The sequence below is a fragment of the Oncorhynchus clarkii genome, chromosome 27 (assembly GCF_045791955.1).
Source record: "Oncorhynchus clarkii lewisi isolate Uvic-CL-2024 chromosome 27, UVic_Ocla_1.0, whole genome shotgun sequence".
Classification (NCBI taxonomy): domain Eukaryota; kingdom Metazoa; phylum Chordata; class Actinopteri; order Salmoniformes; family Salmonidae; genus Oncorhynchus; species Oncorhynchus clarkii.
Genome location: NC_092173.1, coordinates 8,799,885 through 8,861,727, shown reverse-complemented (window position 1 = coordinate 8,861,727; position 61,843 = coordinate 8,799,885). Strand labels below are relative to the sequence as shown.

The 61,843-nt window shown below is 41.9% G+C and overlaps 4 protein-coding genes across 9 annotated transcripts; 2 read left to right on the top strand and 2 right to left on the bottom strand.

Moving 5' to 3' along the window:
- The first annotated feature begins 21,838 nt into the window (after window positions 1–21,838).
- Window positions 21,839–43,680, top strand: LOC139385626 (transcription elongation factor SPT5). Of its 3 annotated transcripts, none has more exons than XM_071130847.1 (30): window positions 21,839–21,899; window positions 22,325–22,444; window positions 22,886–23,042; window positions 23,149–23,214; window positions 24,211–24,225; window positions 27,430–27,499; window positions 27,614–27,679; window positions 27,790–27,855; window positions 27,942–27,972; window positions 28,072–28,140; window positions 28,325–28,576; window positions 28,685–28,774; window positions 28,866–28,936; window positions 29,045–29,150; window positions 29,265–29,358; window positions 29,473–29,609; window positions 33,300–33,455; window positions 33,576–33,722; window positions 33,994–34,140; window positions 35,125–35,250; window positions 35,385–35,469; window positions 35,650–35,760; window positions 36,315–36,417; window positions 36,533–36,660; window positions 36,774–36,879; window positions 37,254–37,412; window positions 37,573–37,741; window positions 42,590–42,793; window positions 43,061–43,156; window positions 43,288–43,680. In XM_071130847.1, exons 2-30 carry the CDS (start codon window positions 22,358–22,360, stop codon window positions 43,426–43,428), a joined length of 3,255 nt encoding a protein of 1,084 aa, XP_070986948.1. In that variant the 5' UTR covers window positions 21,839–21,899; window positions 22,325–22,357; the 3' UTR covers window positions 43,429–43,680. The 3 variants fall into 3 exon arrangements, with proteins under 3 accessions (XP_070986948.1, XP_070986949.1, XP_070986947.1); XM_071130848.1 differs by having other exon boundaries at window positions 21,844–21,962; window positions 24,214–24,225; XM_071130846.1 differs by having other exon boundaries at window positions 21,844–21,962.
- Window positions 43,681–43,757: 77 nt separating this feature from the next.
- Window positions 43,758–46,871, bottom strand: LOC139385627 (ribonuclease T2-like). 2 transcript variants are annotated; one of them, XM_071130849.1, is made up of 10 exons: window positions 46,819–46,871; window positions 46,361–46,458; window positions 46,103–46,160; window positions 45,965–46,032; window positions 45,728–45,785; window positions 45,578–45,645; window positions 45,084–45,197; window positions 44,910–44,958; window positions 44,426–44,503; window positions 43,758–44,145 (listed from the first exon to the last, which is right to left on the bottom strand). In XM_071130849.1, the coding sequence occupies exons 2-10, from the start codon at window positions 46,444–46,446 to the stop codon at window positions 43,963–43,965; spliced, it is 762 nt and encodes a 253-aa protein (XP_070986950.1). In that variant the 5' UTR covers window positions 46,447–46,458; window positions 46,819–46,871; the 3' UTR covers window positions 43,758–43,962. The 2 variants fall into 2 exon arrangements, with proteins under 2 accessions (XP_070986950.1, XP_070986951.1); XM_071130850.1 differs by having other exon boundaries at window positions 45,968–46,032.
- A 401-nt stretch (window positions 46,872–47,272) lies between these two features.
- LOC139386290 (cytochrome c oxidase subunit 7A2, mitochondrial-like) lies at window positions 47,273–50,022 on the top strand. Its single transcript, XM_071131785.1, has 4 exons — window positions 47,273–47,287; window positions 49,264–49,347; window positions 49,766–49,854; window positions 49,968–50,022. The coding sequence occupies exons 1-4, from the start codon at window positions 47,273–47,275 to the stop codon at window positions 50,020–50,022; spliced, it is 243 nt and encodes an 80-aa protein (XP_070987886.1).
- A 374-nt stretch (window positions 50,023–50,396) lies between these two features.
- On the bottom strand, window positions 50,397–55,326 carry LOC139386059 (calcineurin B homologous protein 2-like). Of its 3 annotated transcripts, XM_071131474.1 has the most exons (7): window positions 55,056–55,326; window positions 54,332–54,404; window positions 54,115–54,195; window positions 53,699–53,823; window positions 53,530–53,591; window positions 53,010–53,132; window positions 50,397–52,755 (listed from the first exon to the last, which is right to left on the bottom strand). In XM_071131474.1, exons 1-7 carry the CDS (start codon window positions 55,120–55,122, stop codon window positions 52,702–52,704), a joined length of 585 nt encoding a protein of 194 aa, XP_070987575.1. In that variant the 5' UTR covers window positions 55,123–55,326; the 3' UTR covers window positions 50,397–52,701. The 3 variants fall into 3 exon arrangements, with proteins under 3 accessions (XP_070987575.1, XP_070987576.1, XP_070987574.1); XM_071131475.1 differs by lacking the exon at window positions 54,332–54,404 and having other exon boundaries at window positions 55,040–55,316; XM_071131473.1 differs by lacking the exon at window positions 55,056–55,326 and having other exon boundaries at window positions 54,332–54,590.
- Between the last annotated feature and the right edge of the window lie 6,517 nt (window positions 55,327–61,843).

The following is a 61,843-nucleotide window of genomic DNA, read 5'->3' as shown; positions in this document are numbered from 1 at the left end:
TTCCTTTGTCTCCATGAAAAACTCTATTCTCTATAACTGTGTGTCCATGAGGTCTTCTCAGGAATTTACGACCTCTGACCACAGCAGCCTAGTTGAAGGAGGCAAAGGGGGAGGAAGGGAGAGGGGGATGGGCTTGCTATACCCAAAAAGGCCAACGTCATGACAAAGGTTTACACCTGTTACTGTAAGTCTAACACACTAAAATCCCCTTTAGCATAGTTTCTCCTATCACTATACTCTTCTCTCAGTTGACCCATATATGCATGACAAACTCTAGTGTCTCCCATATCTTCCCTCTACCAAATTAGGTAAGTTTGCTCCCTTCTTGTGACCACCCCAACATACATGTGTCCCATAATCCCCAAATGTTCAACAGTCTTTCTAGCTAAGCACTTTATTATACATAAAGCAACAGCAAAACACAGTTGTCCTACCAGGAGTGGAACAATCATGGCAGACAGGAACATCATTACCTTACCCATCACGTTTCCAAATACACCATTAAACCACTGTCCAATTTGGTCAAAGATGGTGTTGTCAGCTTTTCCCAGAGTACAACCTAATTTAACCAGTTCATTTATAATAGCTGTCATGATGTCAGAGGAGTCAGGAAGCAACATGACACAGTAATCCTCATTGGTTATTCCAAGGGACCTGTAGGCCCCTCTGTCTTTAGCCAATATGTGCCATTTCGTCTCTGGTCATTACTACCTTCAAATTCTGCACATTTAGTGACAACTGAGTAAAAACCCTGTACTTTCAAGATAGTAAGGACCTGCATGGAGTATGTCAAATTGTTTATCCCCATACCCTTTACTACAACTCCTGCACCTAGAAAGATTACTAGAGTTGCCATCTCTACCTGAGACAGCACATGTCCATAAGCTTCATTATTTTGAGCCACTGCACTTTTAGCGCTGAAATTCGAACTGAAACTAATTTGCAAAGAACTGTTCAGCAACTCAGAAGCAAGTAATGTTGCTACTGTCAGCTCAGTTTCCCCCGGATAATAACGCCCAGACCATCCCATGGGGAGGAAAACATAGCCATTTCAGTCACGAAAAACTTTGGCGGGCACATATCCTCTTCCATACCATGTTTTTGTGTCACCATAAGGCTGAATGGTGAAAAGCCCATACCCTGCAGGCGCCAGGTTCACAGGTGTGACAGATATGATTGTGGGGGAGCTGCAGGCTGCGGTTGTGGTGAGCCTGTAGAAACAACTTGAGCAGATGTCTAGGGTCTTCCAGTCTGTTCCTTTTTGTGGAGTGTGTTGGGGTGACGATGGGAAACTTCCTCCAGGAACTGTGCCTTGTTTTTCTTTCTTTCATCCAATTCTACTGTTCTCCTGTCGCTTGTTGCTGCTGTTGTGCCATCCACCACCTTTGTGGTTGCTTCTCCATTTTCTTCTGTCAGTGGCATGAGAGGGTAGATCTGTGTATAGTCACCCAGGGGTCCTCTGGGTTGATTCTCATACGGCAGCGGGGAGGTGGGGAGTACTCCTGTTTTGCCTTTGTCCTGACCCAGTTCTTTCCTTCCACATTCTATTGTTCTCTCCATCTTCAGTTTGGTCACGCTAGCCTTGTTTATGAAGATCTGTCCTTCAGCATCATCATTTCAATCACAGTTTCTGATACAAGGGCACTCTTCTTTATCCCTTTATTCTTTTTGTCAATTCTTCTTATCCCCTTGACTAAATCCAACCTAGTCTTGTTGAATGAACACCCATTTTATTTTCTCCTGCCATCACTGTCCAGACATGCCGTTTCATAAAAGAAAAAGTAAATTCCACGGTAGGAAACTTATTTTGCATATATTCAACAGGCGTGACAGGCTTCATTGCTCCTATCTCCTCATTCTGGTTTGACTGTGCCATGGTGCTCCAGCTTTTTATTTAGATAGTCTGGGTGTAATGTGTTTACCAATTTCTATAGGGTTATCCTACAGTGGGTGTAATATGGAGGAATATGCCTCTATAAATTCTTATCTATCTTCTTTCAATGTGTGTTAAATAACAGTGGTTGCTACTGAAATCCTAATTCTACTCTCATTTACTCCAGGCTATAGTAAATGGTTCTACTGAACGCAAATACAGTGGGGCAAAAAAGTATTTAGTCAACCACCAATTGTGCAAGTTCTCCCACTTCAAAAGATGAGAGAGGCCTGTAATTTTCATCATAGGTACACTTCAACTATGAGAGATAAAATGAGAAAAAAAATCCAGAAAATCACATTGTAGGATTTGTAATGAATTTATTTGCAAATTATGGTGGAAAATAAGTATTTGGTCAATAACAAAAGTTTATCTCAATACTTCGTTATGTACCCTTTGTTGGCAATGACAGAAGTCAAACGTTTTCTGTAAGTCTTCACAATGTTTTCACACACTGTTGCTGGTATTTTGGCCCATTCCTCCATGCAGATCTCCTCTAGAGCAGTGATGTTTTGGGCTGTTCCTGGGCAACACAGACTTTCAACTCCCTTCAAAGATTTTCTATGGGGTTGAGATCTGGAGACTGGCTAGGCCACTCCAGGACCTTGAAATGCTTCTTACGAAGCCCCTCCTTCGTTGCCCGGGCGGTGTGTTTGGGATCATTGTCATGCTGAAAGACCCAGCCACGTTTCATCTTCAATGCCCTTGCTGATGGAAGGAGGTTTTCACTCAAAATCTCACGATACATGGCCCCATTCATTCTTTCCTTTATACGGATCAATCGTCCTGGTCCCTTTGCAGAAAAACAGCCCCAAAGCATGATGTTTCCACCCCCATGCTTCACAGTAGGTATGGTGTTCTTTGGATGCAACTCAGCATTCTTTGTCCTCCAAACACGACGAGTTGAGTTTTTACCAAAAATTTCTATTTTGTTTTCATCTGACCATATGACATTCTCCCAATCTTCTTCTGGATCATCCAAATTTTCTCTAGCAAACTTCAGATGGGCCTGGACATGTACTGGCTTAAGCAGGGGAACACGTCTGGCACTGCAGGATTTGAGTCCCTGACGGCGTAGTGTGTTACTGATGGTAGGCTTTGTTACTCTCTGCGGGTCATTCACTAGGTCCCCCCGTGTGGTTCTGGGATTTTTGCTCACCGTTCTTGTGATCATTTTGACCCCACAGGGTGAGATGTTGCGTGGAGCCCCAGATCGAGGGAGATTATCAGTGGTCTTGTATGTCTTCCATTTCCTAATAATTGCTCCCACAGTTGATTTCTTCAAACCAAGCTGCTTACCTATTGCAGATTCAGTCTTCCCAGCCTGGTGCAGGTCTACAATTTTGTTTCTGGTGTCCTTTGACAGCTCTTTGGTCTTGGCCATAGTGGAGTTTGGAGTGTGACTGTTTGAGGTTGTGGACAGGTGTCTTTTATACTGATAACAAGTTCATACAGGTGCCATTAATACAGGTAACGAGTAGAGGACAGAGGAACCTCTTAAAGAAGAAGTTACAGGTCTGTGAGAGCCAGAGATCTTGCTTGTTTGTAGGTGACCCAATACTTATTTTCCACCATAATTGTCAAATAAATTCATAAAAAATCCTACAATGTGATTTTCTGGATGTATTTCTCATTTTGTCTGTCATAGTTGAAGTGTTCCTTATGATGAAAATTACAGGCCTCTCATCTTTTTAAGTGGGAGAACTTGCACAATTGGTGGCTGACTAAATACTTTTTTGCCCCACTGTATATTTTACACATGGGCCTCACAGAGACACCCGCATGCCAGACTTCAATTCCTAATGTTATATCTTATGGGTGTATAGTAACAGTAATATGTTATACACCAGTACTGTCCTATGGTAGGAAAGTGTCACTAACAAATTGTCACGACCTTAGAGATCTTAGAGATCCTTTTAATTCTCTATTTGGTTAGGTCAGGGTGTAACCTTAGAGATCCTCTTAATTCTCTATTTGGTTAGGTCAGGGTGTAACTAGGGGGGGGGGGCAATCTATGTTTTCTATTTCTTTGTTGGCCTGGTATGGTTCCCAATCAGAGGCAGCTGTCTATCGTTGTCTCTGATTGATGATCATATTTAGGCAGCCTTTTCCCACCTGTTGTTTGTGGGATCTTGTTTTTGTGTAGCTGCCTGTGAGCAGGCCAGAACGTCACGTTTCCTTTTGTATTGTTTTTGGTGAGTTGCATATGTATTAAACATGTGGGGACTCTACGCACGCTGTGCTTTGATCCATTAATTCAACCAACGATCGTGACACAAATACGTTCAACCTTTTATTCAAATAACTTCTGTCCTACTCCTAACTTTTTATTCCACTACCCATTACCCAGTTAACCCCGCCATAATCCACAGACAAACAAACAATGAAACATACAACGAACTATTCATAAATAACTCAACTCATTCACTGGGTGCCTCTTCAAAATAAACACTACAAAAATAAAATAACTAGTTTTCAGTAAAGATCGCCCGCATTACAACCCAAAATAAAATGGAAGTGATGAGTATTATAGCCACCTCTCCAAAACCCAAATACCATTAAGTAATGATCGCTGCATTAACTCCCAATATATAATGGACGATTAACGCTGAACCATCTCTTCAAAACCCGGGTAATTGTCGCTCTGAATTACCTCTAACAAATAAACAAAGAACTAGTATTGGGTAATTGTCGCACTGAATTACCTCTAACAAATCAAATTAAAACCTGGGTAATTGTCGCTTTGAATTACCTCTAACAAATAAACAAAGAACTAGTATGAGTAATTGACGCTGAATTACCTCTAACAAATAAAATTAGGTGATTAACGCGGAATCACCTGTGCCAACTAGTATTGGGTAATTGTCGCCGAACTACCTCTAACAAATAAAATCAAAAAACATTCACCCTATATCGACATCATGCATTTCACCAAACTAGAATCCGACTATTTCATATTCAAAGTGTATGTCTATATTTTAGCTTGAGTGAGGTGCCACTTACTTGTTAGAGGGAAACCCCACCAGTGAATGCCAATTAATTACAGATTCAACAGGTGTCTGCTTACCTTTTTAAATTTGGAGCTCTGACACATGGTGTGGAATCTCCTCCAGCCGAGGTTCACTCCTGGCTAGCTCACCAAATGTTGGGGTTCATTTCCTTGTTCCTTGTCAATCATTGGTGAAATTAGCATTATGACAATATCTTTAATTAAATCATTCAAAAATCTTTATTAATGCAATTGCAGACAGAAGTTGACAACAGGAACATAGCACATGTTTCCGAGTAAGTTCTGCATCAAAGAAACGGTCCAAAGTTATTTTATTAAACCCGAAGTCCAGCCCTAGTGATGTCACAGTCTACGTCATTATCCTTTACTCATGAAACCAAAACCATGCCTACTCAACATTAACTCTTGTTTATATAGCGATCTAAAAGCTTAGCAGTAAATATCCAAGTTGATTTATAGTGGAATGTCTGACTAATCTCTTATCTCTTACACTCCCCTGCAGAGTTCTGTCTTCACAGTCACACATTTCTCAGACATTTTCTTCATAAGAGGCAGAGAGCCTAGAAAAGAACTGTGAAACAATATTAAACCTCATAATGTATATATATATTGTTAATCTGTAGTCTCGGACCCTATAAATGTAAGGAGGGCGGGGCCTTCTATTAATACAACATACGCATAATCAATTATTATAATACATCAAACATTTGGTACAGCACCTATCATGACCCCTAGGTGAACCCCCTTCACTGCCACCACAATACTTGAAAATACAGAGGTTAAGCAATATTAATTTCACTTAACATTACTGGCCTGCATGACCAAGTGAAAAGACAGAAGGCTGTGATAAAGAATGTTTATCCCGAAGACACACCAGAAGGGCTTTCCGGTGGGGATTGAGCAAGTATTCACACCTTCACACCCTTGACTTTTTCCACATCCTGTCTTGATTAAATAACTATTCAACCATAAGCCTAAATAAGTTCAGGAGTAATAATTTTCTTAACAAGTCACAAGTTGCATGGATGATTTTTGAATGACTATCTCATCTCTGTACCCCACATATACAATTATCTGTAAGGTCCATCAGTCAAGCAGTGAAATTCCAACACAGGTTCAACCACAAAGACCAGGGAGGTTTTCCAATGAAGGGCACCTATTGGTAGATGGGTAAAAAAAAGCGGAGCATGAAGTTATTAATTACACTTAGGATGTTGTCCTTTCTAACTCAGTTGCTGGAGAGGAAGGAAAACGCTAAGAAATTTCACCATGAGGCCAATTCTGACTTTAAAACAGTCACAGAGTTTAATGGCTGTGAAAACTGAGGATGGATCAATAACATTGTAGTTACTCCACAATACTGTTATGTACGCCTCTTGGAGGATGGAACGTACCACCCTGCTACATCTCAACTCCCCGTGGAGTGAAAAAAAGTATGTGATCGTAGGTGCGGGGAAGTACGACAGAGGCAGAGAAAAATACAGTTTACAGGGATTTTATTATTCCTTAACACGGTAAGAGGGGGAAAGGGTCTGGACGGAAACAAAGCAAAGAAAGTAAAAATTAAAAGGAGTCCCCTCTCCTACCCTACCTGCCTTCCCACTACTTACCTAATCTTTAGCACCACCTGGCACGCTAACCAAAATACAGGGGTTGGTCCGCCCAGGTCTTGCAAGGGACGTGTAGACTGTGCAAGGGATGTGAAGACTGTGCAAGGGATGTGAAGACTGTGCAAGGGACGTGTAGATTCACTAGGCATTGTATTTGACCAAATTTTGGAGACATACAGTACCAGTCAAAGTTTGGACACACCTACTCATTCCAGGGTTTTTCTTTATTTTTAATATTTTCTATATTGTAGAATAATAGTGAAGACATCAAAACTACTTCATGAGGTAGTGACCTGGAATTGCTTTACCAACATTCTTGAAGGAGTTCCCACATATGCTGAGGACTTTTTGGCTGCTTTTCCTTCACTCCGCAGTCCAACTCATCCCAAACCATCTCAATTGGGTTGAGGTCGGGTGATTGTGGAGGCCAGGTCATATGATGCAGCACTCCATCACTCTCCTTCTTGGTCAAATAGCCCTTACACAGCCTGGAGGTGTGTTTTGGGTCACTGTCCTCTTGAAAAACAAATGATAGTCCCACTAAGCGCAAACCAGATGGGATGGCATATTGCTGCAGAATGCTGCGGTAGCCATGCTGGTTAAGTGTGCCTTGAATTCTAAATAAATCAACTACAGTGTCACCAGCAAAGCACCCCCACACCATCACACCTCATCCTCCATGCTTCATGGTGGGAACCACACATGTGTGCCTTGTTAAAGGTTAATTGGGGGAATATCTTTCCTTCTTAATGTGTTTTAGCTAATCAGTTGCGTTGTGACAAGGTAGGGTTGGTATACAGAAGATAGCCCTATTTGGTAAAAGACAAAGTCCATATTATGGAAAGAACAGCTAAAATAAGCAAAGAGACCGATAGTCCATCATTTTCTTTCTTTATTTTTAATTTCACCTTTATTTAACCGGGTAGGCCAGTTGAGGACAAGTTCTCATTTACAACTGTGACCTGGCCAAGATAAAGCAAAGCAGTGCGACACAAACAACAACACAGAGTTACACATGGAATAAACAAACATACAGTCAATAACGCAATAGAAAAGTATATATACATTGTGTGCAAATGAGGTAAGATTAGGGAGGTAAGGCAATAAATAGGCCGTAGTGGCGAAGTAATTACAATTTAGCAATTAAACACTGGAGTGATAGATGTGCAGAAGATGAATGTGCAAGTAGAGATACTGGGAGGCAAATGAGCAAAAAAATAAATAACAATATGGGGACGAGGTAGTTGGATGGGCTATTTACAAATGGGCTATGTACAGGTGCAGTGATTTGTGAGCTGCTCTGACAGCTGGTGCTTAAAGTTAGTGAGGGAGATATGAGTCTCCAGCTTCAGTGATTTTTGCAATTCGTTCCAGTCATTGGCAGCAGAGAACTGGAAGGAAAGGCGTCCAAAGGAGGAATTGGCTTTGGGGTTGACCAGTGAAATATATCTGCTGGAGCGCGTGCCAAGGGTGGGTGCTGCTATGGTGACCAGTGAGCTGAGATAAGGCGGGCCTTTACCTAGCAAAGACTTATAGATGACCTGGAGCCAGTGGGTTTGGCGACGAGTGCGAAGCGAGGGCCAGCCAACGAGAGTGTACAGGTCGTAGTGGTGGGTAGTATATGAGGCTTTGGTGACAAAATGGATGGCACTGTGATAAGCTGCATCCAATTTGCTGAGTAGTGTTGTAGGTTATTTTGTAAATGACATCGCCAAAGTCAAGGATATTCAGTTTTACGAGGGTATGTTTGGCAGCATGAGTGAAGGATGCTTTGTTGCGAAATAGGAAGCCGATTCTAGATTTAATTTTGGATTGGAGATGCTTAATGTGAGTCTGGAAGGAGAGTTTACAGTCTATCTAGCACGTAGGTATTTGTAGTTGTCCACATATTCTAAGTCAGAACCGAGAGAGGCATAAAGCAATCACAGGTGTTGATCAGAAGAGCTAAGACAACAACAGGTAAATGGAGGTGAATGGGCAGAGAGGGTTAGTTAGATATACACAGGACCTGAGTTCGATGCTGGGGCCAATAGATTACCACAATGAGGTACCATGTTAGTGAACATCCAGCAGGCATCAGCTGTGTAGCCGAGTGATCATAAGGTGCAAAGAGCAGCAATAGGTGAGTCAGGGAGCAGTTTGGTAGTTGCTGCTACGCTAGGTGAGTGGGAGACACGGCGTTCAGAAAGCTAGCGGGCCGGGGCTAGCAGATGGGTCTTCGGCGACATCGCAACAGAAAAGCCTGTTGAAACCACATCGGACGATTACATCAGCAGACCAGTCGTGATGGATTGGCGGGGCTCTGTGTCAACAATAAAGGGTCCAGGCCAATTGGCAAAAGAGGCGTTGTAGCCCAGGAATTAGCTGGTATTCTTTATCGGCTAGCCAGGAGATGGGCCTAGCTCGAGGCTAGCTCAAGGCTAACTGGTGCTTGCTTCGGCGTTAGCCAACAATAGCGACTCGGTTGCATCTAGCTAGCTGCGAAGATCCGGTGTAATGGTCCAGAGCTTGCGGCAGAAATCCGGTGATGTGGTAGAGAAAAGCAGTCCGAAATGCTCTAAGTTGATATCGCTGGCAGGTATTGACTAGCAAGTATTGACCGAGCTGAAGCTGCTGTGCTCCGAGCTAAAGGTGAAGACAGCTAGCCGTGGCTAACAGTGACTAATAGCTAGTAGCTAGTTAGCTGGCTAGCTTCTGATGGAGGTTCCAGTTATAAAGTATAAAGATAGCAGATCCGTACCACATTGGGTGAGGCGGTTTGCAGGAAAGTATATTTAGTTCATAGATGGAAAGTGAGATTAAAATATATATTAAAAAACCCAGGAGAGACTATTTACACGGGACAAGACAAACACACGTCCGACTGCTACACCATTACATTACTTTAAGACATGAAGGTCAGTCAATCTGGAAACACTTTTTTTGCTTACTACATTATTCCATACATTCATGGCTTTGATGTCATCACTATGTTACGGCCTGACCATAGAGAGCTGTTTATGACAATGACTAGGGTGGGTTATCTAGGTGTTTAATCATCTATGTTGGCCTGGTACTTTTCCCAATCAGAGGCAGCTGTTTATCGTTGTCTCTGATTGGGGATCATGTTTAGGCAGCCCTTTGTGCTCTGTGGGATCTTGTGTTTGTGTAGCTACCTGTGAGCCGTCCAGAACGTTTTGTTTGTGCTTGCTTGTTTGCTTGCTTGTTTGCTTGCTTGTTTGCTTGTTTGTTTTGTTTGGTGAGTTTCGATTTATTAAAATATGTGGAACTCTACGCACGCTGCGCTTTGGTCCATTCATTACAGTGATCGTGACACACTATTATTCCACAATGTAGAAAATAGAAAAAATAAAGAAAAACCCTTGAATGAGTAGGTGTGTCAAACTTTTGGCTGGTACTGTATAATAAATGACACTCATTGCGCTGAAGGTCCTGAGTTAACTGAGTTGTTTTGAGGCGTCCATGCTCCGGCCTGATTATTTATTTTTTTAATGTATATAATGGGATTATAACTCAAAGCATTTTACATGACATGAATGTAACTCTCCCCTCTCATCACCAAAGAAAGAGACATCTGGATCTGTTATATCTGTTCTGGAGGTTCTCATTGCTACAAAACCCTCTTGACCCCCCCCCACCATGTTGTGTGACTTTCTTACAGATGTTTTACATCCATTGTTTGAGTTTAATTATATCCCCTACTCTCTTCAGCAGAAGTGCCCCACGTCCACACTCATATGCTTTGAAAAAGAAGTGAATGTCCTGGTGTTAGAATCTGGGAATAAGTCCTCACCCATATACAAGCCAAAACTATCCATCCGGCTGAAGTCCTTGATCAAACAGGTAAGCCAATCAGTGTGAGGGAGACACAGGCCAGCTGCATTTGAGGTGCATTGGGATGTTTTTGATTCGACCTTGTCCTTTGGCTATCTTAGTACACTTTAATTCCAGCTATAAAGCTGTTTGTTGTCTTGGTGAAAATGATGAGAGTCTGAATAGCTGATTTAGACTCCTGCGTTACTGTTTGCTTATCCTATTGTTATTCTCAGACAGTTCTAACACATTTGTTTAACATTTTCCATCTGTGTTTATAAGAGAAACATAAGGTCCATGTCTCCATTGACTGATAGCATGTTGTGCTCATTACTCAGACATTGTTATTTTAAGATACAAACCATCTCAATGGAATAGTTTAGAAATCCCAGCACTACTAAGGCTGCTTTTACACAGGCAGCCCAATTCTGATATTTTGGACATTATTGATGAGAACAATTAGCACTGTGATTCAAACCGGTAACCGTCCGGTTGCTGGCCCCCTTCTCTAATATACTGTGTATAGTGATCAACTGAAATTCCAAACTTTGAACAAGCATATCACCTGCCCCGTTTGAGCTACAGTCAATGTCAATTTGTACATACATGGACATTTGTTTCCCATTTTTATTTCCCATAAGGACCTATAAACTCTATTTTTTAAATAAAATGCTGCTACTATTCCTTCCTATATGATTTGATGACACTAAATAACCACCTGGTCTTTTGTCACGAAACTTTGCACAATGATAGAAAGTCACTCCAAGGTCACTCCGATTGACCACATGGTGGCTTGAATGTGAGTATGGTGTGCTTGGCCCCTGGAATTGCCACTTGCAGCTATATCTTTTTATAACTGATATTCCGATTTAGCCAAAAAAGTAATGCATAACTGTAACGATCGTCGTAGGTGGAAGAAGGAGAGGACCAAGGTGCAGCATAAATGTGCCTGCATTATAAATTCTCAACATAGTTTTTTTTTGCAAGTACTTGATAATAATTTAAGGTGAGTAACAGTGAAATAATAAAAAATCCCCTCGCAGCGTCTTACATGCCTACTGTAGAGACCGTTTGTATAAGTGTAGATGATAGACAACAGTGGATTGATTCATTGACATTGACCATTATGTTACTATCAGTATAGTCTAGCGAGACTACTATCAGTATAACTGTCCCTCGTCTGCCCATACAAATAAATCCTGTTTTACAGCGCATTCGGAAAGTATTCAGACCCCTTGACTTTTTCCACATTTTGTTACGTTACAGCCTTATTCTAAAATGGATTAAATGTTGTTTTTTTTCTCATCAATCTACACACTAAGGTCACATTTGACAAAGCCAAAACAGGTTTTTTAATTTTTTTGCACATTTATTCTGAATAAAAAACAGAATATCTTATTTACATAACTATTCAGACCCTTTGCTATGAGACTCAAAATTGAGCTCAGGTGCATTCTGTTTCCATTGACCATCCTTGAGATGTTTCTACAACTTGACTGGAGTTCACCTGTGGTAAATTCAATTGATTGGACATGATTTGTAAAGGTGCACACCTGTTTGTATAATGTCCCACAGTTGACAATTGCATGTCAGAGCAAAAACCAAGCCATGAGGTCGAAGGAATTGTCTGTAGAGCCCCGAAACAGGATTGTGTCGAGTTTCATATTATTATTTTTTCACCTTTATTTAACCTGGTAGGCTAGTTGAGAACAAGTTCTCATTTACAACTGCGACCTGGCCAAGATAAAGCATAGCAGTGTGAACAGATAACAACACAGTTACACATGGAGTAAACAATAAACAAGTCAATAACACAGTAGAAAAAAAAGAAAAAGTCTATAGACATTGTGTGCAAAAGGCATGAGGAGGTAGGCGAATAATTACAATTTAGCCAGATTAACACTGGAGTGATAAATGATCAGATGGTCATGTGCAGGTAGAGATACTGGTGTGCAAAAGAGCAGAAAAGTAAATAAATAAAAACAGTATGGGGATGAGGTAGGTGAATTGGGTGGACTATTTACCGATGGACTATGTATAGCTGCAGCGATCGGTTAGCTGCTCAGATAGCAGATGTTTAAAGTTGGTGAGGGAGATAAGTCTCCAACTTCAGCGATTTTCTCAATTGGTTCCAGTCACAGGCAGCAGATAACTGGAAGGAAAGGCAGCCAAATGAGGTGTCTGGGGAATCCGGGGAAGGATACCAAAATATTTCTGCAGTTCCCAAAGAAAACAGTGGCCTCCATCATTCTTAAATGGAAGAAGTTTGGAACCACCAAGACTCTTCCGGGAGCTGGCCGCTCAGCCAAACTGAGCAATCAGGAGAGAATTACTATAGTACTTGCATTATTATAATATTAAAATAATGACTTCTCTGTCTCTTGCTTTTTCTCACTCGCTGTATCATAGAGCCTCTCTTTTTTGACTATGTTATGCATATGTTGTGAGTGTTTTCCTCTCTATATTGCAGAAAGAAGGTGCCAACTGTCCAGACTGTGAGACCCACAGAGAAAGGGCAGCAAAGGATTTCTTAACAACATTGCAAACAATTCTGGAGTGGATGAACGATCAGGGGTGTCGGAAGCCATCCAGCCATTGAGATGGACACATCCATAGACAGGGACATCCAAGGACTCACATAAGTGCAGAAGGCTACCTGAACAATTGCTATATGTAGAAAATACTATACATGTATTGTAATGTACCAGACCACCGCTATCTTTCCCAGAGAGAGTAGCTGAGGATCTGCCGGGGACATCATCTCCTTCACTTAGAATACAAGTCTGTCTGATCTATGTTGTACATTGATGCACAAGGCACACACCAGTGTTTGAATAGTGTGTCATATGTTGTGTAGATTACTTGAGATTAAGCTCTTTATTTTAACATTTTTTTTATTTGATTTAGAATTTTAGGACCCCTTTAGGTATCAAAATAAATACACAAATGTTTTGATAAAATATTGAATTTGGCCTTTACTACTATAGCCCATAGAAACGCATTGACTAACGCATTTACAGTGCCTTGCGAAAGTATTCGGCCCCCTTGAACTTTGCGACCTTTTGCCACATTTCAGGCTTCAAACATAAAGATATAAAACTGTATTTTTTTGTGAAGAATCAACAACAAGTGGGACACAATCATGAAGTGGAACGACATTTATTGGATATTTCAAACTTTTTTAACAAATCAAAAACTGAAAAATTGGGCGTGCAAAATTATTCAGCCCCTTTACTTTCAGTGCAGCAAACTCTCTCCAGAAGTTCAGTGAGGATCTCTGAATGATCCAATGTTGACCTAAATGACTAAGGATGATAAATACAATCCACCTGTGTGTAATCAAGTCTCCGTATAAATGCACCTGCACTGTGATAGTCTCAGAGGTCCGTCAAAAGCGCAGAGAGCATCATGAAGAACAAGGAACACACCAGGCAGGTCCGAGATACTGTTGTGAAGAAGTTTAAAGCCGGATTTGGATACAAAAAGATTTCCCAAGCTTTAAACATCCCAAGGAGCACTGTGCAAGCAATAATATTGAAATGGAAGGAGTATCAGACCACTGCAAATCTACCAAGACCTGGCCGTCCCTCTAAACTTTCAGCTCATACAAGGAAAAGACTGATCAGAGATGCAGCCAAGAGGCCCATGATCACTCTGGATGAACTGCAGAGATTTACAGCTGAGCTGGGAGACTCTCTCCACAGGACAACAATCAGTCATATATTGCACAAATCTGGCCTTTATGGAAGAGTGGCAAGAAGAAAGCCATTTCTTAAAGATATCCATAAAAAGTGTTGTTTAAAGTTTGCCACAAGCTACCTGGGAGACACACCAAACATGTGGAAGAAGGTGCTCTGGTCAGATGAAACCAAAATTGAACATTTTGGCAACAATGCAAAACGTTATGTTTGGCGTAAAAGCAACACAGCTGAACACACCATCCCCACTGTCAAACATGGTGGTGGCAGCATCATGGTTTGGGCCTGCTTTTCTTCAGCAGGTACAGGGAAGATGGTTAAAATTGATGGGAAGATGGATGGAGCCAAATACAGGACCATTCTGGAAGAAAACCTGATGGAGTCTGCAAAAGACCTGAGACTGGGACGGAGATTTGTCTTCCAACAAGACAATGATCCAAAACATAAAGCAAAATCTACAATGGAATGGTTCAAAAATAAACATATCCAGGTGTTAGAATGGCCAAGTCAAAGTCCAGACCTGAATCCAATCGAGAATCTGTGGAAAGAACTGAAAACTGCTGTTCACAAATGCTCTCCATCCAACCTCACTGAGCTCGAGCTGTTTTGCAAGGAGGAATGGGAAAACATTTCAGTCTCTCGATGTGCAAAACTGATAGAGACATACCCCAAGCGACTTACAGCTGTAATCGCAGCAAAAGGTGGCGCTACAAAGTATTAACTTAAGGGGGCTGAATAATTTTGCACGCCCAATTTTTCAGCTTTTGATTTGTTAAAAAAGTTTGAAATATCCAATAAATGTTGTTCCACTTCATGATTGTGTCCCACTTGTTGTTGATTCTTCACAAAAAAATACAGTTTTATATCTTTATGTTTGAAGCCTGAAATGTGGCAAAAGGTCGCAAAGTTCAAGGGGGCCGAATACTTTCGCAAGGCACTGTATAAATGGCAAAACAATAGAGTAAAATAAGGTTTTGAAGTGTCTGTCCTATATCTAGGAGATATAAGAAAGCTCAGGAAATATTTTTGTATTTTTTTTTACACATAATTAACCCCTTATTTTTGTTGGCACAAAACTACCTCCATACTACCATTAATTTTTATGGGTTACCTTCAGACGAGTCTCGTAACACTTGTGGGGGTAGTACAGCAAAACTGAGGGCACCATCACGCTCGTGAGAATCTACCAAATCCATAGAGTGGTCATAGTTTGTAGGCCAAACTGTTCAGACGCTGTAGACGTTTTCTTGAAATGACAGAATTTTGTAGCTCGGCCATCTTTCAACACTGATGTGGAAGGCTGACATAGGCGGCAACAGTGGAATTGAGACACAGCACATGCAAAAAACTGATATCTCTTAAACTGACGGATTTGGATGGGAATATTTTAATATGTTGCTTAGATTGACTCACGGTTGTGTCAAGGACTGTATTTTTGTGTTATTATGTTTAAAATGCATATTGATTTGCGCTAACCTGTGCATCGTGCTCATGTCTTACCCCATACACATTTGACCATTCTTGGATTGAAAAAAGGCCTCTGTGTTTACTTTTTACCCTCTCGTTTCATGGTCAATTGACATCCTCATCAAGTTGTCTATCCAGGTCTCTTTGGAATGAGAAATGATTTACCTGGGCTGTGTGTCTAAACATGTGTCTTGACTTGCTGTCATGTCTGTTCCGTAAACCTGTAATATTAGTTGTAGTTTTGATACACTTTTCAACATTAACAACAGTAAAATTAACAACATATAAACTGTAGTCAAATGTACTCAAATGTTAACCCATCAGAGTCTAAGCCCTGTCTAAGCCGGAGGAGGGGGAGTTCCACTAGGCTATATGGAAGTAGTAACTGCAGATTGCCCCTTTAAACACTTAAGTTATGAGACGGTTGTGCATGTGTGGGCGTGAGAAGTCAGTATAAAATTAATTGTTTTGTATTCTTGATTTTAGAACGTTCCCGTGAATAAACATTTAACTATTTTTAGCTGGACCTCCGTCTGTTTCATTCGACCAGGATCTTACAAATTCTGGTGTGCAGACAGAGTAATATAATTAAAAATGGTTATGTACCTGGAGAACATAATTCTCTTATCAAGAACTTTAGGAAATGGTTCTTTATAGCACCATACAGGTTCCATTTTTAGCCTTATGAGCATGGTTCTTTATTGAATATTCAAATAAAAGGTTCTATATAGCACCAAATACGGTTCCGCTATGTTTACAAGACAAAGAATCCATATTTTTCACTATTTAGAACCCTTTTCTGTGTGTAGCCAGTAAGGATGGGAATTGCCAGGGACCTCACGTTATGATTTTAATCGATACTTGGGTGCCAATTCAATATGTATTGCGATCTCACGATTGTAACAATATTGCTATAATAACCATCATATTGAAGTAAACTTGGAGTCACAGATGATGTTCCACTATGACTTAAGAAAGCATGCAGTTTATTAGGCTACAGATAAAATAGGCCCTGTTATGAACTTCATAACAGGTGCATGGTGTTCCTTTCCAATAATTAGCGAGGGTCTTTTTCTGGTGAGATGATCAATGCTTGACTGCCATTTGACAAATAAAATTAGTTTCCATCCACAGTTTTTAATTCTTGAGTAAAGTGTGGTGGTTCATTTCTTTACTATTAAATGAAGAGACAAACTTATCAAACAAGTCAAGAGTTACTTAAACTAAATCTTTAATAGTGAGAGCTTTGCAATAGCTTGTCGACGAATCACCGTTGAGAGCACCATGACAAATGTACAAAGGTATTTTATAGCCAAGATACACCCCTTTCAACCAACATGACAAACAGATACAGTCAAGAGAACAAGTATTTGATAACCTGCTAAATCAGCAGTGTTTCCTACTTACAAAGCATGTAGAGGTCTGTAATTTTTATCATAGGTACACTTCAACTGTGAGACACAGAATCTAAAACAAAAATCCAGAAAATCACATTGTATGATTTTTAAGTAAATAATTTGCATGACATAAGTATTTGATACAGCAGAAAAGCAGAACTTAATATTTGGTACAGAAACCTTTGTTTGCAATTACAGAGATCATACGTTTCCTGTAGTTCTTGACCAGGTTTGCACTCACTGCAGCAGGGATTTTGGCCCACGCCTCCATACAGACCGTCTCCAGATCCTTCAAGTTTCGGGGCTGTCGCTGGGCAATACGGACTTTCAGCTCCCTCCAAAGATGTTCTATTGGGTTCAGGTCTGGAGACTGGCTAGGTCACTCCAGGACCTTGAGATGCTTCTTACGGAGCCACTCCTTAGTTGCCCTGGCTGTGTGTTTCGGGTCGTTGTCATGCTGGAAGACCCAGCCACGACCCATCTTCAATGCTCTTACTGAGGGAAGGAGGTTGTTGGCCTAGATCTCGCGATACATGGCCCCACCCATCCTCCCCTCAATACGGTGCAGTCGTCCTGTCCCCTTTGCAGAAACGCATCCCCAAAGAATTATGTTTCCACCTCCATGCTTCACAGTTGGGATGGTATTCTTGGGGTTGTACTCATCCTTCTTCCTCCAAACACGGCGAGTGGAGTTTAGACCAAAAAGCTCTATTTTTGTCTCATCAGACCACATGACCTTCTCCCATTCCTACTCTGGATCATCCAGATGGTCATTGGCAAACTTCAGATGGGCCTGGACATGCGCTGGCTTGAGCAGGGGGACCTTGCGTGCGCTGCAGGATTTTAATCTATGACGGCGTGGTGTGTTACTCATGGTTCTTTGAGACTGTGGTCCCAGCTCTCTTCAGGTCATTGACCAGGTCCTGCCATGTAATTCTGGGCTGATCCCTCACCTTCCTCATGATCATTGATGCCCCACAAGGTGAGATCTTGCATGGAGCCCCAGACCGAGGGTGATTGACCGTCATCTTGAACTTCTTCCATTTTCGAATAATTGTGTCAACAGTTGTTGCCTTCTCACCAAGCTGCTTGCCTATTGTCCTGTAGCCCATCCCAGCCTTGTGCAAGTCTACAATTTTATCACTGATGTCCTCACACAGCTCTCTGGTCTTGGCCATTGTGGAGAGGTTGGCGTCTGTTTGATTGAGTGTGTGGACAGGTGTCTTTTATACAGGTAACGAGTTCAAACAGGTGCAGTTAATACAGGTGGAGAACAGGAGGGCTTCTTAAAGAAACACTAACAGGTCTGTGAGAGCCGGAATTCTTACTGGTTGGTAGGTGATCAAATACTTATGTCATGCAATAAGAACTACTGAATATAAGATCAGCGTCAACTCACCATCAGTACGACCAAGAATATGTTTTTCGCGACGCGGATCCTGTGTTCTGCCTTTCACCCAGGACAACGGAATGGATCCCATGCAGCGACCCAAAAAAACGACTCCGAAAAAGAGGGAAACGAGGCGGTCTTCTGGTCAGACTCCGGAGACGGGCACATCGTGCACCACTCCCTAGCATCCTTCTCGCCAATGTCCAGTCTCTTGACAACAAGGTTGATGAAATCCGAGCAAGGGTAGCATTCCAGAGGGACATCAGAGACTGTAACGTTCTTTGCTTCACGGAAACATGGCTCACTGGAGAGACGCTATCGGGGGCGGTGCAGCCAGCGGGTTTCTCCACGCATCGCGCCGACAGAAACAAACATCTTTCTGGTAAGAAGAGGGGCGGGGGCGTATGCCTTATGGCTAACGAGACATGGTGTGATGAAAGAAACATACAGGAACTCAAATCCTTCTGTTCACCTGATTTAGAATTCCTCACAATCAAATGTAGACCGCATTATCTACCAAGAGAATTCTCTTCGATTATAATCACAGCCGTATATATCCCCCCCCCCCCCCAAGCAGACACATCGATGGCTCTGAACAAACTTTATTTGACTCTTTGCAAACTGGAATCCATTTATCCGGAGGCTGCATTCATTGTTGCTGGGGATTTTAACAAGGCTAATCTGAAAACAAGACTCCCTAAATTTTATCAGCATATCGATTGCGCAACCAGGGGTGGAAAAACCTTGGATCATTGTTACTCTAACTTCCGCGACGCATATAAGGCCCTGCCCCGCCCTCCTTTCGGAAAAGCTGACCACGACTCCATTTTGTTGATCCCTGCTTACAGACAGAAACTAAAACAAGAGGCTCCCACGCTGAGGTCTGTCCAACGCTGGTCCGACCAAGCTGACTCCACACTCCAAGACTGCTTCCATCACGTGGACTGGGACATGTTTCGTATTGCGTCAGATAACAATATTGACGAATACGTTGATTCGGTGTGCGAGTTCATTAGAACGTGCGTTGAAGATGTCGTTCCCATAGCAACGATTAAAACATTCCCTAACCAGAAACCGTGGATTGATGGCAGCATTTGCGTGAAACTGAAAGCGCGAACCACTGCTTTTAATCAGGGCAAGGTGACTGGTAACATGACCGAATACAAACAGTGCAGCTATTCCCTCCGCAAGGCTATCAAACAAGCTAAGCGTCAGTACAGAGACAAAGTAGAATCTCAATTCAACGGCTCAGACACAAGAGGCATGTGGCAGGGTCTACAGTCAAACACGGACTACAAGAAATCCAGCCCAGTCACGGACCAGGATGTCCTGCTCCCAGGCAGACTAAATAACTTTTTTGCCCGCTTTGAGGACAATACAGTGCCACTGACACGGCCTGCAACGAAAACATGCGGACTCTCCTTCACTGCAGCGTAGGTGAGTAAGACATTTAAACGTGTTAACCCTCGCAAGGCTGCAGGCCCAGACGGCATCCCCAGCCGCGCCCTCAGAGCATGCGCAGACCAGCTGACCGGTGTGTTTACGGACATATTCAATCAATCCCTATACCAGTCTGCTGTTCCCACATGCTTCAAGAGGGCCACCATTGTTCCTGTTCCCAAGAAAGCTAAGGTAACTGAGCTAAACGACTACCGCCCCGTAGCACTCACGTCCGTCATCATGAAGTGCTTTGAGAGACTAGTCAAGGACCATATCACCTCCACCCTACCCGACACCCTAGACCCACTCCAATTTGCTTACCGCCCAAATAGGTCCACAGACGATGCAATCTCAACCACACTGCACACTGCCCTAACCCATCTGGACAAGAGGAATACCTATGTGAGAATGCTGTTCATCGACTACAGCTCGGCATTCAACACCATAGTACCCTCCAAGCTCGTCATCAAGCTCGAGACCCTGGGTCTCGACCCCGCCCTGTGCAACTGGGTACTGGACTTCCTGACGGGCCGCCCCCAGGTGGTGAGAGTAGGCAATAACATCTCCACCCCGCTGATCCTCAACACTGGGGCCCCACAAGGGTGCGTTCTGAGCCCTCTCCTGTACTCCCTGTTCACCCACGACTGCGTGGCCACGCACGCCTCCAACTCAATCATCAAGTTTGCGGACGACACAACAGTGGTAGGCTTGATTACCAACAACGACGAGACGGCCTACAGGGAGGAGGTGAGGGCCCTCGGAGTGTGGTGTCAGGAAAATAACCTCACACTCAACGTCAACAAAACTAAGGAGATGATTGTGGACTTCAGGAAACAGCAGAGGGAACACCCCCCTATCCACATCGATGGAACAGTAGTGGAGAGGGTAGCAAGTTTTAAGTTCCTCGGCATACACATCACAGACAAACTGAATTGGTCCACTCACACAGACAGCATCGTGAAGAAGGCGCAGCAGCGCCTCTTCAACCTCAGGAGGCTGAAGAAATTTGGTTTGTCACCAAAAGCACTCACAAACTTCTACATATGCACAATCGAGAGCATCCTGGCGGGCTGTATCACCGCCTGGTACGGCAACTGCTCCGCCCACAACCGTAAGGCTCTCCAGAGGGTAGTGAGGTCTGCACAACGCATCACCGGGGGCAAACTACCTGCCCTCCAGGACACCTACACCACCCGATGTCACAGGAAGGCCATAAAGATCATCAAGGACATCAACCACCCGAGCCACTGCCTGTTCACCCCGCTATCATCCAGAAGGCGAGGTCAGTACAGGTGCATCAAAGCTGGGACCGAGAGACTGAAAAACAGCTTCTATCTCAAGGCCATCAGACTGTTAAACAGCCACCACTAACACTGAGTGGCTGCTGCCAACACACTGACACTGACTCAACTCCAGCCACTTTAATAATGGGAATTGATGGGAAATGATGTAAATATATCACTAGCCACTTTAAACAATGCTCCCTTATATAATGTTACTTACCCTACATTATTCATCTCATATGCATACGTATATACTGTACTCTATATCACCGACTGCATCCTTATGTAATACACGTATCACTAGCCACTTTAACTATGCCACTTTGTTTACATACTCACCTCATGTATATACTGTACTCGATACCATCTACTGTATCCTGCCTATGCTGCTCTGTACCATCACTCATTCATATATCCTTATGTACATATTCTTTATCCCCTTACACTGTGTATAAGACAGTAGTTTTGGAATTGTTAGTTAGATTACTTGTTGGTTATTACTGCATTGTCGGAACTAGAAGCACAAGCATTTCGCTACACTCACATTAACATCTGCTAACCATGTGTATGTGACAAATAAAATTTGATTTGAAAATGCAAATTAATTACTTAAAAATCATACAATGCCAGCTTTATGCATTTTCGCCATTATTATTACAAAGTAGGTGTTCTGCTGTGGACATGACCACTGAAATAAAACTCACCCACTGAAATAAAACTCGTTGACGAGACTGCACCAATTTAACCACTGTTTGAACCATGATTTCGAACCCTCGCGGGAATTTGATTCGTACCCCTTCCAAATCTCGTGATTCTGTGTATCGGAGGAAGACGTGGAAGTGCAAAAAACATATATAGGTAAAACCATATTTTTTTGTTTTGTTTTAGATAAATCCACCCCAAGACGCCCGTTTTAGAAAGGTAATACATAGCTATGCTTGGAATGTATTTATCAAAATATACTTGAAAATGTGGGTTGTTTGCTAGCTTAACGTTAGCTTGCTAGCGTGATCCGGAGGTTACTAGGCCTTGTCTTGTATCAACATTGCACATTCTCTGTATGGTTTCGGTGGTTTACATTATTTGAATAAACTAACTAACTACAACATGTATTGTTGGAGAATAACTTAGCTAAGCTTGTTATCCTGAAACATCCTTACTCCAGCTTTTTGGCTAACTAGTTGGTACAGTGCTAGTTAGCAGCTAGCAATTATTTGTTTAAGTCTCGCCAGGACTGTTTGACGTTAGTTAGCAAACTAAAATTAATGTGTTTTTCAACTCAGTCTCTTAATTAAGAGGAGGCTGCTGCTCCAAGAATGTCGGACAGTGAGGACAGCGACTTCTCTGACAACCAGAGTGAACAAAGCAGCGAAGCCGAGGAGGTGGACAAAAATGAGGCAGAGGTAAGCTAGCGAACAAAGTTCTGGCTAAAACTGCATACTAGCAAACAACATTAAGCCGCCTTATCTAACTAACGTTCGTTAGTTAGCTGTTAGCAGGTTGGTCACAATCGTAGCATTGTAATTCGTGTAAGATAGGGTTTTCAACACCGTTACACACACAATAAATAAAGACCAAAGTAATGTAACAAGCAGCTAGCTATCTGTTACAGCACAGCGCTAACCCCGGGCTATCCAAAGTAGCTAGCCTGGCTGTGCATGGATGGACCTTGCACAGTTGAATGGGTGGGTGGAACAGATACACCTGTGCATGCATGGCCTTCAATTTTCTACTGTATCCGAATAGATGCTAACAAATATCCTAGGTTGGCTCCAAATTGACATTGCAAGTTTCACTGCATTTGACATAACTTGTGTGTGGTTTGAATGTTTCCCCCTAAATAGGAAGATGGGCAGGCAAGTTTATCTGGCAGTGATAAGGCAGCAGAAGAGGAAGGGGAAGACTTGGCAGATGAGGAGTATGACGAAGAGGAGGAAGAGGACGATGATGACCGTCCCAGAAAGAAACCCAGGCATGGAGGTTTCATCTTGGATGAAGCCGGTAAGCCAAATCTTCACTCTAATAATAGTTGTCCACATGTTCTTGCTCACCAGAAGGTTTTCATTGAATCTATCTGAAATTCTCCCTTTCCCTTTGGTTTGTTTAGATGTGGACGATGAGTATGAAGATGAAGACCCGTGGGAGGAAGGTGCTGAGGATATTTTGGAGAAAGGTGAGGTCACACATGCTGCCTTGTTTGAGGATATCTAACACCTAAGAGGGAGTTATGAATGAACAACGTTGGGGGTAGTTGTCTGTTGAGGAGGACTCAGTTCATGAACTTTGTTGCGTTTAAATTATTAGAAAATAACTTTCCTATGGGTGGTGTGCAGATGCTTAGGCATGATGGATTAGTCTGTAGTATTGTTTGGATTCCAGAAGGGACGAGAAGCATTACAAGTACAATCAAAACATCTAAGCCCAAATTATTATATGTGAGAGTATTGACTGTGTTATACCTGCGCTAATAATTCCTTTTCTTGTGCATGCCTCCTTCAGTTAACGGTAAATCAATTCCAGATTTTCTGCTGTCTGTTTTCCTTGTATCTAATTAAATTGATTAGTTATATCTCATTCAACAAGTCACATTATGTTATAACTCCACCCACATTTCCGCACTACTGCACATCTAACGGAGCACAGACGGCAAATACATTATTGGGAACTCCTATAGTAACTGGACTACCTGTATGAAGTAATACATTAGAGTATTGTATTTGACAGCTGTGACCTATTTACTAGTCAGGAAAATATTGTAGAAATGTTGTTGGATGGTATGTTAACCTGACACCAGCAGAGTTATGACTTGTCAATAATCTGACCATGGTGTTCTAGGCACTTACATGATCAAAGAGGGAACCAAATGTGACCATTTGCCTGAAATGCTACCTGTTAGAAGAAAGCTAATATATGTGTGAATTAGCTAACTGATATTGTTTAAGCTTTTTGTGGCACATCAATCAGCCATATCACAAAGACTCACAATCATCCACAATACAATTATCCATAGTCTCATGTGCCATTTGGTCTAGTCTTATATCATCATTAATGTTTATTTTTTCCTTTAATTTGTTCCTACCTGTGCACTTGCCACTCTGTGTGCACATGACAATCTCATTTGGTTCTTAATGTGTGTTCCTCCCTCTACCAAAACCTGGCTGGCCTGGAGCAGAGGAAGCTGAGGGTAAGTGTTATCTATCTTCTTCCAATAGGAAAAAGACCCACCTAGCACTTGCGGCTAGATATACAGTGCATTCGGGAAGTATTCAGACCCCTTGACTTTTTCCACATTTTGTTACGTTACAGACTTAATCTAAAATGTGATCCTCCATAATGACAAAGCAAAAACAGGTTTTTAGAAATGTTTGCAAATGTGTATATACAGTTGAAGTCGGAAGTTTACATACACCATAGCCAAATACATTTAAACTCAGTTTTTCACAATTCCTGACATTTAATCCTAGTAAAAATTCCCTGTCTTATGTCAGTTAGGATCACCACTTAATTTTAAGAATGCGAAATGTCAGAATAATAGTAGAGAATGATTTATTCAGCTTTTATTTATTTCATCACATTCCCAGTTGGTCAGAAATTTACATGCACTCAATTAGTATTTGGTAGCATTGCCTTTAAATTGTTTAACTTGGGTCAAATGTTTCTGGTAGCCTTCCACAAGCTTCCCACAATAAGTTGGGTGAATTTTGGCCCATTCCTCCTGACAGAGTTGGTGTAACTGAGTCAGGTTTGTAGGCCTCTTTGCTCGCAAACACTTTTTCACTTCTGCCCACAACTTTTCTGTTGGATTGAGGTCAGGGCTTTGTGATGGCCACTCCAATACCTTGACTTTGTTGTCTTTACCCCATTTTGCCACAACTCTGGAAGTAAGCTTGGGGTCATTGTCCATTTGGAAGACCCATTTGCGACCAAGATTGAACTTTTTGACTGATGTCTTGAGATGTTGCTTCAGTATATCCACATAATTTTCCTACCTCATGATTCCATCTATTTTGTGAAGGGCACCAGTCCCTCCTGCAGCAAAGCACCACACAACATGATGCTGCCACACCCAGTGCTTCATGGCTGGGATGGTGTTCTTTGGCTTGCAAGCCTCCCCCTTTTTCCTCCAAACATAATGAAGGCCATTATGGCCAAACAGTTGTTCGTTTTTGTTTCATCAGACCAGAGGACATTTCTCCAAAAAGTACGATCTTTGTCCCCATGTACAATTGCAAACCGTAGTCTGGCTTTTTTATGGCGGTTTTTGAGCAGTGCCTTCTTCCTTGCTCAGCAGCCTTTCAGGTTATGTCGATATAGGACTCGTTTTACTGTGGATGTAGATACTTTTGTACCTGTTCCCTCCAGCATCTTCACAAGGGCCTTTGCTGTTGTTAGGAGACACGTCCTTCCTGAGAGGTATGACGGCTGCGTGGTCCCATGGTGTTTATACTTGCGTACTATTATTTGTACAGGTGAACGTGGTACCTTCAGGCGTTTGGAACTTGCTCCCAAGGATGAACCAGACTTGTGGAGGTCTACAATTTTGTTTTCTGAGGTCTTGGCTAATTTCTTTTGATTTTCCCCATGATGTCAAGCAAAGAGGCACTGAGTTTGAAGGTAGATCTTGATGTCAATTAGCCTGACAGAAGCTTTTCCAAGCTGTTTAAAGGCATGACTTAGTGTATGTAAATGTATTTTCCACTGGAATTGTGATACAGTGAATTATAAGTGACATAATCTGTCTGTAAACAATTGTTGGAAAAATTACTTGTGTCATGCACAAAGTAGATGTCCTAACTAGAGGTCGACCGATTATGATTTTTGAACACCGATACCAATTATTGGAGGACCAAAAAAGCAGATACCAATTAATCGGCCGATTTTATAAATAAAATATATATATATTTCTTAAAATGCATTTGTAATATTGACAATTACAACAATACTGAATGAACACTTATTTTAACTTAATATAATACATCAATAAAATCAATTTAGCCTCAAGTAGATAATGAAACATGTTCAATTTGGTTTAAATAATGCAAAAACAAAGTGTTGGAGAAGAAAGTAAAAGTGCAATATGTGTCATGTAAAAAAGCTAACGTTTCAGTTCCTTGCTCAGAACATGAGAACATATGAAAGCTGGTGGTTCCTTTTAACATGAGTCTTCAATATTCCCAGGTAAGAAGTTTTAGGTTGTAGTTATTATAGGCCTATTTCCCTCTATACCATTTGTATTTCATTAACCTTTGACTATTGGATGTTCTTATAGGCACTTTAGTATTGCCAGTGTAACAGTATAGCTTCCGTCCCTCTCCTCGCTCCTCCCTGGGCTCGAACCAGCAACACAACGACAACAGCCACCACATCGAAGCAGCGTTACCCATGCAGAGCAAGGGAAACAACCACCCCAAGGCTCAGAGCGAGTGAAGTTTGAAACGCTATTAGCGCACGCTAACTAGCCAGCCATTTCACTTCGGTCACACCAACCTAATCTCGGGAGTTGATAGGTTTGAAGTCATAAACAGCGCAATGCTTGATGCACAAGGAAGAGCTGCTGGCAAAACACACAAAAGTGCTGTTTGAATGAATGTTTACGCGCCTGCTTCTGCCTACCACCGCTCAGTCAGTTACTTAGATGCTTGTATGCTCAGTCAGATTATATGCAACACAGGACACGCTAGATAATATCTAGTAATATCATCAACCATGTGTAGTTAACTAGTGATTATGATTGTTTTTTTATAAGATAAGTTTAATGCTAGCTAGCAACTTACCTTGGCTTACTGCGTAACAGGTAGTCTCCTTGTGGAGTGCAACGAGAGAGAGGCAGGTCGTTATTGCGTTGGACTAGTTAACTGTAAGGTTGCAAGATTGGTTCCCCGAGCCGACAAGGTGAAAATCAGTCTTTCTGCCCCTGAACGAGGCAGTTAACCCACCGTTCCTCTGCCGTCATTGAAAATAAGAATGTTCTTAACTGACTTGCCTAGTTAAATGACCACAGGTGGACTCCAATCAAGTTGTAGGAACATCTCAAGGATGATCAATGGGAACAGGATGCATCTGAGCTCAATTTCAAGTCTCATAGCAAAGGGTCTGAATACTTATTTAAAAAAAGGTATTTCTGTTTTTTATTTTTAATACTAAAACAACTTTTTTTGCTTTGTTGTTGTGGGGTGCTTGTAGATTGAGGGAAACATTTAATCAATTTTAGAATAAGGCTGTAGTGTAACAAAATGTGGAAAAGGGGAAGGGGTCTGAATACTCTCCGAATGCACTGTAGGTGTAGGTTCATAAAATACCACTTGTTTGAACTGAAGGAAACTTTTACGTTCAGTCTTATACATTGAATTGTTTTTTGTTTGATTTATGAGTCTGCTTTACTCTTCAGTGTCCAACATTGACCATGTGGTCCTGGATGAGGATAACTCTGGTTCCCGCAGGCTGCAGAACCTCTGGAGGTAATTTGTTCTAATGGGCTACGAGTGGCTAGGCTTCTTTCCATTGATATTTCAGTTGTTACTATGCAGAGCTGTGTTCTTGAAGTCTGACATTTGAATGTTTGGATGTTTCAGAGATTCCAGAGAGGAGGCCTTGGGCGAATATTACATGAGGAAATATGCCAAGCAATCCGGAAATGAGTGAGTATTTTCACAGTAGTAATCTGTCGAAATAGTTGGCCCAAATTTGTTTCAAAATTGATTTGACTTGTTATCCCCTTGACTGAAATATTGTTTTTGATTCCCTTTAGTTTTCCCGGGGGTTCTGAGGAACTGTCTGATGACATCACCCAGCAGCAGTTGCTCCCTGGTGTCAAGTATGTATCACTTCACCAAAATGGGAAATAATAAATAAATAAATACTTTTTCTCAATTTTTTGGTATTATATTTTCTTTTTCAAAGGGATCCTAATCTTTGGACAGTCAAGTGTAAGGTATGGAGCTAATATTTTTGTGTAGGTAGACATCTAGAAGTTCAGTACACAATTATACTTTTTCCCCCTATGTCATGCAACATTATTTTGCCATTACAGATTGGGGAAGAGAGAGCAACTGCCATTGCCTTGATGAGGAAATTCATTGCCTATCAATTCACAGAAACGGTATGTCCCCGCCCTCATTCTCTGCATGGATATGTTCCATGTATTAAGATGCTAATGTTTGCATTTAGTGTTTTATATGATTGATCGATTGATAGCCTGTACATCTCTTGTAGATCAAAAATAAAATTGGAGCTTTGACAACCTGTGAAACTGTTTTAATTTCCTATACACCATTTCTACTCAGCCCCTCCAAATCAAGTCGGTAGTGGCTCCCGAACATGTCAAAGGTTACATCTATGTAGAGTCGTACAAGCAGACTCACGTCAAAGCTGCAATTGACGGAATAGGCAACCTGAGGATGGGCTTCTGGAACCAGCAGATGGTTCCCATCAAGGAGATGACAGACGTCCTCAAGGTGGTCAAAGAGGTGACCAACCTCAAGCCCAAGTCCTGGGTCCGACTCAAGAGAGGCCTCTACAAAGATGACATCGCCCAGGTACGCATGAAACACATCGTGGAAGACAAAGGTGTGACATGTATTTTGAAGACATAGGTAAATATCCTTATCATATTCTTGAAACATACATATATTCTCCTCCTTCAGGTGGACTATGTGGAGCCCAGTCAAAACACGATATCGCTGAAGATGATTCCCAGGATAGATTTGGACAGAATCAAGGCCCGGATGAGCATGGTAAGCAACAGCAGCACTCTGTCACCACCTGTTTACTCACCACCCTCCACTTTGATATCCCCTGACACTCTTCTTGTTGTCTGTCTCCCAGAAAGACTGGTTTGCAAAGCGGAAGAAGTTCAAGAGACCAACCCAGAGACTCTTCGATGCAGAAAAGATCAGGTACAAAGAAACATGTCTTAAAGACCATCATTATTGGGGATTTGATTACGCTATCCTAAATGGGTAAGATCGTTGCCTCAGTTACTTCCTGACTGTGTTTTCTTCCAGGTCACTTGGTGGGGATGTCAGCCATGATGGAGACTTCATGATATTTGAAGCTAACCGCTACAGCCGCAAAGGGTTCCTCTTCAAAAGCTTTGCCATGTCTGCTGTGGTAAGACGACCACGTTGCCTCAATACCACTGTTTTATTGGCCATTTGTTGACAACCCTATAGGGAAAAACGGGGCAGAAAAGTGGTCTTCGTTATCTTTTATCGTCTTTTACAGATCACTGAAGGAGTGAAACCCACTCTGTCGGAGCTGGAGAAGTTTGAGGACCAGCCAGAAGGCATTGATCTCGAGGTGGTGACTGAAACCGCAGGTAACAGCCACTTCTAAAGCATATTCAGGACATGAGATTTGGTATTTACTTTCTGGTTTTCATTTACATGTGTATCTGTTTTTGTAAGAGACATGTCTTGTTGTGTGACCACAGGTAAAGAGCGTGAGCACAACCTCCAGGCCGGGGACAATGTGGAGGTGTGTGAAGGGGAGCTGATCAACTTGCAGGGCAAAATCCTGAGTGTGGATGGCAACAAGATCACCATCATGCCCAAGCATGAGGACCTCAAGGTAATGGCAAGCGCCAAACAGGCGACTACATTGGGAGGACATTTCACATTCGTCCTACTAGATTTGGGCCTAAATTCAAATTGTTTGGAAACACGTTCACATTGGTTAGAATTGTCAAAACAGTACATAATGTTCTGTAGGTTTTCAACAGAATTTAGTGCAGATATTCTCATGCCCTAAAGTAAGATATTCAGTCTACATGTTGTTGAAAGCAACACAAAGGCAAGGACCCTGGGTCAAGCCATTACAAGCCAAATTCTTGTTTTGCATAGGAATGATGTGTTGTTATTTATTATTCTAGCCACATGAATTGGAATTTAATGAGAACTACCTCTATAAACCAGGGGTGGGCAATCAACGGAGGGACTACATTTTATTTATTTTTTAATCTTTAAAAAAGTAATACATTTAGGACCGATATTTGTCAAAATCGGCATCAATATGCATTACATTGATAAAATCTTTGCAGTTTTGGAAACGTTAGACTGTGTTCTTTCCAAAGCTGTCAATTCTATGCATAGTCGAGCATCTTTTCGTGACAAAATATTGCGCTTAAAACGGGCACGTTTTTTTATCCAATAATGAAATAGCGCCCCTATAGGCTTAACAGGTTAAGTATGTAGTATACAGTATGTTAGTATGGGTATTCGAAAACATCTAATGAATGACCCGGGGTCAAGCGGTTACAAACCAGGGCCCAGATTCACAAAACCTTAATAAGATTCTTCTTAACTGCCATTTTTTCCTTAACTATATGAAGAAAGTTCAAAGTTGCTATTCCTCAATTAAGTTTTATTTTTTCCCTATGTTTCTTCCTAATAAAGAAAAGAAAATAGGATTCTTATGTTTTAGGATTTGTTATTGGAAATGTACTTAACTTTAGGACAGCTAAACCCTTGTCTTCTAACAACTGGATATTTTTGTAGCCATTAACGTTTTGTTACGCCAATGCCACAGACAAAGTTGGCTACCGGACATTTTAAATACAACAAGAAAACAAATTAAATGCACGTTATGAAGCTAGCTAGTGTTAAATAGCTAGAGTTAGCCAAGTTCTTCTTTGCAAATTGACAAGCTAACTTACCGGTCACACAGTCCTTCTACCACCGTCTCTCCAATCATGGACAACACCTTCTCCTCCAGCTGGTCCACGTGAATGGTCGATACCCCCCCTCCAGTCTTCTTCTACTCCCTGCTTCTGTCAGCTCCCTTCTTAGCTGCCAACTTGATGCCGGACCACTTTTTTTACAGCGTCACTGTCCCTTGCCATACCCCCGATGGCAGAGACAGAATTGTCTTCTCTCGGCCATCCTCTTTTTTGGTCTCTGCAGTGACCCGCAGTTATCGAGTCTCCCCAACAGCAAAATTTCCCTGCTGCTATTTTCTCGAACCATGTCGTCAAGCTCTTGTTTGCTGAAGATTTCTTGCACTTTCCTTGGTTTTCCATTTTTATTTGTGATATAGATAGTCTTATGGCTATAATCTGGGGGGGGAAGTGTTTTTGTTTATAGTTTGCGAGCCAAAAAATAATAATATATATTTATTCTCGAGACCATAAAGCAGATTAATACATGGAAATATCTACACTTCATTATAGTGGGCCAAAGCCTATGTTCCCTGTCACATAGGCTTATTTATTGGTTCCAAGCACGTCACTAATGTCAATGCCACAAAGAAGATATTTCCGAAGTTCTTAGGAAAGATATTTACGAAGCTCCTAAGAACTATGAATTCCTAAGAACATTTTGAGGAATTGCACTTATGAACTTCTTATTTTTTTCCTTTTAACTTCTTAGGTATTTTTCTTTAATGTTTTGTGAGTCCGGTCCCAGATTCTTTTTTGCATAGGAAGGGTCAGGTGTCGAGGTCGACCGATTAATCGGAATGGCCGATTTCAAGTTTTCAAAACAATCGTAAATCGGTATTTTTGGACACCGATTTGGCCATTTAAAAAAAAAAAAAATGTACACCTTTATTTAACTAGGCAAGTCAGTTAAGAACACATTCCTATTTTCAATGACGGCCTTGGAACGGTGGGTTAACTGCCTTGTTCAGTGGCAGAACAACAGATGTTTTACCTTGTCAGCTCGGGGGTTCAATCTTGCAACCTTACAGCTAACTAGTCCAACGCTCTAACCACCTGCCTTTCGTTGCACTCCACGAGGAGCCTGCCTGTTACGCGAATGCAGTAAGAAGCCAATGTAAGTTGCTAGCTAGCATTAAACTCATCTTATAAAAAACAATCAATCATAATCACAAGTTAACTACACATGGTTGATGATGTTATTAGTTTATCTAGCATGTCCTGCGTTGCATATAATCGATGCGGTGTGCATTCGCGGAAAAAGGACTGTCGTTGCTCCTACGTGTACCTAACCATAAACATCAATGCCTTTCTTAAAATCAATACACAGAAGCATACATTTTTAATCCTGCATATTTAGCTAAAAGAAATTCAGGTTAGCAGGCAATATAAACCAGGTGAAATTGTGTCACTTCTCTTGCGTTCATTGCTCGCAGAGTCAGGGTATATGCGATAATAATAAACGTTTTGTTTCCGAAATGATAGTTTCCGGATTCGACCATATTAATTTCTGTGTGTTATGTCATAATTAAGTCTATGATTTGATAGAGCAGTCTGACTGAGCAATGGTAGGCAGCAGCAGGCTCGTAAGCATTCATTCAAACAGCACTTTAGTGCGTTTTGCCAGCAGCTCTTCACTGTGCTTCAAGCATTGAGCTGTTTATGACTTCAAGCCTATCAACTCCCGAGATTAGGCTGGTGTAACCGATGTGAAATGGCTAGCCAGGTAGTGGGGTGTGCGCTAATAGCGTTTCAAACATCACTCGCTCTGAGACTTGGAGTAGTTGTTCCCCTTGCTCTGCATGGGTAACGCTGCTTCGAGGGTGGCTGTTGTCGATGTGTTCCTGGTTCGAGCCCAGGTAGGGGCGAGGAGAGGGACGGAAGCTATACTGTTACACTGGCAATACTAAAGTGCCTATAAGAACATCCAATAGTCAAAGGGATATGGAATACAAATGGTATAGAAAGAAATAGTCCTATAAATACTATATTAACTACAACCTAAAACCTCTTACCTTGGAATATTGAAGTCTCATGTTAAAAGGAACCACCAGCTTTCATATGTTCTCGTGTTCTGAGCAAGGAACTTAAACATTCGCTTTTTTACATGGCACATATTGCACTTTTACTTTCTTCTCCAACACTTTGTCTTTGCATTATTTAAACCAAATTGAACATGTTTCATTATTTATTTGAGGCTAAATGGATTTTTATTTATGTGTTATATTAAGTTAAAATAAGTGTTCATTCAGTATTGTTGTAATAGTCATTATTACAAATACATGTAAAAAATAGGCCAATTAATCGGTATCGGCTTTATTTGGTTCTCCAATAATCGGTATCGGCGTTTAAAAATCATAATCGGTCGACCTCTAGTCTGGTGGTATTTATTAGTCAAGCCACATAAACTGGAAGTTAGAGAGAAATACCAGCAACATAACATCAGAGCATGATGAAGACATTAGGTTTCCCAGAAATGTGGGACGGATAGAATTACAGGATCAACACATTCACGAGGCAACCAGACATTCCCACTGTGTTCTGTTCATTCTCAACGGCACTGATGCAAAATAATGGTTTGTCATTAATGCCTGGTCTGTGTGCAGGATCCTCTGGAGTTCCCGGCCCACGAGCTGAGGAAGTACTTCCGTATGGGTGACCACGTCAAGGTGATAGCAGGCCGCTACGAGGGTGACACCGGCCTCATCGTACGTGTGGAGGAGAACTTTGTCATCCTCTTCTCTGACCTCACCATGCACGAGGTAAGCAACGTCACATTATTGGACTCTGATATCAACGTTTGTTATAATGATGTTTTTGCTTATTCCCATGTAACTTCAGTGAACCATTATCGATGTTACGTGGGTGTGTGTGCTCTACAGTTGAAGGTCCTGCCCAGGGACTTGCAGCTGTGCTCTGAGACGGCATCAGGGGTAGATGCTGGGGGCCAGCACGAGTGGGGGGAGTTGGTCCAACTGGACCCCCAGACCGTGGGAGTTATTGTCAGGCTGGAGAGGGAGACATTCCAGGTTGTTATCTTTAATCTTACAGAAATAATCAGGTTCAGATCTAGGCAAACTTAACATTCTTTCATAAGCGATTGGGTATGTGGGCTTAGAGTCGTGCCTGCTGGAAAGATGTTTTGTCCCATTTCATCTGTTCTTGGAATGGGTACTTGTGTGATATTGTGCAATTTTACAATTGGTTCCTTATGTAACGTATATTAAATTGTGACCGATGAGCCTAAATCCCTGAGAATCCCTATAGGGCTCACACATGTATTCCTCCTCTTCTCCCCAGGTCCTCAACATGCATGGCAAGGTGCTGACAGTGCGTCACCAGGCAGTGAATCGACGGAAAGACAACCGCTTTGCCGTGGCACTGGACTCTGAGCAGAACAATATCCACGTCAAAGACATCGTCAAGGTCATCGACGGGCCACACTCGGTAAGATTCACGACCACAGTTCTGCTTTCTGTAGGTCTAAACTCATAGAAAATGTATTTCTCAACTCCAGCTATAGTAGGGCCCTATAAAATCAATGCGGACGGAATCACGGAATCCAGACATTAAAACGTAATTCAACAATATTTCAAAATGTATATGTTGGTAGGAAATCAAATAAACATATTGAACTTATTAGAACACTTTATTAATTTGCCTAAGATTATCATAATACATTGACAAAATGCATCAGTGATTCTTACTTTCTGAAGAGTCAACACAGAATTGCCTCTATCTGTGAGTGCGTTTGTCTACAGCACCACTTTGTGTAGCCGTTAGCGATGATGCTAATGAGAACTGGGTTCTGGTAGATGGAAAAGATTTCCAAAAAACCTTAATTAAATGTTAACTACAAAGTAGTCTGTCTACTTGGCAGAATAATCCTAATTATTTGCATCATTCTAGTGTCGAGTTGTTTAGCAAAGTCTGCAATCACACGTGCGCTATAGAAACACTGCTAACCAAAAGTATTTTGCCGTTAAAGAGCATCTGTACCCAAAAATGAAAATTCCTTAGATTTTCCCCAGACGTTAAATGTGGTTTCCTGATGTTATTTAAGCCTTGTTGTGGACTTAGAACGTACAATGTTGTTTTTGTATCCTGATTTTTAAAGAGTGCGAGGATCTGAAAACTGGAAAATGTCATTTGGGGGGAAACTAAACGGAATTAAGCAAAAAATGTAAAATTTTCTAGGGCTCTACTATTGGCCTCCATCTAGGTTTGGCTACTGTACTTTCAAAGCTAGTTTCTTCCCTCATTAACACATTTGTAGCAGTTGGCTTGAAGAGCCTTTTCATGCTCAAAATGGGACTGTATGTTGAGTTTTAGGCCATATTGCCCCATCTCGAGCTGTTTTTCTATTTGCACGAGGTACGATTAGCATGAATAGATTGTTAGCATATAAGTGGTGTGTGGTTTGTTTGCCAGGGGCGTGAGGGGGAGATCCGCCACATTTTCCGAGGCTTTGCCTTCTTGCACTGCAAGAAGCTGGTGGAGAACGGGGGCATGTTTGTCTGCAAGACACGCCACGTGGTGCTGGCCGGGGGCTCCAAGGTCAGTCTCCCACTCGCTTTCACCGCATCACCACTTTTACATCACGTTCAAGTCTTCCATCTACTCTTAACCTTCTCCAGTCGGACCCATCGGAGGTGTTGTTGACATCTGATTCTTCCATTCTTTGGCTATAGCCCCGAGATGTCACCAACTTCACTGTGGGAGGTTTCGCGCCTATGAGTCCACGCATCAGCAGCCCTATGCATCCAGGTGGTGGTGGTGAGTAGAGTACAGCTCAGCTCACAGAGATCATGTGTTGATAGACCCAGTCATCATAAACTGTTTATTGCACAGCTGTTGTTCATTTGTAGATATTAGAGAACGGACTCTTAGTGCAGGATACAACACTAAACTACTATCAGGCCAGAAGTCTTAAACAACCCCTGTCCTCTCCTTCAGGCCAGCAGCAGAGGGGCGGTGGAGGTGGAGGACAGATGGGGCGTGGCCGGGGCAGGAGGGACAACGACCTGATTGGACAGACCGTCCGCATCTCCCAGGGACCATACAAGGGTAATGCTGCGTTCATAACATCTCGTAAATTAGTAAATATCAACTTACAACTGTGAAAAATCTGCTTGAACACCTCTTCTGGTAATTACTAGTGGAAAACACATTTATCATCTCTGAGCTCCGACTTCTCCCACATGCTGAAATCTGACATCGCATACTATTGAAATGATCTCAGTAACAGCATTTTCGGCGGCAAATGCAACAGAAAAATATAATTTTATTTCTAATTATTTATTTTTTTAATAAACAATAGATATTTCTAACAATATAATTTGTTTGAGAGCCTGATACGTGTACTTTCAGTTTATGGTTGACGCAGCTTGTTTGCCATTAGCCAATCTGAGTTCTCAATGAGTTCAAAGCATGTGAATACACACTAGTTTCTCAGTTTATGTCACATGGGAACCAGACAGCGTTATCTTCTGCCATAGAATGAACAATAGGCACGTTTTGCAGAAGATGCTGTTGCACCATGGGTGTTTGAGTTCCAACACTTAATCCTTCTTATTCACATTGGGGTATCTTTTGGCTTAACCGTTGCCATTATTTCTCAGGGTATATTGGAGTGGTGAAGGACGCCACAGAGTCGACAGCCAGAGTGGAACTGCACTCGACATGCCAGACCATCTCTGTGGACCGACAGCGTCTCACCACAATGTTTGTTCACATCACAGATATATTACAGTGATATATTGTGAATTCAGTTTTATATTAATGCAATATTTCACCTTTTAAGTGTTATTGAGTGTTGACGTGTTTTTGTTATGTTCAGGGGAGCCAAGAGGCATGGAGGAATGACTTCCACCCACGGACGCACCCCCATGTACGGTTCCCAGACCCCCATGTACGGGACAGGCTCCCGTACCCCTATGTACGGCTCTCAGACCCCCTTACACGATGGTGAGACGCACACCCCCACCAAGGGAATACCTCTATGGACCTCCGTCAGAATATATACCCCCATGACCTGCAGTATAGCTTGTTCTCATTGTGGTGATTCTTGTTCCCCACAGGGAGCCGTACTCCTCACTACGGCTCGCAGACGCCGCTGCATGATGGGAGCAGGACGCCGGGGCAGAGCGGAGCGTGGGACCCCAACAACCCCAACACACCGTCCAGGTAGGCTACACGTCCTGGCAGCCTGGAGGCCCAGCTTGTGTTGTATAGGGCTCTCTCTGTCATGTCAAAGCAAAGTGTCTTTGTCATATGCCAACCATATGGGTGTGTCCACAAGTACAATGAAAATAGAGTTCTTGCCAGCTCTCCTCAACAATGTTTCAGCTACAGAAAAATATTCAATGAAAGATTAGTAGAAAAAATAAATGTGTGAAAGTCCCTCATCAGTCTATGGTTGAGAAGGGTTTGTTGGTCTTGGTCTTTTGTGTCAAAGTTGAATACAGCTCTTGTCTGTACTTACTACAGATCCTGAGAAGATGTTTCCCTAATAGGATGATTTTTTGGAAGCAGTCTTTAACCTGTTCCTCTGGTTTCAGGGCGGATGACGACTATGAGTTTGGTTATGATGACGAGCCCTCCCCGTCCCCTCAGGGCTACGGGGGCACGCCTAACCCCCAGACCCCCGGCTACCCAGAGGTGCCGTCACCCCAGGTCAACCCCCAGTACAACCCCCAGACACCAGGCACCCCAGCCATGTGAGACACACACACACACACACACACACACACACAATATTTTTGTTTGTTTCCTGTCGTCTTCAATGTCTCTAGGCCCCTTTTACAGTGGCGATCAACTGCTCAATGTGGATTTGATTTTCTCTGTCCTAGCCAAGTCCACTGTGTGTGTGTTCCTCAGGTACAACACAGAACAGTACTCGCCGTACGCTGCCCCCTCCCCACAGGGCTCGTACCAGCCCAGCCCCAGTCCTCAGAGTTACCATCAGGTGGCACCCAGCCCAGTGGGCTACCAAAACACACACTCACCAGCCAGCTACCACCCCACCCCCTCACCCATGGCATATCAGGTAAGACCCACCATGCTTGACATTAGCTTTTTAACCACTTAGTAGGATTTTTTTAATTTTTTTTTACTTAACACCATTTCTACGTCACTGATGCAAGGAACCATTTTACAAAATAAAATGAATGTATCAGACAAATGTATTCAAGCCTGTCTCAAAATACAACACTGCCCCTTCAAGGCTCCCCTGGAGGATGGTGGGCCACGCCTGGTAGCCTATGAAAATATTGGAACATAACCATCACAACCAAATACATTTTATGTCTTTTATAAAATAATTCCCTCTAGTGCTTGAAATTAAGGGCGTCGTCCCTGGGACGAGAAAACATGACAAATCCCCCCCCAAAAAAACTTTAAAGCAATAAGGCTGATGCAAGCGATCAAACCGTTCAGCTTAAAATGTTGATGGCTGTAGGCTACACATGAATATTCCAAAGTGCAATTGGTGGGAAAACACCGTTCTCAAAAGCACACCGCACTCACAAGCGTTTTCACGTGACAGAGAATATCCATTAGAAATGAAGATGGGGGATCTAAAGGTGCAGCAACTAGCATGGGTTACTAATATGACCAGGATTGTGCCTTTTGGCTGCTTGACAATAACACAAGTTAAATTGGAAAACAATGGAGCATAGGACTAAGCTTCTTTGAAACAAGTTAAGACATGCTTCATCAAATCACATTAAACTTCCAGGTTTTAAACAATTAAGTTTATTGTTAAATGGTTTTTAAAATGTTGACCGCATTGCTCAGATTCAAGTTGGGTGATGTGCAAAAAGCACTGTCCTTCACTCTCTTGTGATGACTTGTGCCCGTCAACAGAATCAAGCCTTTAGGCGTTCATTTTTATTATCCTTCCTTATATTTGTCAAACATGACTGGTGTTTAGCCTATATTTATCTAATTAGAAGTGTCATTAAAGTTTGGCAAAAATGTTTGCCACCTCCCTCATGTCAGCATCGGTTTGGCCATGAAGCTGTAGCCAATCTGCATATCACCTCCACTTTGGATATGTAAGCCTTTTTCTTTATTCATGTACAGTACCAGTCCAAAGTTTGGACACGCCTACTCATTCAAGGGCTTTTATTTTTACTATTTTCTACATTGTAGAATAATAGTGAAGACATCAAAACTATGAAATAACACACATGGAATCATGTAGTAACCCCCAAAAAGTGTTAAGCAAATCAAAATGAGGCCTCCCGGGTGGCGCAGTGGTTAAGGGCTGTGCCAACAGAGACTCTGGGTTCGCCTAGCGTCGTCCGGGTTAGGGAGGGTTTCGCCAGTAGGGATATCCTTGTCTCGTTGCGCACCAGCCACTCATGTGGCGGGCCGGGCGCAGTGCACGCTAACCAAGGTTGCCGGGTGCACGGTGTTTCCTCAGACACATTGGTGCGGCTGGCTTCCGGGTTTGATGCACGCTGTATTAAGAAGCAGTGCGGGTTGGTTGGGTTGTGTATCGGAGGACGCATGACTTTCGACCTTTGTCTCTCCCGAGCCCGTATGGGAGTTGTAGCGATGGGACAAGATAGTAGCTACTAACAATTGGATACCACGAAATTGGGGAGAAAAAGTGGGTACAATTTAAAATACAATAAAAATATTAAAAAAATTAAAACATCAAAGTAGCCACCCTTTGCCTTGATGACAGCTTTGCACACTCTTTGCATTTCTGGACTTAGTCTTTTACCAAATAGGGTAAAATACTACCACTCCTACCTTGTCACAATACAACTAATTGGCTCAAATGCATTAAGGAAGGAAGGAAATTCCACAAATTAACTTTTAAGAAGGCACACCTGTTAATTGAAATGCATTCCAGTTTGACTACCTCATGAAGGTGGTTGAGAGAATGCCAAGAGTGTGCAAATCTGTCAAGGCAACGGGTGACTACTTTTTTGGTTACTATATGATTCCATATGTGTTATTTCATAGTTTTGATGTCTTCACTGTTATTTTACAATGTAGAAAATAGTAAAAAATTAAGAAAAACCCTGGAATAAGTAGGTGTGTCCAAACTTCTGACTGGTACTGTATATGAAAAATAGATTTGAATATTATTCCATTGTTGGCTTCTCTGATCAAATTCTGATTGGAGTAATTGTTTGAAATAGTTTTTGTCAATTTGGACAACTTAAATCTACACAGAGTTTACAAAATATCCGTGGCGGATGAATATCTCTTTCCGTGACGGACTGACCAGGTGAAATCATTGATCCCTTAATTGATGTCACTTGTTAAATCCACTCCAAACAGTGTAGATGAAGGGGAGGAGATGGGGTAAAGAATGATTTGAAGCCTTGAGACAATTGAGATATGGATTGTGTATGTGTGCCATTCAGAGGGTGAATAGGCAAGACAAAAAAAACATATGTGCCTTTTGAATGGGGTATGGTAGTAGGTGCCAGGCACAGCGGTTTATGTCAAGAACTACAACACAGTTTCCTGTGTATCAAGAATGGTGCACCACCCAAAGGACATCCAGCCAACTAGACACAACTGTGGGAAGCCTTGGAGTCAACATGGGCCAGCATCCCTGTGGAACACTTATGACACCTTGTAGAGTGCATGCCACAACGAATTTAGGCTAAGGGGTTATATTCTTCTTGTCCAACCTTTTTTTGCGGGGGGGGGCTGGGTTAATGTCGAGCCCTGCCACACACGTCATATTTCCCAGACATCTGTCTCTAGTATTTATTTCTCTTTAAGGTTGATGCAATATGCAGTTGTAGCATTCAGTGTGTTGACATTGTGTGGGCTCATTCTTTCCCGCTAAGACTTTGTTTATAAAATGTAAGGTCTTGCCAGGGGGAATTTCTTTTAGGGTCAAACGCGTTTAAATGCTGATCTGTATCCAGTTTCCCAAAAGGCTAATAAGTTCCCTAGAACTCTTGTTAATTACTGACAGCCTCCACTATTCTTGTGGTCCAGATGCGTTCTTTCCCTTCTGTGTTACCTTATACTTAGTTCTCTGCTAAACATATAATCAAGATATTTATCCGTCTCTTTGACTGCTGATAACTTCAACGAAGTTCACTATAAATACAACTGTGCCAATGTCTTTGCAATTGATTCAAACAAGTGTAGGCTAAGTTGAACTGGGATGTCTGCATTAAAAGATGAATACAGTAGGCTACATAGGCTTATATATTGAAATCAATTTCATGTTCAATCAAGTTCTGTTGCTAATTTTTAAATACTGCCTAGGTCTGTAATTATTGTCTTAATATATATGATATATATGACCCGTTCCAAGTGTGTCAGAAGTTTATATACACTCAATTAGTATTTGGTAGCATTGCCTTTAAATTGTTTAACTTGGGTCAAACGTTTCGGGTAGCCTTCCACCAGCTTCCCACAATAAGTTGGGTGAATTTTGGCCCATTCCTCCTGACAGCTGGTGTAACTGAGTCAGGTTTGTAGGCCTCCTTGCTTACACATGCTTTTTCAGTCCTGCCCACAAATATTTTACAGGATTGAGGTCAGGGCTTTGTGATGGCCACTCCAATAAATTGACTTTGTTGTCCTTAAGCCATTTTGCCACAACTTTGGAAGTATGCTTGGGGTCATTGTCCATTTGGAAGACCCATTTGCGACCAAGCTTTAACTTCCTGACTAATGTCTTGAGATGTTGCATGAATATATCCACATAATTTCCCTGCCTCATGATGCCATCTATTTTGTGAAGTGCACCAGTCCCTCCTGCAGCAAAGTACCCCCACAATATGATGGTGCCACCCCTGTGCTTCACGGTTGGGATGGTGTTCTTCAGCTTGCAAGCCTCTCCCTTTATCCTCCAAACATAGGGATGGTCATTATGGCCAAACAGTTATATTGTTGTTTCATCAGACCAGAAGACATTTCTCAAAAAAGTACGATCTTTGTCCCCTTGTGCAGTTGCAAACCGTACACTGGCTTTTTTATGGCGGTTTTGTGGCTTCTTCCTTGCTGAGCGGCCTTTCAGGTTATGTTGATATAGGACTCGTTTTTCTGTGGATGTAGATACTTTTGTACTTGTTTCCTCCAGCATCTTCAAAGTCCTTTGCTGTTGTTCTGGGATTGATTTGCACTTTTCGCACCAAAGTACGTTCATCTCTAGGAGATGGAACGTGTCTCCTTCCTGAGCAGTATGATGGCTGCATGGTCCCATGGTGTTTATACTTGCGTACTATTGTTTGTACAGATGAATGTGGTACCTTCAGGCATTTGGAAATTGCTCCCAATGATGAACCAGACTTGTGGAGGTCTACAATTTTTTTTCCTGAGGTCTTGGTTGATTTCTTTTGATTTTCCCATGATGTCAAGCACTGAATTTGAAGGTAGGCCTTGAAATACATCCATAGGTACACCTCCAATTAACTCAAATGATGTCAATTAGCCTATCAGAAGCTTCTATAGCCATGACATATTCTGGAATTTTTCAAGCTGTTTAAAGGCACAGTCAACTTTGTGTATATAAACTTCTGACCCACTTGAATTGTGATACAATTTTTGGAAAGAATTACCGAATTGCCAAAACTATAGTTTAACAAGAAATTTGTGGAGTGGTTGAAACGCTTAGGTTAGAGTCATTAAAACTAGTTTATGTAAACTTACGAGTTAAGTGTTTTCCTTTAAGGTGTCTAAGTAAGATTTGAAAAGAAAACTGATCAGAGAGCAGCCTTTTATTTGATCCCATCAGTATGGACACATGCTCCAACAACTATACTATGTTCTCTCTGCGTGGTGTTTTGAAAAATGAGCGTTACGTCTTCGGCTGCTGTAGGAACGATGCGTCGGGTAAAACACTCTTAAGCCTAAGTTCCATCGCAAGAATCCCGGTTTTGATCTTTGTCTCCTACTGTCGACCCAGGCCAGTCCGAGCCCCAGCCCGGTAGGCTACAGCCCCATGACCCCCGGCGCCCCCTCCCCGGGCGGCTACAATCCCCACACCCCCGGCTCCAACATCGACCAGACCTCTTGCGACTGGGTCACCACCGACATCCTGGTGCGCGTTAAAGACACCTTCCTGGACAGCCAGGTGGTTAACCAGACAGGCATCATTCGCAGTGTCACGGTGAGTAGCAAAGATCACACCACCTCTCCACGTTGTTATTATTATATATTGTTATTATAGTATAAACACATAGGAGAACGGTTAAATTAGACCCCACCCCCCCAGGTTAGACATATAGGGGATCTCATGTCTCATTCGAGGGGGCTGAGCCCCCCTTTACCTGTCTTAACCATGTGTTACGTTGATGAGTTTGTTCTATCAAACACATCATGAATGCTCTGAACCATGTACTCCATCGATGACCTGATGCATCTTGTCCTTCCTCAGGGTGGCATGTGCTCCGTCTTCCTCCAGGACACAGAGAAGGTGGTGAGCATCTCCAGTGAACACCTGGAGCCTGTCACCCCAACTAAGAACAACAAGGTAAGGCTTCTTCTCAAAACAACACCCCTTTTGAGCTCACAGGGGTCTTGGGAAACTGGGCAGTGCATAGATGCATGGTTCTTTGGGTTCATAAGGCCCTGGCTGCTCATGGTGTGTTGTCTTCTCTCCAGGTGAAGGTGATTCTAGGGGAGGACCGCGAGGCCACGGGGATCCTACTGAGTATCGACGGGGACGACGGCATTGTAAGGATGGAGCTGGATGACCAGCTGAAGATTCTCAACCTCCGCTTCCTTGGCAAACTGGAGCTCTGAGCCATCACACCCCAACCTCACGCCCTCACTGCAAAGCAGCGTCACTCAAAACAAGCAGAATATGTTCACTATCAAAGATTAAAGTGAGATTTTTTTTTCTCATTTAGTCAAATGTGTGGTCTTAGTGAAATCCCATCGGTTTTTAGTGCTCTGTGATTGTAATTTTTTGTCTATTGCTTTACATTTTTGGTTTAGAAACTACCTTTTGGGTGAGAGTATACTATGTCAATAAATGTGAACTGTTTCAATGTGTGGTGTCTTTAAAAACATTGCATTTTGTATATAGGTAACAATAAGGTGCTTTAAAATACGCTTAAAGGGTTTTGTCATTTTTGGGGTCATTTTTTTTTTAATCTCCAAAAGCATGTTTTGCAGAAGAAAAATACTGAAAGAACATGAATTGGCTGTATACTAAATGAGTGCCTTAATGTAATCTACCGCAAAGATGTGAGCCCTGCAATTCAACAACTTGCTTATCGTTACGTTAAGCCAGCAGGCATGGCAGCCCGGTCTGTGGTGAGGGCAGACGTAACACTAGTCACAGGGCTGGTGTGGGTGGTCGTGGTTTATAGGGAAGTAGAAGACGGGGGAGTCATGAGGACAGGGGTGCCAGAGCTGGGTAGGTTGAGGTTCAGTTCCCTGGTCCTCTTCGTGAAGACATCCAAGGGTGAGGTTTTGAGACAGTGGGATCTTCACCTGGACCAACACTTCTCGTCCCTGAGGGAAGTGATGGGTTATTCCATTTACACAGCCACAAATAAACAATGTTTCTCTACAACCAATCTATTTGAAGCATCAACGCTATTGCCGAATTACACAAGGCAAACAGACAACACTCAAGTGGTGATAATGTATGGTTTGGTACAGTACTACGGTGATGCTTTAGCTTGTTCACAGATTTGTTTGTGCTCATGCCTATTTCATTGCTGACCTTGTCAAGCCAAACGGTTTGGAATGATGGCACAGACAGACTGGCCCTCAGGCTAGGGATGCTTACCTTTTCATTTATACACTGAATCTGGACACCGGGGTCATCTCCAATGACTGGGGCCAGTGCATGTTTGACTTCATCGCTCTGAACAGGTGGCAGAACAATGCAGTAGTAGACTTATTCAGCTGGAATTCCTCAAGTTTCATCCTACTTCCTCATGAAAATGTTTTATGTTAAAAGGTAATTGCTTTTTTTTGTCATAAATAGGAATCGTTTGCCATGTTCTCAGGGTTTCTCTTTTTTAATGTTTCAGATCTCAACCAAACAAGTTCACTTAAGTGGTTATATATTATAAGGCACCTACTGAAACCTATGCTGCAAAAATACAAGATTATTGAATTACACTGTTTATAGCCTTCATATCCTTATTTGGATGCAGTGTCTGTCTACATCCAAATAAGGGTACAGGAAAATCATAGTTTAATTTCTGTAAACCTTAATACCAATAGCTGTATTTTAATCCTTCCCCAAGGTGATGGGTATTACCTACCCGATAAGACTGGTTACAGGAGGGCTTGATGCCTGCATCCTCTAAGGCTCTGAACAATAGGTGGAGAACAGGTAGCTCAGCCAGAATAAAAATGCAAGCTGTCAACACAGGTTTGACGATGTGTAATGGTGAAACAGGCAGGTTAGATGTGTGAATGTGATCAGTGGGGCTGACCGTTCAATATCGAAGCGCTCGCGTAGTTTCAGACATATTTGGAAGTAACGCAAAGGAGAGTTCATGCCCTCCACACAAGCAGCACAGGAACCATGTTTGATCCATTCATCTTTCCTGTTGGAGAAACACATGCACACTTAGTGACATGCTCTATTATGTACCTGTAACACATAACCAACATTCTGTTAACCGGAATACAGTAGTAACTAATATTCTGTGGCGACCTCTGACTATTTCCATTCAATCTAACGGAGAAAATAATGCTACATTGTATAACAGACGGTGGACAGGTAATATTAAAAGCTGAAGAATCACATTTGTAAGAAGACCTCAACTGGGTTGGGGTCAATTCGAATTAAAGCCAGTCGATTCAGGAAGTAAACCGACATTCCAATTCAATCGTTTAAAAAAGGGCATATATTTTTAACGACTTCTCCATGACCCGAAAGGAGAAGCTATTTAGGTGATAAATTGACCCACATACTGCCTCTTACCAGAAGAGAAAACTGGAGTGGGTCTTGAGTAGGGATGGCCAAAGTTGAGAGAGTTCAGGGTCCAGCTCCTGAAAGAAAGAGGGATCTCTGCTGAACACATGGATTCTTCATTGTCCTTCGATGGTGACTGTAACCGGAGACGAGTTTTACCTTGAGGTCAGAGTGGAATATTGGCCAGCAGCGGCAACATGTATGAGCTTTCAAAGGCCTAGGTAAAAAAAAATATTTAAAAATGCTGATATGAATTGGCATTCTCATTCAGTTTATTAAGATCAGTCAAAATGTTTTATTCTGATGGGGAATAACAAATCAGTTGATATATATCATTAATTTTAATGTACCAGTCACACATTTAGCCTTTAAGATTAAATAAATAAATGATAATACCACAGTCCATGGATGGTCCAGTTCTGGATGTTTGGAGGTATTCTGCATTGAGATGAATTCTTTAGACCCTGTGCAGAGTTAGATTGAGTTAGAATAACAGGAATGGGTGATGTGCTATGGAGAAGTGGTTAAACTCACCAAACAAAAGCTCCCAGGCCACTGCAGAGTCAACTTCAAACACTGCCATGTACAGAACCTGGGAGAGATGGAATGATTCTGTATCCTAATGCCCAAGACTATTTAATATTTCAACATAACAATACGTCACACTCAAGTATACTTGTCCAAAAAGATAATAGTCAAAAATCGACTTGCAATATAAAAGCAGTTTTAAATTGAAAAGTCTACATTACACCATTGGATTGGAGTATTTACAATGCAAGATCCTTATCTTACTTTTCCGGAGGGCCTGCTGTGCAGTGGTCAGACTCCAGGGTGAGGGTAAGGACAGTGACCAAGGCCACCATGAGCAGCCCTGACATATTTACTCGATTCTAGGAGTGAGTGACATAAAACATATGTTGGCTACAATTGTTTGTCGGGAAAAAGTCTGAAATGTGTTGCTCTCGTAAACATTAAAGAAACCGCAAATGTGTCGATTCCTAGGAACGTCATTGTAAATGATGCGCTAACAACTTGTGTTCGACGCCAGTCGAGCGTCGAAGAGGCATCGTACATTTCACATGGGCATGCCTTACTGTCGAGTCTACACTTTGCTACTTCTTATCTTCGTTATCACCTCTAACTACAAACAAGGACAGCTAGAGACATACATGTATTGCCTATAAACATCACATTTACAAAAACCCTATAGTACAACTATGAGACTTTAATACATCTGTTATGAGACTTACCAGAGACAGTGATCATGTGCGACTGATCTATACTGACAGTTCTCTGCAAATGTGGGGAAAAAATAAGCTAAACCAGGTGTTTGTCTGTTTTCATGATCACAGCTGGGGAGAGGTGAGACAACATACTCAGTTCCCCTTTCTGAGGACCTCAACCCAGAAATTAAACCAAGACTGTCTGGCTTTGAGACTTTTACATGATATTATTCACACAAATGGAAGATGTACAGTGTGCCCTGAAAGCAAGTGAATCAATTAGAATGATGCAAATACAGGAATGATATCACCTACACTACCATTCAAAAGTTTGGGGTCACTTGTTGTCCTTGTTTTTGAAAGAAAAGCAAATTTTTGTCCATTAAAATAACATCAAATTTATCAGAAATACAGTGTAGACATTTTTAACGTTGTAAATGACTATTGTAGCTCGACAACCAGCAAGAGTACAAACTCCACCATGAATCACCTACTGGTAAAAAACTATTTTTCCTAATTGTTCTGTCATCTGAATCATATAAAGATTCATAATATTATTAGTGGAACCTTGGATCTTAATTGGAAAGGGAAGTACAGTTGGACTAACCTTTGTACCAACTTTTTTAATGTGGAGAGTAGAATGCAAAATGAGTTGTGCAATCTGTCTTCCTGATTACCTGTTGCTAAGTATTAGATGGAATAAATAATTCCAGTATGTGTGGGGGATAAATTAGACGGACCTTGGCCTCAAATAACCTGTTGCAGGCCTTGTCTTAGCTCCGGTGGTCGACTGATAGTGAGGCCAGCATATAAGGTGCTTTAGACAGTAAAACAAAATGGCTGGTCCCAGCAGATTCTGATGTCATTCTACAGAAATGTAAATAATTTATATGATCTCTCTGTAAGGTCGTATTGGACTCATATTTTCAATCAGATTACATTTTTATTTAAAAACAACTTGGTCTTATTGTTCTTTTAAAATATCTAGTTTACAAGCTCCTACTGAGAGGTCATATCATTTTAATTATATCCCTCTCACTTCTAGGTGAGGTGGGAAAATGCGATGGTATATTAGTCTTGTATATTTCTATTGATTCACATTTCCTCTACCGGTCCTTTATGATTTCTCTAAGCAAACTGTGCCGTGTCCACATATAACGTACACATACGTACAGGGTAGCCTAGTGGTTAGAGTGTTGGGCTAGTAACCAGAAGGTTGCAAGTTCAAATCCCCGAGCGGACATCATTGGCTGGCGGCAATGTCAGTTCTCGCCCTGCTGGTTCAGGCACCCAATTTGACCTTTGTAGATATTACACTGTGGTACAATTCTCTTCAAGGGACAGAACCCAAGTCAACAGAATACAACAGTATACAAAATGGTTTTCAATGAAATGAGAAGGTTTTGCCTGTGATAGTAAAAAGTAGTAAGAGAATGTTTACATGATACAAAGACCAATAGATTAAAAACTTGAAAGTCCCTAGTGATGAAATAGTCCTGTTATAAAGAATAAACACAATGGGTCAGACCAAGGGGTATGGTTTGACCTCTATTTTCAACAGATTATCTAATTGACAATAATGTTTATATACCACTATGCACTTGATAGGGTCATTTTATAGAACATCGATAAGTGGTCTGATTTCATATTTCATTAGGAGTGACAGATTATCTGTCAAAGGAAGTTGACTCTGCCTTGTTCACAGAGAAGGCTTTTGTGGGTTTTTTTGTTAGAGGATGTTGATTTAATCCAGCATATTTGAGGTGACAACACAGCTGTCTTTGAAACTAGCATCACCTTGGATGGAACGCATGTCTAAGATGCCAAAATGGTATATTCAATGAAAAAGTCTAAAACATACGGAAGAAGGTGATACTACACCAACAAGTATGTGTAATTCCCCCCTGCATGCTGTTAAAATGAAATACAAATGTGTAGTTCTATTTTTTTGTGTATGCAAACCACTTGAACTTTATTTGGTACTCAAAACGTCAAAAACAGTTAGAGGTGGATATCTCCTCTCCTAACCAAGACTGTACACAATAGCAGATGTTGTCATGATGAAGACGGAGAGGGAAGAGTAACCCAACGTTTCCCATAGCTATTTCCTCCTATAGGAAACAACAGGCTAGTATCACATCTCTTTAAAAGTGAAAGTAGAAAAACAGGTGTGGAACCCCAAAGGTAAACACCACGCTAATAGTCCCATCTAATCCGGATCATCCATTCTCTAAATAACTTCATATACTATTGTTATGTTATTATCAAAATATTTAATCTACTAGAAACACTATGAAAACAGCATCTAGCCTCAGCCGCTCAGAAAGCATCCGACCCATTTGTTTTTGGACATTTGGAAATTAGGGATGCAGAGGAATGTTTTGTCATAAGCCCTGCATTTTCAATCTAGTTTTCACATCATATGCAGACACAGGGTAACATGGTCAACATGTGACTGTGGGATCCTTTCAGAAGCTGCCTCGGCTGGCTACCAGAGCCTTCAGCACAACAACCAAACAGATGAAGAACAAGGTGCCAGATCGTCAGAACCTATTCCAGGGGAGCATGACCTCATTAGGACACCTGGGTGAGAAACAATCCCAAACGAGGAAAACAAGAGGTATCTAATCAGGGAATTTAGATATTTATTGGCAATCAAATGGGCCAACAATGTCAACCAGATGTGATTTGAGCAACATTGACCTGATTTTGAACTACTGCATGTGTCGTGTTACGGAATTGAGGAATTGCCCGAGGTCCACTGTTGTTGGTCAACGCCTAGAATCTTATCACAGTACTGAACATAGAAAAAGAGCATTACCGGTTTTAAAGGGGCTTGAGGGAATAGTTGTTCCGTCATGGTTTGTAACGCAATTTCATTTGGTTTTATCATCACATATCCCAAAGTTGGCTTACAATAAAGGCCCCAGTGATTCATGATCATGAATAGGTATTTGACCACTAACTTTGGTTACAGGCGGACAACGGCTTGCCAGTCCACATCAAGGGAGGGACCACTGATGTCCTTCTCTACCGGCTAACAATGACCATCACCCTCCGCAGGTACCTGTTACATTCTTCCATCAACGCACTCTGTACATTTGGAGTACTGTGCCAATGGTTTTCTATGATGCATCGCATATGCTGTAATCAGTGTGTCTTTCTGTTCTTTTTAGGCACTGGATATCCTTATTCTGGATTCTACGTGCCTGTCAGCCCAAGGGCAAATGAGGAAGCCCTGCGAATGCATGTGTTTGTTTAAATCAATTCCACTTTATGACCTTCTTCTAATGTCATGGGACACTTTATGTACAGAATACAGAAATCTCTCTATTATGCCTCTGTTTCAAGGCAAGCCCTATGTTCCTCTATCAACCCATGTGTCATTTCACTTCAACCTCAATGAAATGATCTATTCCTGCCACCCTGTGTTCAATCAGAGAAATTAGAAGGAACATTTCACACGGAACAAACTTTGAAAAGAACCCCGTGTTGCATGGCCGTGGATGGCAACAGGAGGTGTCACTATTTGAATCAGTAACATCAAAAAGTCTACTAATGCTAGAAATATGAAAATCAGTTGCAAAAAAAATACTCCAGCCAAATACCAATAGGGTTATTTAATTAAGATTCCATGTATCTGACAAAAAAATGCTGAGATTTGAGAAATACATTTTGGCACACAATTCAAAAGTCATCCAGTCAGTCACAAACAGACCCTTTCGTTACTCTGGGTCAAAATGTAGACATTTGTTTTGTTGGACTGTCTCTAAATCGAATCTATTGAAACAATTAGAGCCAAGCTTAAGTTTTTCATGGCCTTTTCTCCTCATAAGCAACTCAGTAAATGAATGCTACAATTGACAAAAATATTAATTTGTAGAAATATTCTATCACTTTCGTACTCATATGTTTAGTTCTCAAGTTCAGTGTAATTGGACACCGACTGCTACATCTAGAGACTTATTACAGTAAAGTCTTAGAACACCTAATCATTCCAGAGTTTTTCTTTATTTTTACTATTTTCTACATTGTAGAATGATAGTGAAGACATCAAAACTATGAAATAACACATATGAAATCAAGTAGCAACCATAAAAGTGTTAAACAAATCAAAGCAGCCACCCTTTGCCTTGATGACAGCTTTGCACATGCTTGACATTCTCTCAACCAGCTTCATGAGGTAGTCACCTGGAATGCAATTTCAATTAAAAGTACATTTTTTGAATTTCTTTCCTTCTAAATGCGTTTGAGCCAATCAGTTGTGTTGTGACAAGATAGGGGGGTATACAGAAGATAGCCCTATTTTGTAAAAGACCAAGTCCACATTATGGCAAGAACAGCTCGAATAAGCAAAGAGAAATGACAGTCCATCATTTCTTTATGAACATTTTAAGAACTTTCTTCAAGTGCAGTTGCAAAAACCATCAAGCACTATGATGAAACTGGCTCTCATGAGGACCGCCACAGGAATGGAAGACCCAGAGTTACCTCTGCTGTAGAGGATAAGTTCATTAAAGAGTTACCAGCCTCATAAATTGCAGCCCAAATAAATGCTTCACAGCCTTCAAGTAACAGACACATCTCAACAGAGGAGACTGTGTGAATCAGGCCTTCATGGTCGAATTGCTGTAAAGAAACCACTACTAAAGGACACCAATAATAAGAAGAGACTTGCTTGGGCCAAGAAACACGAGCAATGGACAGACTGGTGGAAATTTGTCCTTTGGTCTAGAGTCCAAATTGGAGAATTTTGGTTCAAACTGCCGCGTCTTTGTGAGACGCGTGTGGGTGAATGGATGATCTCTGCATGTGTATTTCCCACCGTAAAGCATGGAGGTGTTATGGCGTAGGGGTGCTTGGGGGTGCTGGTGACACTGTCAGTGATTTATTTAGAATTCAAGGCACACTTAGCAGTATGGCTGCCACAGCATTCTGCAGCGATATGCCATCCCATCTGGTTTGGGCTTAGTGGGATTATCATTTGTTTTTCACCAGGACAATGACCCAACACACCTCAAGGCTGTGTAAGGGTTATTTTACCAAGAAGGAGAGTGATGGAGTGCTGCATCAGATATTCTGGCCTCTACAATCCCCCGACCTCAACCTAATTGAGATTGTTTGGGATGAGTTGGACCGCAGGGTGAAGGAAAAGCAGCCAACAAGTGCTCAGCATATATGGGAACTCCTTCAAGAATGTTGGAAAAGCATTCCAGGTGAAGCTGGTTGAGAGAATGCCAAGAGTGTGCAAAGCTGTCATCAAGGCAAAGGGTGGCTATTTGAAGAATTTCAAATATAAAATATATTTTGATTTGTTTAACACTTTTTTTTGTTTAATTCCATATGTGTTATTTCATAGTTGTGATATCTCCACTATTATTCTACAATGTAGAAATTAGTCATAATAAAGAAAAACCCTTGAATGAGTAGATGTTCTAAAACGTTTGACCGGTAGTGTACTTCAAAAAATAGTGTACTTCAAAAAATGAATTTCAAGTATCTGTTTCCCTTCATAAAAGCTTATTGTCAAAACTAACATATTTTTTTTGCTTCTACAATTGTAAGGCGACTTTGTGTCCTTGATTACCACTAAATAAGTCCCATGTATAATTATTATTATTAAATTGCATTTTATTGTATTATATAAAAGCAGTTACTATGTTGTTATACAGTAGGCCTCTAGTACAGTTAGACTTTGGAGCATGATGCCCATATTCCAGTTTGCTGTAAACAACATATTAGGTTACAGCATATTATTCAGTCATTTAAGGTATTTAGTGTTAGTCATCCAGTTAAAGGAATCAGTAATATTTCCCTGCAGAAGCCTTGTTTTTACCATGGAGGGATGAGTAGACACAAAGTGGGCAACATCTCCATGAACAGTCAGTTGACCCAGTGCAACCACTCTAGCTAGCGCAGGAAGCGAATGCTCATCTTGTGGTCGATGTTCACCTTCTCCAGGGACTGTAAGGAGAAGGAACAGCCAAAGTTAGACTGAATGGAATGGTGGAATTGCTATATTGCTATACGCAAATGCAGCCACAGAATATGAGAGAGGATGGGCAAAATACTGTCAACGTACAATGTACAGTACTGTTTGAGCAATGGCTGACATAATTTTCTATGGGCATGAACTTTGTATGTCTTAGTATTCTGGGTGCCCTGTGCTGCAATGCACCATGTTGATAAGTCAGTCTTAGAGCTCGACCCGGTGGTACCTTGCGAAACTCCTCAAAGGAGATGGCATCGTCCTTGTCCAGGTCAGCCTCCTGGATGGTGCGGTCGGCGATGCTCTCTAGCTGCTCCTCCGTCACCTGCATCTCCAGCATGGACCGCAGCACCTGTCAATCACCATCAGCTGTCAGTCACATCCCAAACCCATGGAGGATGGCTTCATTCTATTGTATAGGGCCCTCAAAATTTAAATCCTGACTATGAAACCAGTTCAACTGCTTTTTTTCATTCTTCCTCTCTAATCAGGGCCTGATTTAGACCTGGGACAAAAGGTGGGTTCAATACATTTTCAGGTAGAACAGAAAACCAGCAGGCTCCGGACTTCATAGTGGAAGATTTGAATACCTCTGGTATAGGGTGTAGGCATTTCAGCCATACATTGTAGGGACATACAAGACCTGGTTTACAACAGAGAAACAATTTACATCACTAACTATTAGTGGTCTATTGTGTTGCTCACCATACAGAGTATTATTGTCAGTAAAGCTAACAGTTATTACGGACCTGTAGAAGCTCAGCTCTGGAGATTTTTCCATCTTTATCTTGGTCATATAGTTGGAAGGCAACTGAAATGAAGGAGAAAACCAGGGGGGATCTGATTGAGTTGAATTTGAATGCTAAAATCTATTATGTGAGTCAACCACAACAGCAACAAAAATGCCAGAGGACTCACACTTGAGTTTACTGGTCCTACTGTTGACAGGTTCAGGCATCCTGGGATCTTTGGCACGTATTTTGTCCGCAGGTCGGAAGTGGGCCAGGATCCTCACAAAGGAGTGGAAGTCCACTGTTTCCTGTCTAAGAGTGAGATTATGTTAAGACCAAAATCTGCTTGCATTCCAAATGTACAGGATACATGGATATAAAACATTTAAAAAATAAGTTTATTGTTGCACAGAATTGACTGAAGTTAAATCAATATTTGTCTTGTTGATTGTGCACTCTGTTCTTTTTTAAAAGGAGACCTACAAAAAACCTGGACTTTTATATTACAGTGAAAATGGACATTAACCTTCACTTTACCATTTAATTGGTGAGGTAATCAAGTCAGCAATTTTACTCAAACCTGTAAGAAATGTTGTTCTATACCCTGGAGAGAAGAAAGCCCCAATGATCCGATCCCCGATGGGGTTCATCGCCAACCTATTAATGGCTCCAAAATCCTGTGGGCTTCACAGTAATGGGGATAAAACAAAGACAGGACATTCATACAAGGACATTCAGACATGATTATCATTATTATGACATGCACTGTTTTAGTCAACACTGGTCAACTCCATAAAGCTGACATGGTCCCATCACGTACCGGAGATGGCCTGTCTTTTCCTTGTCCAATGCTTCGAAACGGTCATAAAGTCGAACAATGTGTGCAGGGGTGACTATGTTAAAGAGAAAACAGGAGAACCATCGATTCATGCTATTAGTATTAGTATTGGGAAGGACAGCGGCACACCAAATCATTTAATCAATATATGAAACAAGGCCAGTTCATTACTCTGGATTGCATTCAAGCAAACACTCCATGAATTATTCAAGCATTTGTGTTTGTGTAGCATTTGTGTAGCCTAAACGTAAATTTGTGTAGCCTAAATTAAAGTTATTAATTTACCTACAACTTCTCAAAGCCACATGCATATGTCAATATAAGTCTCTGTTCAAAGCTTAGATATTCAATACTGTATTTTGTTGGGTAAGACACATGCGTATTTTGGTCAGACAAAGTTGTGCGGGCAATTTGCGCACCTGTCAAACATAACTCTTATGTTTGCGAAAGCTATTAATAATTTGGACACATTTCAAAATATCTACGCTCTAAAACATTTAGGGAAAAAATGCAATAGAAGGAATTGAAAAACTGGGCTCCATATAGCTGTCACAAAAACATTCATAATGAAATCCCGTTATACGCCCACTCTCGAAGATGTGTCCTCGAATTTGGCATAAACAATGACGTTATTGTACAATCATGACAATCTAAATACAGAATTTCTAGTAGCTTAAACTACAGTCCTACCCGTCCGAGAACTTACAACCCGTTTCTTGCATTAATTCTTCGACGTTTGGAATTTTTGACAGGGTGGAATTTGTCGAGCCCATTTCTACAGAAAAGAAAACAATAACATCTGCTTCACTCGACACACAAATATCACGTCCCAGAACTTCTGATTTTCCTGTTAATTTCCCAATGCCTGTAATTTAGAATTTATACACGACTGTAGCTATGAAATAAACGTTTGTATCATCGACTAGAGCAAGGGTATATTGAACGTCAATTCAGTCAGTTCACCGCTAATGATAGGCATCATATCTATCCAATCGCTGTTAAACCAAGGGGACCAAATGACCAATGGGGTCGTGATTTATATGTTTTCAAGAACACTAATTCAACCAGATCTGTTCTTACAACAGATCTCCAAGATTGATATCGAATTTTATCAACAGCCTGGATTTACTATCCAGAATGGATAGCATTATATATAGCAAAGTGGATCTTTGATTAATATATTTGCATTATGGCTTTATTATCACTAATAGCCTACTGCCAACACTAATCCATTACATAATGGAATCTTTAGCCTAATGATTACAATAGGCTACTAGCCTGTATGCTCCTGAGTAGCTTGACAATCACTATACTGTCCAACACAATGTTACACGCAAATCAAACATGCTTTGTAGACGTTGTTACAGTGGTCATTTGACACTAGATGGCACCATCCCTTTCAGATATCAAGGAACCATGGGCTGCTACAGACTAGCAGGACAGTGTGCATTGTGAGTAGTCTTATTTTAGTATGGGACAGCTCTGAGAGGTTATCAGCTATCAGTTGGAAAGCTGGTTTGTGTGTCATGAGTCAATGAACTGGTCTGCATATTCGGCATGCTGCTTTTCCCAAACCATTATTAGATAATAGTTCATCTGACTCAAGGATCCACGTCCATTGGAAACTGCTCCTTCTGAATGAACCTGGTGCTATAAAATCCAGATCTTCAATGATGTTTAAAAAATATTTGAGGCAACACGTTTCCACATCAACACAATTATGTGTATTTCTCTTCATCAACAAAAACATACAATTTGTGCATCCTGGATGACACACATTTTTTCTGATAATTTGTCAGCAACGGTTTAAATGTGTTTATATTACCGGCAACAGTGATGCTTGCCTTGCTCATGTATTTACATAGTTCTAGACTGAATCCCTCTCTTAGCTGAACTTCACATTTGAACCGTTAAAAGACTTTGTGGGCTAGAAAGATTGCTCCCAACAACAAGAACATTTTAGTTGGCCTACTCACACCAAATTTCAACACTAATAACAAAGCAAACAATTGAATGCCCCTTTTCTGTCCACAAATGTCTATCGTAAACAAACATCTCTCCCTTGTAGCTGATTTATTTAGTTCTCAAATTTATTGGGCTGGATAAGCAATGGGGAGTGTCTCACAATCTCTTACATGAAATAGACATCAAATCCATCCACTCTGCTACTGCGGTCACACCCAGAAAATAGCTAGATATATGAATTCAGGCCACCTTCATTCAACCAATTAGTAGGGTAATATCACAAGGAAATACGAGAGATGTAACCAGGATGACTGACTAGATGCCAAAGCGCTCCATGTCAAAGCAGCCAGCCAGAAAATACCTCTCAGCCCTCATGATCAAACTCCTAAGTGCCCAAGAGAGACAAGCTGCTCCTCATGTCTTGTTCTATTATTACTTGTTAACATACACCGTATGTGGCGAGTCACACACTCAGGAGCCACAGCACCAACACATACTGGATGGAGCTGGATATTCCTTCCATATTGGAATGTACAGTGTGAGGAAGTAAGAGTATCAGAGTGGTCCAATCAGTGCTCTCCACTCAACGAGTGAGAGAGCGAGGGCTTTTCTTCTCCTGTCTTGTTCAATTCCTCATTGGTGGCAGAGGTGAACATGCAGGGTGGTTCACTAGATGTTAGCACGCCCACCTCCTCCAGACTAGACACACACACGCACACGCACGCATGCACGCACGCACGCACACAGAAGACTCAAATTTAGCACATTGTCGGCTGTCCAGTGTGCTGCTGTATACCGTGCCTCGGGTTGAATCCTGGCCTTATACAAATGCTTATTATTATTGTTACACAAGTAAGCAGCCTCTACATTTGGCAGGCTGTTCATTTTGGAGAGCTGGCATTTTTCCCAGATAACATCTCATTTGTCACCACTTAAAGTTTTGTTTATCTTAATGGACACCAGTAAGTCAGAGCCCCCATACATTTTTTCTCCCTATGAGAAGTTGACCCATGTACAATGATACATCGGGAGTATTTCAAACGACCTAAGGCGTGAGTTGCCTTCAGCACAAATTTGCAGGATCAAGAAAAGTTCTGTAGACCTGGTAGTGGTACAGTAAAGTGAGCGGTCTGGACTCTTGACATGCATGCGTTGTTGTTCTGTGCCAATAGTCTTTCAGCACCAAAGATACAGTATTGATGGATTCCTTCACAATGTTTATTCTATGATAGGAGATTATTCCATGTTTATCTTTCATTTATGTTCTATATTTCTCGTTTCCTATAATCCACACCTTTTCCATCTCACTTTCTGATACCAGCCAGAAAAGTGAAACTATCTGGGCTCCTAGGTTCCGTTTCATGACATGTGCCTTTCTAGTAGTTGCTCATGGGGAACTTTGTTTGGACATTTTTTGCATTTAACCTTCAAAAGCATTAAGACGAATGGCTCTTTAATGCACCTGACAACAGAAGGCAATGAATAACCAACAAGACAGGCTTTGATTGGAACCTGTCTCTCCAAAGCAACTACTAACTGCAGAGAACAGATTAACAGAACAAGAGTTTTTAAATATAAAAACGGGCTAAGGAAATCCCGCCTCTTTCGTTTTGAGTAATTTGGACAAACTTTCTCTCGGGGCGGTTTTGTCCTTGGTGCCACAAGCAATGAAAGTGAAAGCATGTCAGAGGCTGGGTTGGGCAGTGTGCCAATTGGGAAAGAATGAAGTGTTCCTGGCTATTTGAACTTTGACCCTGCCCAGCCATGGCTGATAAAAGACTTGTAAACACCATCCTCAGTCTGAGTGAATGGGAAGATCAGCTCTGGTTCATGTTCCGTTCATCTCAAACTAAAGGCATCACAGGCAGAGAACCTCTCAGTCTGTCGGAACTGGAAAACTACAACATTTTCAATTGCCTTATATGTCATGTCAGGTTAAGCATAGACATTATGTTACATAATTTTTAAAAACAGGAAGAGCAGTTTAGTGTCATGCCAGGTTGTCAGCCAGTTGTCTTCATTATACCCCCTGTATTTCCTGAGAAATTAATAACAATAAGAAAAATACCTCACAGTTGACGATTTAAAATATATATATGTCTAAATGGTAGGCTACCCTTCGATTAATAACAATGACCAATATTAATATGGGTAAATAATAATGCATTATGCAAGAAGATGGCGCTCCACCAGGGTGCTCCACATCCCTTCCCTCAGTTGGTGGTCCTCGCTAGGCGCCATTCTTGGTCAACTCCCGCCATGCGACCTGAGCCGCAAACTGGGTCAATAAACCGTGGCGAGGGAGTCTGTTGGCCTGTCTGTCTCCCCCCTCGTCTGTGGAGCTGGGACTGGAACTGGGTGGGGGAGTTACGTGGAGCTGAAGAAGGGGTGTCCTGCAGGGCTGGGTCAGGCTGATAATGAAGGGAGAACATTCCGGGCCAGTGGAGTGCAAGAGAGACCAGACTCAATGCGACAGGCACAGGAAATAACAGTGAGCGGGGGCCCCTCTGCTACAACTACCTATCTCCAAAACCTCACTTCAGACACATCAGTGCCCTGTCTAAACAAGATCCCCTTTTATTTTGTTTACTTGAGGTCCCACTCCAAGGCCACCAGGATACAGACCACTCTCCAAACCACAGCCATTACACACCATAACGATCCACTAGCTTGTCTTGGCATAGCATATCTAAACTACATTTTACAACAACGAAAATCCAGATGAAACACTGTATCCCAAAACCCCATCCAACATCCCGAGGCCCATCAGACCATGATGCACCACCCTGTCCCCACAATGCACTGAGCAGTTCTGGCTAATGAAGATGCCATCAAGATGAAAGGGCAGCCATGGGGGGCACAAGTTGAGGCCAGGAGGTTCCTGGGGCTTGTAAGCCCTCCCCTACCTCCCTCAGCTAATGATGAAGTTTCCATCTAACACAAGGGGGCTACATGAAATGGTAAAGGGGCGCTGGGGCCACCAGGTGGGCAGGGGGGTGGCTCTCCGGTGTTGAACGCTGTGGAAGCCCTTTTAATCGAGTAATGCCCTGGAGCAGGGCCCATCTGTCACATCTGTGAGGTGCTGCTAGGAAGGGGGTTGGGCAGGGTGGCATGTTTGTTGCTTGTTTACACACATTTCCCAGTTGAAGAAGTGTCTCTCCCCTGCGCCAAACGATGGATTATAAAACGACTCCTCCTTCCTCAACACAAACGCACCTCAAAGTCAAAGTGCTTAACATAACTCTGTGACGGCTCCAAACCCAGCTACCCCCTCTCTGAGGGGACGGTTCAGTGCCAGGCTGAGATTTCTCTTCTCATTTGGAAGTGGGCGCTAATCAAGTGCTAAAGAAAAAAATCATGCACAATAAAGCTGAGGAGAGAACAATACGGAGCGTGCTCCTTGCTTGCCTCGCTGACAGATGGCGGGGGAGGAGAAGGTTTCTTGGAAGAGGACCAGCTCTTAATTATTGAGCGTCTGAATGGAAGGCGATCGGCTCATTAGCAAGGAGCAGGCTGACATGGACCCTCCCCGCACTGCGCTGGGGGCTGACAGCCATGCCCCGGGACCCTAATTGCGCAAATTGCTGGAGCACCGTCACTGCCAAACCACCTCCCCACCACCACACTGGGGGTGGGGGGTTGGGGGTGATGGTGGTGGGGGTGTGGGTTGGAGTTACGCCCTTGTTGCCCCACAGGTCTCAAGCGCAGAAGGAAAAAAAAGACGTTGAGGTAAGTGAGCGACCCTCCACTTAGGTAACTTTAGGCCTTGAGTGTGGGATACTACCGGGACAAAGAAAAGACAATACTGGATAAATGAGTCTGGAACACAATGGGAGAGACAGCAAAAGCCTATAGTTTTGGTTCAGTCTGTTTAAACCAATGATTTATACACACATCATACACACAAATTGTTAGCTTTTTGTGGCATGGGTTGGTCTGCACTAAAGGGGGAGTATTGAAAGGAAACAAGCTAGCGTGCGAAGCCTTTTTCCTCCTGCTTTTCTAAACACTTAATCATTGTTGTGTGAATAATGTATTAGGCAGATATGAAAATACCCGGCCTCAGTCTTCGAGTGATTTAATTCATTCCAGAATAGTCTCCAATCTGACTAAGTCCATTTCCAAGTAAGACCTCCTCCATGGGCCAGATTGAATTTCCAAGGTAATGCATCTATTTTCCCCATGGCCACTATATATCTGAGTAAACAGCAACCGTGCGTCATCCAATACACCGGTCCTCTTTGCACTCTGGATAATGTCCCGTGTCTGGGTTGAATTCCCATTTGGATGTCTCAACATTTCTGTAACTGTTTCAACACATTCTCAAAGACAGGTCCTCAATGTTGACGAAGAAGCACCTACAATCCCGTCCGCATCATTGGGCATTTGTTGTGGCACCGAGCACCAGATGCAGGTTCATATCTGATGTGGCGCTAAAGGTATTTGTCCCTTGATCATGGTACTGGGAAACCACAGTGTTCCTTTGTAATGAGTCACGCTGTGTAACTATTGTAAACTACACTGGTTTTCCCTGCTTGGGGCTTTTGGACACACTAGTTGAATTAACATTGTTTCCACACGTCCAATTGTCGTCTGTGCCCAGTGGGTGGTCACTGTATGTCAAAGACTTGGTCATTACATGTCAGTTTTTCAGTTTTCCTATGTAAAAAAAATGCTTTTACAGTCACAACTTTTACCATCAAGGCCCAAGTCTGGAAAAACCTAAACTTGCCTTTTCAGCAAATATGTAAGTATCTAACAATTAGAGAGCGGAGTTAATGGCTTACACATGGATGACAAAGACAGGCACTCAATCCGTAGCGCTGAAGAGCTGCTCTACAGGGTGAGAGAAATTGAAAGGCAATGCTCCCATGTTAGCTGCACATGTCAGTTCAAATCGAAATTACCTTTACATTTCAATTGCGCTAGAGCGCTGAACATCAGTGATACGGATTGAATCCAGCCCTAGGCCATGATATTTTCTTGAGTTAGTGTATGTGAGTGTCTTACGATTAGGCATCTGACTTGAAGAGGTATACTGTCAGCCATATCTAACAGTGGAGAGACTACCAAAGCCACAGGCGTATTTCCATAAAGAGGCATGAAAACATCTCTTCATTTATCATCTACACATCAATCTGTCTAAAAAATTTTTTTTTTAAAGCCTTACGAGAGGGATTTTCCAAGTCCCTTCAGTTGAAACTGGTTTCTTTACTTAACGAACTCCAGTCTGACCTGAAGATTTACAATAAGTAGTAATTACTGGATACGATTGGGACTCAACTAAACAAATTTGTGTGCCATGTTTCTGAAGATTTAAACAGTAACATCCGGTTGAACTTCCTCTTTGACTGCATCAGCATTGACTCACCGGAATCTCTGTCCAATCTAATAGTGGATTGGGAAAAGGGGGAAATCCCAGGGTGACAGGTGTTAGAACGAGGCTGAAGAGGTGTTGTTGAGGGACGTTCTAAGGAACACGGTTCTCCTGAAGGAACATGTCAGGACTGAAACTGAGACCCTCAGACT

What these genes read in the sequence shown, in the direction of transcription:
- LOC139385626 (XM_071130847.1), top strand. Translation starts at nt 22,358, where the DNA reads ATGTCGGACAGTGAGGACAGCGACTTCTCTGACAACCAGAGTGAACAA. An exon ending in ACAAAGATGACATCGCCCAG is followed by an intron (nt 28,577 to 28,684) that starts GTACGCATGAAA and finishes CTCCTCCTTCAG; the next exon opens with GTGGACTATGTGGAGCCCAG. An exon ending in CCAAGCATGAGGACCTCAAG is followed by an intron (nt 29,610 to 33,299) that starts GTAATGGCAAGC and finishes GTCTGTGTGCAG; the next exon opens with GATCCTCTGGAGTTCCCGGC.
- LOC139385627 (XM_071130849.1), bottom strand. Translation starts at nt 46,446, where the DNA reads ATGTCAGGGCTGCTCATGGTGGCCTTGGTCACTGTCCTTACCCTCACC. An exon ending in GGCCTGGGAGCTTTTGTTTG is followed by an intron (nt 46,033 to 46,102) that starts GTGAGTTTAACC and finishes AACTCTGCACAG; the next exon opens with GGTCTAAAGAATTCATCTCA. An exon ending in GAGCGCTTCGATATTGAACG is followed by an intron (nt 44,959 to 45,083) that starts GTCAGCCCCACT and finishes CCTATTGTTCAG; the next exon opens with AGCCTTAGAGGATGCAGGCA.
- LOC139386290 (XM_071131785.1), top strand. An exon ending in CAGATCGTCAGAACCTATTC is followed by an intron (nt 49,348 to 49,765) that starts CAGGGGAGCATG and finishes TAACTTTGGTTA; the next exon opens with CAGGCGGACAACGGCTTGCC. An exon ending in ATGACCATCACCCTCCGCAG is followed by an intron (nt 49,855 to 49,967) that starts GTACCTGTTACA and finishes TGTTCTTTTTAG; the next exon opens with GCACTGGATATCCTTATTCT.
- LOC139386059 (XM_071131473.1), bottom strand. Translation starts at nt 54,486, where the DNA reads ATGATTTGGTGTGCCGCTGTCCTTCCCAATACTAATACTAATAGCATG. An exon ending in TAGGACCAGTAAACTCAAGT is followed by an intron (nt 53,592 to 53,698) that starts GTGAGTCCTCTG and finishes CCTTCATTTCAG; the next exon opens with TTGCCTTCCAACTATATGAC. An exon ending in CCAGAGCTGAGCTTCTACAG is followed by an intron (nt 53,133 to 53,529) that starts GTCCGTAATAAC and finishes GGTGATTGACAG; the next exon opens with GTGCTGCGGTCCATGCTGGA.